The 59,358-nt window shown below is 28.0% G+C and overlaps 4 protein-coding genes and 4 pseudogenes across 5 annotated transcripts; 2 read left to right on the top strand and 6 right to left on the bottom strand.

Annotated features, from left to right (window-relative positions):
* Positions 1-2,494: 2,494 nt before the first annotated feature.
* On the bottom strand, positions 2,495-3,912 carry LOC126554723 (uncharacterized; annotated as a pseudogene).
* Positions 3,913-10,762: 6,850 nt separating this feature from the next.
* Positions 10,763-12,388, bottom strand: LOC126554719 (uncharacterized). Its single transcript, XM_050209765.1, has 3 exons — positions 12,298-12,388; positions 12,066-12,209; positions 10,763-11,409 (listed from the first exon to the last, which is right to left on the bottom strand). The coding sequence occupies exons 1-3, from the start codon at positions 12,386-12,388 to the stop codon at positions 10,763-10,765; spliced, it is 882 nt and encodes a 293-aa protein (XP_050065722.1).
* A 2,733-nt stretch (positions 12,389-15,121) lies between these two features.
* Positions 15,122-16,372, bottom strand: LOC126554722 (piggyBac transposable element-derived protein 4-like). The gene is made up of 2 exons (XM_050209767.1): positions 16,168-16,372; positions 15,122-15,888 (listed from the first exon to the last, which is right to left on the bottom strand). The coding sequence occupies exons 1-2, from the start codon at positions 16,370-16,372 to the stop codon at positions 15,122-15,124; spliced, it is 972 nt and encodes a 323-aa protein (XP_050065724.1).
* Positions 16,373-22,221: 5,849 nt separating this feature from the next.
* Positions 22,222-24,979, top strand: LOC126554721 (SCAN domain-containing protein 3-like; annotated as a pseudogene).
* A 3,734-nt stretch (positions 24,980-28,713) lies between these two features.
* Positions 28,714-29,330, bottom strand: LOC126554720 (uncharacterized; annotated as a pseudogene).
* A 24-nt stretch (positions 29,331-29,354) lies between these two features.
* On the bottom strand, positions 29,355-29,936 carry LOC114132644 (uncharacterized; annotated as a pseudogene).
* Positions 29,937-44,442: 14,506 nt separating this feature from the next.
* LOC126554718 (uncharacterized) lies at positions 44,443-45,798 on the bottom strand. 2 transcript variants are annotated; one of them, XM_050209763.1, is made up of 4 exons: positions 45,382-45,798; positions 45,199-45,312; positions 44,892-45,103; positions 44,443-44,640 (listed from the first exon to the last, which is right to left on the bottom strand). In XM_050209763.1, the coding sequence occupies exons 1-4, from the start codon at positions 45,430-45,432 to the stop codon at positions 44,484-44,486; spliced, it is 534 nt and encodes a 177-aa protein (XP_050065720.1). In that variant the 5' UTR covers positions 45,433-45,798; the 3' UTR covers positions 44,443-44,483. The 2 variants fall into 2 exon arrangements, with proteins under 2 accessions (XP_050065720.1, XP_050065721.1); XM_050209764.1 differs by having other exon boundaries at positions 44,892-45,100.
* Positions 45,799-56,800: 11,002 nt separating this feature from the next.
* On the top strand, positions 56,801-58,631 carry LOC126554717 (SCAN domain-containing protein 3-like). The gene is made up of 2 exons (XM_050209761.1): positions 56,801-57,427; positions 58,053-58,631. Exons 1-2 carry the CDS (start codon positions 56,801-56,803, stop codon positions 58,629-58,631), a joined length of 1,206 nt encoding a protein of 401 aa, XP_050065718.1.
* Positions 58,632-59,358: the final 727 nt, after the last annotated feature.

The following is a 59,358-nucleotide window of genomic DNA, read 5'->3' as shown; positions in this document are numbered from 1 at the left end:
AATGACAACGGATTATATCATAACATTATTGTTATCAATTATCATAAAATAATTGAATTCGATCAAGGCACATAAATTTATTAATTTATGTAATATATAATGTAATAATAAATTTATTTAACGCAATTTTGAACTAGTAATAAATCGAATTGGCACTTGGAACACATACAGGATTATTGTCTTTGGCACATAGAACATAAATCAAACATAAAACAATTTTTCATTTTTTTTTTTGGCACATAGAACGTTTGACACATTTGCTCTTCATAAAGCGACCATTATAATCTTATTTTCACGACAGAATTTACTAAGATACAAGCTGAGGTGTGATTTATGTCCATCTAGAAATACAATGACAGGTCTTTCAATATTATTTTCAATAAGAAATGGTAGAAAAATATTTGACATATACTCAAAAAAGGTTTCCGATGTCATTCATCCATTCTCTGATTTACCTATGCCCCAATTTGGTGGCGCAGACCTAGCGATGATAGCTGGTATTCTTTCATATTTATATAATGTAAGATGAGGTGCCCAAGTTCCCAAAGCATTTGTTGCGAAAAGAGTTGTAGTATTCTCTTTATTAGAATTGGAATGTTCATCGTATACATTTTTTCCTCGTTCTCCAAGAATTAACTCGCCTTTAGGGGCTAAATTAAAACATGTCTCATCTAAATTAAATATTCTATTTGGTTCTTTTAATATAATTGCATCATCTCCTAATTAACCATATACTTCAGTGAATCAGTTCCTTATTTTCTCTTCTGTTACAGACCCTCTTGCACGATTAACATATTCGGCATGTTTTTGGGACAGAATTTTGTGACGTTGCATAAAACTGTAAAACCATTTTCTCCCAGGTCTATTGTTAGTAAATGGTGTCTTTAAGTTCAATTCATCAACAAGTTTTTTTACTGAAGATAATAATCCTTCTCTATCCACAGGGAAGCCCATTATTGAGGAAACAACTACCCACTCTACTAACAATTGTTCATTCTCAATACCCAAAATTGACAATGTACCACTGTGATCTAGTGACACCTCAGGAGATTTACCAGAAAATTTGTTTCTTAAAGTTGTCAGTGGAATACTGTACATTTGACTTGCTTTTAAAAAGCTCATACCTGTTTCAAAACATAATTTTGTTTTTGTTTTATCTATCCAGCACTAAAAGTATAAAGATAAGTGTATTTTACCTTCTTTCATTGCAGATAAAGCTAATTTTATTTTATTTGGCGAGTACTTAAATCTCTTTGCAACTAGTTTATTTTTTGTATGAGGTGCCATTTAAGCTAAAGAAATAGATTTAGGTTCTATTACCTTCTAATAATTATAAGATTTGCTCATTTTTAAATGTATATGGCCATAGAAGGAATTATGAAAATCCACCTATGGCCATCTAGTGGCCATAGGTAGATTTTAAAAACAAAATAGTTTCCTCAATGGCCACATTACAAATTTAAATTAGAACATTTTTATTTGTAAATGTGTGAGTACTAAATAAAAGACAACAATATTACTTACCTATTATTGTAGCCAAGAACCATAAATAATAAAAAATTTAAGGAACAAAAATAAAATTAGATTGTATTATGCTTATCCGTTTTGTTAAGAATATTATGGAAAGTGATAACCAGAACATTTCAAATATCATAAAATCTTTAAATTTTGTTGAACTGATAACATATTTGTATACCATATAACAGTGTAGCCAACTTAGTTTTGTATAATTATACTAGCTCTATACATATTAGCATAACACTATTATCAGTTAATAAAAAAAATTAGGCCATAGGTGGGGTACTGGCCGCGTATTTTGCAAATGTAGGTACACTCAGAACCGGGTTCCTCTGATTGGTCCAATTTGAATTGCCGCTATTATTATTATTATTAATTATTTATTATTAATTATTATTTTATTATCACCATTAATGATAAAACGTTTTACGAATACGGCTTCAATAACAATTATTACTTAATACTTAATAGCCTACTAGTTACTACTTACTAGTTACTAGTATAGTAGTATTATTTACGAACTAATTAACTTATACCTATTATAATATAAGAAGATAAACAGAGAACATCATGTGAAATTATGTAGGTACAGAGATAGGTATTTACAATTTTTTATCTGGTAAATGTTTAATTAATAATTTTATTTTATAATATTATAATATTATTACTAACATTTAATTTTTTCACATCGTAGTCAATTTATATAGTCTCATTATCCCCAAGAAAAATGAGCCTATTATTACAATGGAATACAATAACAATATACATAATATTATATTATATACCCACGTTAAAAGTTCATATAAATTATTAAAAATACAAAACTTGTTATTAGTCTTTTATTTTATATTTCAAATAAAAAACTATAAGTATAGTCAAGTAGGTGAACATGAAACTGAAATATATATTGAATATTTATTAAATTTGTTTGTCTAATGGCATTTACCGTTTGCTTGATTATTAGTAATACTTTGTACTAAGTTATGTTTGCGTTTACCACTTTTTTTTTATTTTTATTCAAAAGAGAATTTCTTCCTGCAGTACTCTTTTCTGTAGGTGGTCTACCAGCACCAATCCGATGATTAACTTTATATGTTCCTTTTCTTCTAGCCACAGATGTTGGTTGTACTCGAATATTTCTTCCTCATTTAGAACTAATAATTTTACCAAACAATTACCTAACATACTATATAATTTTTTCATAAAAACATTAATCTTACCTTGAAGAATTATTTATTATAAAATCTACAGCTTGAGATGTTGTATCAATGTTTTTAATTTTTTTTGTAAAAGCTGATAAATATTTTATTGATGTTTCAGATACATCTTGTTGTAGTAATTCACCAAGTCTATTAATTGAATTAGTAAAATCTTCCCATTTCTCTGTGAATTTGTCATTTAATGACTGATTATTATTATTTTGAGATATTGAAAGTCTAATATTTGGATCGTTTTCAATATCATCATCTTGTAAGTTATTTGAAAAATTATTGTAACATAACTGCAAGTTTATTTTTTCTGTAGTTGTCTTCAAATTTTTTTTTTCCATAATGGAAGTTTGTGGTGTTGGCAACTCATTCAGATCCTATAAAGTAGTGTTTGAAAAAAATTAATATTTAAAATAAATTAAAAATATAAAATGAAGTACCTCAAAAAATTGTTTTGGAGGGCAATCTTTGATTCCCAGAGCTAAAATGCAAGTTTATACCTTTCATTTGAATCAGTTACTGGGCTATTTGGAAATTTAATATCATAATAAACCCTCCCTGTTTGCCACTGTAACAACTACACCATCCAATAATGGTATTTACATCATAAGTCTTTTTGCTATCTTTAGAGCTTGGAACTTTGTATAAAAATTCATCTATCTGTAATATAGGATTCGGGTCAACTGATTTCATTTTTGTCAGTTGTAATTCATAGTCTCTTTGATTCTTCCTATTGTAAGCAAAATCTAACAAACGATTAATAAAGTATTTATCCCAAATTATTGAAATAAACTCAACCAACGCAACAACATTGTATGCTTTAGTACGTTCTAAAATAATTTCTTTCAGAATTCTAATTGTTGCCTCTGAATAATTGTTGGTTTGATTATTACGAGTTATAAGATTTTCATTTCTATAACTCATTGACCATTCCTGACTTCTTTTTAAATTTTCATTAAAGCGATTTTTGAATAATTGATTTCCTTCTAAATGATTAATTTCATTAACTACATTTTGAAAATCTTCATGGTTCTTAGCATATACAGCCTAAAAATTGAATTCTTTAATATAAATATAAATTATAAATAATTATTAAATACTTTTCTAAAAAGTTGCATCAACTGTTGCCTGTTAACAGGTAATATATTACTACTAGAAGACATCAACCATCGCCATTCGGCTTGTAAAAAATGAAATATACAGAGAATCTGAGTGGTTTGAGGCCAAATTTCTTGAATTGCCTTTTTTTCAGCCATGGAATCGTCTGTCATCATAATTTTTGGAAACTAAATTATGTAAGAAGAAAAAATGTTCAGTAGGTGTGTATAAAAAAAAAATTATCACAACATTTTAAATATTTAATGATTTTATTCATAGTTTTTTAAACCAACTATAAATCATAATTAAAAATTAGTAACCTACCCTATGAGTGATATCAATAAGGGCTAATTCTTTAAGTATATAAATAACTTTTTTTTTCACTAATATAGTTTTAAAGAATTAGTTAAAGTTAAACCATATAATAAAATTTTGAGAAAAAAAGTTTTTTGTTATAATATTATATAGGTACCTTGTACCTACCTAGTTAAAGAGTTAGTTTTTATTCTCTACCTTTTAGTTATCATGCTATAAGTGTTTTTAAATATGATAAAATCTGATTGAAGATATATTATTAAATTCATCATACATTAATACATAATATGTTATTTTCAATTTATTTATTGTTGAATAATGTACTCAATTATAATTTATAATTTATAAATTTAGATTATAACAACAAATATAAGATTTTTTAATTTTTTAAACATATTTTATAATTTATATGCCTAGTAAAATAAATGATTAAGTGGAATAAAAAAATTGAGATAAGTGTATAATAACTATAACTGGTATTATTTAGTATAAATATGTACATATTAGAATAAATATGTATAAAATAAATAATGTTGCTTAGAATATACAATAAATAATTAATTACTGTTAATCCATTGAAACATAAGGGAAAATTATCCATTAGCATTTTAAATCCCTTTTCATAGGCCATAGCCGTTTGTCGCTTATGAACTAAAATCCCAATTGGCACTGCACCTCCCTTTGTAGCTGTTAAGAGAACAGTAATAGATGCCATGGACACATCACAGCTAGAAGTTGAATCCATAAATATGATTTCAGAACTATTTTTCAGTTGTTGTGCTCTTTCGTTTAATGGTGTTACAACAAGGACTACCCATGGATCTGTTTTATCTATTACAACATGTATGCCTATAAAGTTTATAAATATTGACAAGAAATTAGAAAGTATAAACTACTTAAGTTTGATGAATTATTAATTCATAAAATGCCTAGTATATAATATTACCTTAAGTAGTATTATTATCTTATTTTTTTATTATTTGAACAACACTAATGAATTAAATATATTAAACAGTCGACATTATATTATAAAAAAATATGTTTCATTAGTCTTGTAATGAAAATGTTCAATATATTTGTATGTTTCAAAGTAGTTTAGTAGGTACTTTTTAAACATGTATTGTAAATTAATATTTTTTTATATTAATAATAATATTATCTACAGATAGTATTAAAAATGCAACGCATTTGAAAAAAAATATTGAGTAATAATCTCTTCAGGTACTATTTATAAAATATAAAAGTATACAAATCATTTATGGACAATTTTTTTCATAGAAACTGACTTAAAAAATATAATTTAAAAAAGAACCATTAATCTAATAATAATATTTCCATGTGTTTAAATTCCTTATTTAAATACCAAATAAAATAAGATTAAACCTATTACACGTTACATATTATAGTATATAAATATTAAATATATTATAATATGTAAAATACATTTTCAAAATATGTTATAAATAAATAATGTGAGACAATGTTATTATACTATCTAGTTATGATACTGAGCCATTTTTATATATTCAAGAATAATAGGTACCTTGGTTTAAATAATCTGGGATTTTTTCTTCTAATCTCTCAAAAGGTTCCTTAAAACTTCCATAGTTTTCTTCCAAATATTTATGCCACAGTCTATATATAGTCCAAGGTCTTGGGTTCAATGCACCATTAGCCAATAAAACTACATAATTTGGAAGAGTACGAAGTCTAGATATATTCTGTTTCATTGCTTGACTAGGAGAAAGTCCATCAGCAAAATATTTTAGAAAAACAGATTTTACTTCTGGATCAATAAATAATCGCTTTAAAGCATCAGTACTACCACAGTTATGGCTATGAAAAGGATTAATTTTAATAACAGTGTTTAGAGGAGGGTCTCTTTTTAAGTATTTATCATTTTTCTTAGATCCTTTTGTCACAATTTTTATCAAAATATCAATAAATGCATCACATTTTTGGTTTTTTTTACTGTTTTCCACTTTTCTATGTGAACTAAAACTGCACACCCATTTGTTATGCATTACAAACCTATAAAAGTCAATACATTGTATAATGTATGATGACATAAAATAAAAAAATTAGGCACTATGAATTTTTTACTTTTAGCCCTTCAAATTAGATTTTCATATCCCATTAGACAAAATAAGAAAAATAGTTTAGAAAAGTGAAAGATTTGACTTTTGAAGTAATTTCACTACTCCAAAGATGATGACAAACAAAAAAAAAAATATAATTTAAAAACAATATTCATTCATCATTCCACTCAGTATGAATAATTTAATATTATAGTGATTTTTTTTTTACCTATAGGTATTAGGTACTTATAGGAAATAAATTAATTTCAACACTCAAATTGGTTATATCCTTACTTAACTATATACTAATTACTAGGTAATAAAAATTAACAACTTCAATTGAATTGAAATAAATTATACTTTTAATTTCATAAATAAAATATACTTACTGAATTTTATTTCCTTTATTCAACCTATTACCTTGTATCCAATAACTATCATCAAATTTTCCAAATTCCCTAATAAAACTTTTAGCATCATCTTTATCATCCATATATGTACGTAATGTCAATACATTTTTAGAAGATAGACATTCCGAGAAAATTAACATAAATGTGGAGCCTTCAAAATACTCTAATAATGATTTTGTGTATAATATGTCCTATTCAATACATAATATGACAGTATGACAATTATACATTCATACATTTAGGTAGTAAAATATTTGAATTACCATTATTACTAGTTTAACAATTTGTAGGATTCTTCGTTATTTATAAATACTAACTACCTATATAAAATAGTTTGTAATGTTGTATAACAAATAGGTAATAATAAGTATTAATTACAAATTAATTACAATATATAAGAAAAAAAGCGTAACGTTAAAAAGTACCTAGTAAGACCACAGATATATCTGTGAGTAAGACGTACTTATTATCATTAATCGTGTAGATAAAAGTAATCTAAATAAATCTTATAAATAATTAAAATTATTATTATTATTGTTATTATTATAATAGGTATAAGTTAATTAGGGGTACTTCCAAAATTCATCAATGATGGAAACGCTGTTTGGTGGTTGTTGGATACCGAAATATCTAGATTGCGTTGAATTACGGAACATGAAAATGTGATTGCAACATTTTTGCCGTGTTATCATCTTATCAATATTGATAAAATATTTTAAATATATATATTCTAATACATTTCGGCATTTCGCTTTATAAATCATTAGTCAATTAAATTGAATTTATTTATGTTTGACATTTCATAATTATAATTATTTAATTAATAATTAAAGTATGAGTTTTAATGACTCAATTATTTGTGGGAGCATACAATGCGTTATGAGTTTGAGAAGAGTGAACATTGAGTCGAATATACTAACAAGTCGTCGGAAGTAGATGAACTATTTATCCTAAAATGTCTCTCAAAGTTTCATAAAACTAGAGCACTCAGTGATTTTAAGGAGAGGCAAAAAATTAAAAATTATGTGGCAACTGTTTACAGACAGACTCCAGCAGAATTTAAGTTTCACTTTCGCTTGTTACCATCAACATTTGAAGTAAGTACCTACCTAATATTTACTCTCTAACTTAATGTATCTAATTTTTTATTCATTTTTATTATATTAGTTTTTGCTAATGCAATTACCACCAGCTGAAACATTTTTAGGGCGAACCCCTATTGCGAATGATCGTCGTTTGCTCTTAACATTATGGGTTTTAGCCAATGAAAAAGAGACTTTTAGATCAGTGGCTGAACGGTTTGGGGTAAGTGAATCAAGCGCTCACAGAATTTTCACTTCAACCGTTGATGCTATTCACAATATTCGTCACAAATACATAGTTTGGCCTCAAGGTACATTATGTCAATTACACTCTAATCTAATTTTAATTGAACTCTCCCATAACTCACCAAACTACATAATATTAATATTTTTAGGAGGTGAAAGAGTGCGTAATTCCCTAGGGTTTCAAAATTTGAGAAATATTCCTTTTCCTGGTGCTTTTGCTGCAATTAATTGCACTCATATTCGTATCAGTGGTAATATAAAAGATAATAGCTATCTTAATCGGAATAGATACCATAGTGTAAATCTACAAGCAGTTTGTAATTTTGAAGGTAACTATTAATTAAAAGAATACAACATTTGAAGTCAGGTAAAGATATATTTTATGGAAAAATTGCAGTGCCTGTGACTGATTGTAAAATCAGTACATTTCTCATTAAGTTTGGAATCTAATAATAGGATTATTCATGATATATATTATAATATAATTATAATTATAATAATAATAATAATAATAATTATAATTTAGTTTAGTTTAAGGGCTGTTTTTACAATGTCCGGTTAACGCTAACAAACTGATTGCAAATTTTATTACCGGCAGAATTCGGTCGGTTAACTTTAACTGGACATTGTAAGAAGGTCCCTAAATAGTCTTTTTTTCTGTTCTAGGAATGTTTATTGATGCTTTTGTAGGATTCCCTGGATCCTGTCATGATGCATATGTGTTTTCAAATAGTCCATTATATCAGGCTTTAGAAGACAACCCTAGATTACTTTTACCTAATGAGCATTATATATTAGGTGATTCTGCATATCCACTTACAAAGTATTTGATGAAACCCTATCGTCGTTCTATACTAATGCCACCAGAACAAAAGTTTTTTAATACAGTTCTTTCTTCTTCAAGAACTTGTATTGAGCAAGCATTTGGAGGTTTAAAAGGACGTTTTAGACGTTTGAAAGGAATTGAATCAACTGATATTACATTAGTTTCTAAAACTACAGTGGCATGTTGTATTCTACACAACTTATGCGTTAAACAAGGTAAAATATTATATGTACTGTCAGCTTGGTTGGTCAATCATGGTTTTTTTAGGGGAGGATATTGAAGAATATGTTGAAGTCGAAGATTGTTATGATTCAAATGAACGAGAAGCTGTTGATTATAATCAAATAGAAGAAGAAACGTGTCGTGATGATATATGTAGAAGTTTATATAATACAATTTAATTTTAATATTATTAAGAATCGGTTTTAATTATTTTTCTCAATTATTTTATTATGAAATTACATAGTTGGTAAATTTGAAAGAAACAAATTCCACTGTTAAAAATAAATATTCTAAATTATTTAATGGTTTGGGTGTTGGTGTACTCAATAATCATTTATAAATATACTATTAATTCATTTGAAATTTGTAATACATATAATTTAATTGAGTTATAGGTAGGAGGTCTGGATTGTTCATTACAGTTTAAATCTGTGGAATGTTATGATCTTGTTCTTGACACATGGAGACCAGTTTCAGAAATGTCTGTATGTCGCAATGGTGTTGATGTAGGAGTCATGGACGGTGTTATGTATGCTATTGGCGGCTATGATGGAACAGTGCATATTAAAAGTCTTGAGGTTCATAGACCAAGTGATGGAGTTTGGTATTCTGTAGCTACAACCCAATCACCAACACTTGGACCATTGAGACATTGTCAAAACGTAGAATTTATGGTGGAGTAGTCGTTCAAAGATAACTACATTATGAATAATCAACTAACAGAATGGTCTCATTGTTGGTAGTAATATGAAGATATTTAGTTTGGAATTTATAATGAAACTTATATTGTTCTATACATTTTTGTTGTTTTAATTGTTTGAATAAAATGTTTTTTTATAATTTAAACTGATTATTTACAAATTAAATAAATAAGCTATAAAATTAATTATATTGCAGTATATTAGTAAAAACTAAAATCATATGTGATTTACTATTTACATTATACCTTTTAAATTCCTTGTGTAGTGATGTATTTATTGATTTTTCAATGATTCCTTTTTTTTAAGGGTTTATGGGTAAAATTAAAAATAAAATAAAATGTTAAAATGAAATTTCTAAAATTATAAGTATTAAAAACATAATTGAGATTTTTATGAATGAATATAATAATATTAGAATAACTAACGTTTACTGCTTTATAAATCAGACTTAGATTTATTAAAAACTAAATAAAAATAAAATACATAATATAACTGATAGGGTAATTAATATCATTTCTAAAATTATAAGTATTAAAAACATAATTGAGATTTTTATGAATGAATATAATAATATTAGAATAACTAACGTTTACTGCTTTATAAATCAGACTTAGATTTATTAAAAACTAAATAAAAATAAAATACATAATATAACTGATAGGGTAATTAATATCATTTCTAAAATTATAAGTATTAAAAACATAATTGAGATTTTTATGAATGAATATAATAATATTAGAATAACTAACGTTTACTGCTTTATAAATCAGACTTAGATTTATTAAAAACTAAATAAAAATAAAATACATCATATAACTGTTAGGGTAATTAATATCATTTCTAAAATTATATATATTAAAAACATAATTGAGATTAGTATGAATCAACATAATAATAATAGAATTGAGATCTTGTGAATCAGACTTTTGATTTAGATAATCTAAATAAAAATTAAAATACACGTTTACTACTTTATAAATCAGACTTATGATTTAGAAAATTTAAATAAAAATAAATATATACAATAACTAATAGGGTAATTGTTCAAACTAAGAAAATCATATGTTGCTTGCTTTATCAGCCATAGTCTTGAGAGCTTGAGACATTGTGCACAATGCATCTACCTCTCTTTCTTTGAGGTGCAATAGCTTTTTTTGAATTTCGTTTTGATATTCAATTTCTTTCTTCTTCAAATTTATATAATTAGCCATACCATACCCAGTATTTAATCTTTTATAATTTTCTTGCCTAGTTTCTCTAACTGTAATATTATTATTTGTTATATTATCAAATTGACCAGGAGATTTATCAAGTGTATTATCAAGGGATTCTAAATGGTGATCATCTTCATTAGAAGTATAAGATGAATTTAGTGTACTAATTAAGGTACTTGGAGGAGGCCGTACATTTGGTTTTTTTCCAAATTGTTCATCAAGAACATCATAGTATTCCCAGGTGACACTGTCTCTTCCTGATAAATGTGATTTCTTTACGTTAGCTTTGTAGGTAACCCAGAGATTTCTCCATTTGGAATCACATTTATCGGCACTGACAGGTGCATAGTTTGGAAAAGATGTATTTAACTTTTCAGCAACTTTCATCCATAATACATTTTTTTTGAATTTGTTTCCTTGAAAGGAAGTGTCCATTTCAATTCGTGTTTCAATGAGCAAAGTCACAAGATTTTTGTTCCATATAAATGCATCTGAAAAATAAATTAGGATATTTATTTTTGTAAGTTTGATAGTAAAAAATACCTTTCTGAGGTAATAATATGCTATATCTGTACGCCAACTTTGGTTTATATATTAAGATAAATGCCATAGTGGAATTAAGTATTAAAACTAAGTAGATAACTTAACATTAATATTTATAATATTTATAAATAATGTAAATGCTCTAAAATTATATATAAAAAAATGTTAATTTTATAACAATCAATTTATAATTAATCATATAATACTATAATGAGTATCTTTGTCATTAATTTATTCAATTCTTAAATTGTTTTTTAACTAAACTTACATACAACCCCTCATAACAGACTATCATTGGGGCAAATAGGGGAGGGGCTAAGGAGGGCTTATCCCAACCAGAAATCTAGGACATACAATTTTAAAATGCAATATTATTGTAATTTGTAAGGATCTGCTTGCCTTTAATATATTCAACCCCCCCCCTCCCCATCTAATTTAAAATTGCCCCTATGGAGGCTATGCTTATTAAGGAGCTGAAAGTCTTTTAATTTTTATAATTTATTATCAACTATGTATATCTCATTCTAAAGCTAAAAACAATCAATGGTATAATAAACTGTGAGGTTTTAAGTGCTTATAAGTGATATTAGTGATTTTAATTTACCTTTAGTGTTATCGACAAAAGAATGTTCGTCGTCCTGGACAATGCTTGGTGAATTAGTACACCTTACTGGACTTTCTTCAACATTGATCCCATTACTAATTAAAATGTTAACATCCATCATAATATTTTGTTGGATACCATCATCTAATAAAATATTAAAAGCTATATAAATTTGAATTCATAAATATATTTATTGATGTAAGATTGTAAGAACATGAAAAAGTATACTAGCCATTTTCTACATTACACAGTATTTTGAGCTTATCTGCAGACCACACACGTCCAACTCCTTCATATTGAACGAAACCAATGAATTTCAGCATTTTCAGATATGATATACATACAATTAATTACGTAGTTTATTATAATTAATAGTAAATTTATAGTTATTAGTTAATAATTTAATTAATTGACAACAATACTATAAAATACAAATTCAAAATAAAACAAACAAATCCTTAAGAGATCGACTGAAAAAAATATTCTGTTATCATAATACTGTCTACTGATAATAAATATCAATCAGAAAAATCAATAAAATTTTACGTTGGATCCGATTGAAATCTTGTTGGTAACGCTGAATTTTGGAACAAGATCCAACAATAAAACATTTTTCAATTGTTGTGTTTTGGAACGCATATTATCATTTTGATTGAACAACGCTGAGTTTTGGAAGGCACGGTTAGTTCGTAAATAATATCATTAATGGTGATAATAAAATAATAATTAATAATAATAATAATAATAGCGGCAATTCAAATTGGACCAATCAGAGGAACCCGGTTCTGAGTGTACCTACATTTGCAAAATACGCGACCCGTCTGACCATCTGACCCGTCTGACCCGTCTGACCATCTGACCCGCCGCCGCCGCCGCCGCCCCCGCCACCACCACCGCCGCCCCCACGTCAATCGCCATGGTTATCATATTATTGTACACGTACTATATTACCGTACTATATTACAGTACACACATATTAATATATATTCAACAGTTATTTCCTTTCAATAAATATATCTGTATAATCAAAACAAAATGTATATTTCATCTACCTGCAATACCTCGATGACCACCATAGATCGTCACCGCGTATTCTCCCACATTTAAATTAAAATATTCATGTCTGAATACACAGCTCACTAAAAAAGAAATCCCTAACAAACAATAGTACAGGTAAGTATCCGTCTGTCTAGACTCTATTTCATTCATATAATATACCCTGGGTCCTTTAAGTCAAATGTATCCTAAGATTTCGAAAACCAGAGTTTTCGAAATTAGTTGTATTTTTATCGATCAACAAGCAACATCACATTTCTACTTACATTTTCTTTACATTTTTTTTCTTTTAAATATGGATCTCATGACACGTAAGTACCTTTATAGTTTTTTATATTTAGCTAAGTAATATAAATCATATATAAAATGTGTTACAAATTAAATAATATGTCGTTGGGTTTTACGAGACTATTTGATCGAAAAACACTACATGTATAAGTATTCTATTGTTATCGAAAATGGCCTGTCCCAACCGGTCTATTCTCGACACGTGCAGGTCAGTTTCAGGAATTTTATCGATGCTCTGTTCAATACAATGATACCCAAAATAGTTAAAAATCTAAAGTGATATACCTAATTCCCAAATAATATTTTACCTAACCCTGGCTTAATTTGTCTTCATCACCGCAAATGCTAAGACACTTGCTCCGTTACCCGTCGATGTACGTTCAGTCTGTTCTAGACAACCATTTCGTACGAATTATCTCCGCGTTTTCACAGTTACACAACAGAATTAACAATTTTTCCAAGTGTTTAAACACTTTATTTAAACATGTTTAAATGCGATAAGTGTCCATCGGTTTTTAACGCGATGCGTAATTTGTCGACTCATAAAAAAACTCATCTCGGAATTCGATTCCCATGCACTATTAGCCTTACGACATTTAAATACAAGTCACATCTTAATAGACACCAAAAAAATCTTCATGGTATGTATTTATATAATATTATTTTTCATCATTCATGATATTAATTTATAATAATTTTTTCAAGGTATCATTAACGTGCCTGCACATCGTCAACCCGCCGCACGTGAAGATATACAGATAGCACCGCAAATAACTGTTCCAGATATACCAGCTGGTGGTTCAAACATGTTATCTGATGACGATATTAGTATGATTGCAATGGATGCATATGAAATGATAGACGCTAATACAGGTTAGTTAAATATATTTTATCACTCGCGACATTTTCGATAACACATTTTTAGATATTAATTAGGATTTTTATTTTTTAACCTTTTGGCAGGCGCGCTACTGTGTATTACACGAGGAGGCGCGTGTCGTACTTTATACGACACAATGCTTTTCATATATATTTAATTAAAATGAAGGATACATAAATAACTTTTAATAGAAATATTTTTTGTAACATTTTATTGTTATTTATATAAATATTTTATGAATTTATACATATTTTTTTTATAATTTTTATTTCAATATAATTGTTAATAAAACACGATTTTTTTTTCTATTCCTTACTAAATAAAAGTAACACAGTATAAAATAAATAATTTATCGAATTCTAGTCTGATAAACTTTCGTCATTACAAGTCTGACAAATTATTTCATGTTTGCTAGAATGCTTCTTACATGTGTACAACTTGCATTTATAGCATATCATTGTTGCAGATGATCTCTTTTTTTCGATCGTACATAAACGACAAACTCCGCGCTTTTTAGGAGGCTCCTGTACATCTTCGACAACGTTTTCCGTTTGGTATTTTTTTAAAAAAACTGTTACATCCATTGGTAATGTTTTAATTTTCGATCTTGAAATAAGGTGTTCTTTCATAAGACTCATAGACAAATTTTTAGAAAAATTCTACGCCGATTCGGTGCATCATTCGGCTTTGAAAATGCATATAAACTTGAGCGTTTATTCCGGCAATATTCATTAGACTATAGAAAACCACACAAGGCCAACGTTTCGTAATTCTAGACACAGTATAAGTAGCACACATTTTATCAACAGTATCTACACCACCTTTTGTACTATTATAATCCATGATTATTTCTGGCTTTTAGTAAAATTATCAAGCTTCTTCCCTTTTCATGCATCGTAGAAAGTAATATAACAGTTTTATTTTTACGAGGAACGTAAGAAGTGAGCATTTTATCTTTTTGGAAACCAAATATACTGGAAGAAACAGCTTTGTTCTTATGGGGAAGAAACTCAGGAGGAATCTCTCTCTTGTTTTTTTTCAGTGTACCAACAAGAGTTATTTGTTTTTGCATCAAATACTCGGCTAAAGGAATGCTTGTATAGTAATTATCAGTGGTAAGATTCCTATTGGACTTTTCGATATCCGTTACCAACCTTTTTACAATTTCCATTGGTGCGTTTGAATTATCATACGGCCCTTCTGGCTGTTTACCACAATAAACTTCCAAATTTGACGTGTAAAAATATTTTGCGTCACATAAAGCATACATTTTGATACCATATTTTGCTGGTTTGCTTGGTATATATTGGATCCACTGACAACGACCACGGAATGGATGAAGCATTTCGTCTATTGTAGTAAATTCACTCATATTATAAGAAGCCCTAGAATTATTTACAAAAGAATCCAAAAATGAACGAATAGCTGACAATTTATCAAATTTACGCCTAACAGCTCTAGTTGATCGGTCATCAAATCGTAAACAACGTGTTATAAATAAAAACCGTTTGTAGCTCATAACCGCTCTAGTAATTTCGATTCCTGTCCCATCGTTGGCCCATAGTTCCAAAACATTCGCATGGTGTCCTTTTTTGATTCCTATTAGGTATAACAATCCAAAATATGCTAATAGTTCACTTCTAGATATATCCTTGCAGTCCCTGTCCCTTGAATAATTATACGTTGTTTTTTTATTATTTATAAACATATTGGTATATTTTACGATTTCGTCTACCATACCTAAATCGATTATTTTCATGAATGAATCAATTTCACATTCAATATTTTTAGAATGAGAGGTGAGACCGGAGGAAGTTTTTATTATATTATGTTTTTTAGTTTTTGAGTGCTTGGTGAACTCAGTTTTACGCCATTTACTAACCTTATCTTTTCCGGTATAATATAGTTCATCTGTGTACATTGCTTCTACTTCTTCATCCGAAATATTCTGTTCCGAATCACTGTCAAAATTATCGTAATCAATATTTTCGTCACTAAGATCACTGTCACTATCAAAATCTTCAAATGTATCTCCTACTTCTTCGTCTGATAATTCTTGTAACATACGCGCAATATCGTCCATAATGAGGCGAAAAAAGCAATACACGAAAATAAATAAAAAGAAAAATATAAAATATGTTATAAAATTATAAAATAATATTATTACGACCAGGCGCGAGACGTATTTCGTGCGATCGGACGGAGTTGACTGAAATATACATCAATAATAATTTGAAAAATACGTAAAATTAGATAACAATTATTAAGTGTTTATAACATATACGTCATTGTGGAATAGGAAAAATCCCAGTATTAATCGGGATACGTAGATAAAAGTTATGTCGATAAATCTATAATTGTCGTACAAAATGCGCATACGCGCCTGCTGAAAGGTTAAAGATTCTTACACTACAACCGATAACGGGAAACGTGCTTCTTCCGCAAACACTGCTATCAAAGCTAAAAAAGCACGTTTATTTCTTGTACAGTCTCCCGGCTTTATCGAAATTTCGTCTTCTGCAAATAGAAAAGTCGTATGGTATTACGCAAAAAATATCGAAAACATTCAAAACTATATTGAATTTTTTAATTCGATTAAATCAGAATTAGTCGAGTTACTAAAATCACAAGCGTCTAAACATCCAATCAAGTTTAATTTAAAGCTGGAAGCTACATACAATATTCCGAATGTTGATAATTCAAAAGAGAACCGTTCATTTAAGACCTCGGCTAGACCGATTTTTGCCGAAACTGGTGTACGGGAAATTGTTGAAGAAGGCATAATAAAATTAATGGCTGAGCAAGATGAATATTCTAGCAAGGGAAGTGGTTATACGCTACAGTGTATTGACGGAATATTATTAGGTGTTTATCAATATACGCCTATGAGCGCATCGTCTTATATTCCGTTACCTGATTTCATTGAAAGAAAAAAAGCTGTAATCAACCCGCAAAACTCAGACCAACAGTGCTTCAAGTGGGCAATTTTAGCAAAACACGTTACGGGTTCAAATAAACAACGTATAGAAAATTATACAACGCACGAAGAAAAATATAATTTTTCCGGTATCACGTTCCCGACAAAATTACATCAGGTTAACATTTTCGAAAAAATAATCTTAACGTAACTGTCAATGTTTACGGACTCGAAAAACATTTCCAACCACTGCAAAAATTTCCAAATATGAAGTGTTTCCATTGAAGGTGGTAGATGAAGAAAAAACAGATCATTTCGACTTGTTACTAATAACCGATGATGAAAATTCTCATTTTACCTACATCTCTAATTTTTCCCAACTTGTGCGATCACAGAAACCCGACATAATGGACGTGCTGTATTTTGTAAACGGTGCTTTACATCGTTCGAACCTCTAAATATTAATAAATATGAATTAAATGAACGCATACGATTTGAAGAACACAAGTTAATATGCGGAACACACAAACCAATTTTACCTCGAATGCCTACCCCCGGATCGATGTTAGAATTCGACGCATGGAAAAAAACTCAACGACATCCGATAGTTATATATGCTAATTTTGAAGCACTACTAAGAAAATCCGATGAAAAATGTGGGAACAATACAAAAGCTATTCAAAAACACGAGGCCATGATTTATGGTTTTATGGTTAAAGCAAATAACGACGTTTCCGCAGAACTGCTTGAACAATTTAATATTCCAACTTCACCTATATTTTTTGTGGTAATGAAGATAATCAGAATGTGGGTAAACTTTTTGTGAAAAGTATCGTTGAAATAGTTGAAAACATTGAAAAATTACTACAAACCAACATACCAATAACTTTTACTACAGAACAACAACAAGCACATAATTTATGTAAGACATGTAATTTATGTAAAAACGGTTTCTCTGTGGGAAACCATAAAGTTGCTGATCACTGTCACTTATCGGGTAAATTTCGACAAACATTGTGTAATACCAGGGCCTGGACACTCGGCCGCCATTTTGTTGGAGGACAAATTGTTATCACAGCTGTAAACAACATTTCAAGACGCTGTTTTGTTCTGTGATAACAATTCACAACGTGTTTTCAGCATTTTGAAAATTCTGATTTCTACGATCATTTTATTCCGAGTGCTAATTACGAATTTGTGTACCTAATTTTATTTTATTAGTCTATTGTATTTAATCAGTTTAAACAATGGTGCTTTTGTGTATTGTTAAAAACTGTGTTAACTCCAAAAGGAAGACAAAACAAAGTGACTGTCATTTGCATAGGTTCCCAAATGATATATCACGGTAAGTGTACCTAATATTTTTGATGTAATTAGGATGTAAGTCAAAATTAATTATATTTTACGATTTCAGTTGTAATCAATGGTTAACAAACTGCAAATTATTTGATCTTCGCGGAAAGTCGGAAGATTTTATTTATAAAAATTATCGAATATGTAGTAAACATTTTAATGCTAATTCATTTAGTAATCCTAAAAAGACAAGATTATTACCAACAGCAACACCTACAGAATTTGGTGAGTTAATTTATAATGTTTGATTGTCATTTATCATATTTCATCAATATATTAAATTGTTTTATTTCTTTAGATTTTACTGGAATAGAGATTGAGCTGCCTTTGGTTGATACTGTTGAGGTGTCCATTGAAGATAATACTTCTCTTGTTGAACCAAGATATTCGAGTACTCCTTCAAAATCAGATGTTTCAGAAAGTTCAACATCTACTCAAACTACCCAGCTGCTATCTGTCAATACGCCTAGGAAACGTCTATTAAAAACTAAGGTAAATGAACTTGAAAAAAGTGCAGAATATTGGAGGAAAATGTCAACTTAATGTCCAACAAATTTTCACAAGTAATGAATTCCAAAGATCATTTTTATGAAGTATGTGATATACATTTACCACCTAATCTTTCAATGATCGTCAAAAGTTATTGTAGAATGGCTTCTAGATATCCTCAAGGATTTCGTTATACTAATCAACTAAAACAATTAGCCTTAACAATTTATTTCTTTGGGCCCATGGCATATAGGTTCTTAAAAAATATTTTGCAATTACCTAGCCCACGAACTCTACGAAGAGTCACTGAGAAACTAGATATTATGCCTGGGTTAAATGATATTATATTCAATTCTATTGAAATAAAGATGAAGAATCTTAAAGATGATGCAAAGGATTGCGTTCTTTGCGTTGATGAAATGTCCATAAAAACTAATCTTTTTTATAACTTGTCAAAAGATTATATTATTGGATTTAATAACTCATATGATCAAAAAACTTATGAACCGGCAAAACATGTCTTGTGCTTTATGATTAGAAGTCTGAACTATAGATGGAAACAACCGGTTGCATACTATTTCATAAATAATAGTTGTACTGGAATTACATTACAAAATACAATTTTTGCTGTTATCTCTAAACTCCAGAGTATTGGCATTAATATTAGAGTTTTCACTACCGATCAAGGACCAAATTTTTATAGTTTTTCTAACAAGATGCATGTGTCAAGTCAACGTCCTTTTTTCTTTGTGAATGGAAAAAAATATATTATGTATTTGATGTTCCACACTTGCTAAAGTCAACAAGAAATAATTTTTACAAGTATAAATTCCAATTGTCTAATGACCTAACGGACAAAAAACACCTCAACGATTTTTATAAGGCTGACCATGGTCTAAACCGCTGTGCACCAAGTTAACTGTTGCTCATATTTATCCTGGACCATTTCAGAAAATGAAAGTCTGCTATGCAGCACAGGTTTTCAGTGCAACAGTAGCTGCAGGTATGCGTAATTGCATTATGAATGGTACCTTATCTTCTACTGCAAATACTACAGTCAATTTTATAGATGACATGGACAAATTATTTGATCTATTGAATTCGAAGCCAAAAGACGGTAGTAAAGATTTTAACCGTCCATTTAAAACACTCACAAACAAAGAACATTTATTGAAGATGTTTAACATTTTTGAATAATGCAAGTTGTGGAGACAAAGATTATAGATGGAAAACTGAACTAATAGATGTTACTCAGCGCATGAAATTTTTGAATGGATGGAAAATCACAATAAACTCACTTCTACAACTTTGGGAAGATGTTCAAACACCGCAGTATGCATTATGCACTTACAGACTCTGTCAAGATTGTCTTGAGAATCTTTTTGGTAATTTCAGAAATCAAAATGGAAACAATGTTAATCCAACGCCAATTCAATTTCTTTGGGCATTCAAGAAGCTATTTTTTCTAAATTACTTTAAGCATTCTGAAGGGTCCAACTGCTTAGAAGATTTGGATGAAATTCTTACTAACCTTGGAGATACTACTTCTCCATTAAGTAATGCTGTACTGTTTCTTGAAAAGTCACCATTTAACTACAGTTATTTAAAAATAGGAACTACAGACTACAGGGAATTAGATTTAACACCAAGAAATGCTCTTATTTATGTTTGTGGTTATTTATTAAAAAATGCCTTGACAAACATACCTGTGAAGTTTGTCTAAGTTTTTCCAAAAGCCAGGACTATTTAGATGAATCATTTCTATTCACCCATTTGAAGGCGTACCAAAATGATCAACCCACAAACTTTGGGAACTTAAATGTACCATCAGATTCATTTTTTAATTATATTAATGAACTTGATAATATATTTATAACAAATTTTCCCACACTGGCTATAGAAGACAATGTATTAATGAAATTAAAGAATTTAATGGATAATGTGCCATTTACTCATCCATGTTCTAATTTCAAACTTGATTTTTTAAACAGCCTTTACCTAAGTTTAAGGATTTTTCATGCTATCAAAAAATTAACAGAGATTTACTATCAGCTCCTAGGAAACATAGGAAACTAGATATTTTGTCTCACCTATAATTTGTAATTTGTTTTAAACCCTACTATTTTTATAATGTGATACTGTTTAATGGCAACATTGAATTTAATAACTTGTTATAATACCTATTTTATTATTATTATTTTTTTTTATATACAATACTGTAAAATTTACTATTTACCGACAATATTGTGTTTCAACAATTTATTTTAAACCTACTATGTTTATTGTTTATTTGTATGATATGTAAGATATACTGTTTAATGACAGTATTGAATGTTAATAACTTGTTATATTACCTATTTTATTTATTTTTTTGTACAATACTGTATAATTTACTGTTTAATGACAATATAGTGAATTAATATTTATTTTAACCTACTTTATTTCTATGTGCATGGGTGCCCATAAGTAACATTTTAGGGGGGTCAAAATAAAAAATTCTCAAATGTAAGGTAATAAAGATAATAGTAAATATTATTGAGCTTATTGTTTATGTGCAAAATTTACTATTTAATGACAAAATTAGTATTTTGAAATAAAATTATCATAAAATGATGCATCATAGTTTTTTTTCTCATGAAAGGTCACACTGATTTGTCCTCCAAAAATATGGCGTCGTTGATTTGATTATTATCCTATGTTACTCATGTATTTTATTATCAGTGTCCATTCTGATTGTTTTATTCTGTGGTAATACCTGCAACCTCAAGCTTCAAACACCAAATTTTGTACCATGTTTTTTTCACAATTTATCGAATTTATCGAATTTCAGTTATTATCCAAGCTGCACATTCCATAAAAAAAAAAATGTACACGAGTTAAACACATTACAGTCACACTGGTTATATTTGTTGTCACCACGGTTCTATATCTACAACCGTGGTTGTCACTTATCAGTTATCGGCTAACAGTCATAGTTGACAGTTATCATATCGCTGTTTAAATGTTTGTGGCACGATGTAGAAAAGATAACCTAACCTATCTTCTCTACATCGTTGTTTGTGGCAATCACAATATTCCCTCTCTATGGTTATTAGGTTAAGATTTAAGATTTGAGTGACGACTGAAGAGTGTACCTAGAATTTAAATTTTAATTGCAAATAACGATTATCGCAATGTCTACGACCAACTATTTTGATATTTTTAAACCTAAAAATGGAGAAAAAACAAACCTCAATGTGATAAAACCGAAGGTAGGAACTACTGCGAGTGTGACTACAGTCACCGAAATTACTACAAACTCTAATTTGGATCTTGGTGATTTAGTGTCTGGTCCTGTAAGACCTATTTTAGAGGTAAGATATGTGACATTAAAACTCGTAGTTCACTATTACTATAAGTAATCAGTATAATCCTAAAATGCTTATTGCTTATGAATCTATGATCTGGTTTTTTTAACTTGCACAATGACTTATATTTACTCTTTTCTTGCAATTTTGCTTACTGCTTTGTGATACTTAGGTTTACCCAAAAACTAAGCATGGTAATCAGAATCGCTCATTTTCTGCTGCTTATTTTAATGAATTTAAATGGCTCGAATATAGTGTTCAAAAAAATGCTGTTTTCTGTTTTGTATGCCGTAATTTTTCCCGTGATTCTGGTTATACCGAAGAGACTTTTGTTCGAACTGGATTTTCAAATTGGAAAAAAGCAAGTTTACTAATTATTAGTTATTACTTAACTACTTAAGTAAATTATTAATCGAAAGCATTTATTTTTACCATTGAATGCTACAAATTACAATGCAACATTATTATTTATTATGTACAATTTCAACATTTATTATGTAATTATGTTTAGTTATCTACAAAATTAAAAATGCATTCATCAAGCAAAATACATTTGAATTGCCTAACACAAATGACGTCCTATGAGTCAACTATAAAAGAAGGTTCTATAATGAGTAAAATGTCTTCAGTTCATCAAAAACAAGTTGATAAAAATTGTACCTACTTATCATATTTAATTGATATTCTACTGCATTTAGCAAAACAAGGGCTGGCTTTTCGAGGTCATTCTGAAACTATTGAATCTCAAAATCAAGGTAATTAAAAGTTAATAGTAAATATAATTTATAAAATGGCTAATTTATTTAAAGTTAAAGTACAATTTACTTATTAACTTTTTTCAGGTAATTTTAAAGAGTTATGTGTTTTATTTTCAAAACACTCACAAGAATTTTCTGAAATATATAATCAAAAGATTAATCTTACAAGTTGGAAAATTCAAGAAGAAATTATATCAATATGTGCTGACCAAGTAAAAAACCATATTATCAAAGAGATAGATAACATAGGATTTTTTGCTTTGATGTGTGACGAAGCCCGGTATGTTTAAATTATACATTATATAATAATTAATAGGTATATAATTACTATTCATTTTAAAGGAAGTAATAGAAAACATTATTATATACTAATAGTTATATATTTTAACTTTGATTTTTGAAGGTGTTATAAAGAGGAACAACTTTCAATTTGTGTTAGATACACTGTGAAATTACAAGCGTATGAATGATTTTTAGGATTTGTGAATGTATCATCAGGCCAGGTTGCAGATCATATTGTCTCTTCTATCATCAGTTATTTTAAATCTAACAAAGTCGATTTGAAAACTTTAAATATAATTGCCCAATCATATGATGGGGCAAGTGTGATGTCGGGTTGCTTAGGAGGAGTTCAAGCTAAAATTAAACAGTTGTATCCTTGTGCTATCTATACGCACTGCATGGCGCATCGGTTAAACCTTGTTGTAGTGGACATGTGTAAAAATATAAAGGTGAAAATAATTTGATTAAAAATTATAATGTATTATTATGTTGAAATCAAAAATATTTATTTTAGAGTGCTCGTACTACATTCAATGTATTAGAAGCAATATATGTACACTTTTCACGACCCTCAAACAACAAAAAGTTATGTGATATTCAAATGCAAATGGGCTTAAAGAAAGGAACTGTACTAAGAATCTGTGACACAAGATGGGTGTGCCGTTATAAAAATTGTCAAGCTATGTTATTAAACTTTAAAGTATTATTGAATTTTTTACAATTGAAGTTGATGAAAATAATGACAAATGCTACTCAAGCATTAGGTAACGCTATAAAATACCTTTTTTTTAAATATTAAAATTTAACTTTCCACTATGTTTTTCAGGTATATTAACTTCAATTCAAAAACCAGAATTTTTAATTTTAATTACTATTTTAAAAACTGTTTTGGGTATTATAAATGTCTTGAGCAACAAACTGCAAAGTAAATCTGCTACTCTTGGAAACTCTTCTTATGTTGTTAAAAGTATTATCACTACTTTTGAAAATATGAGATCTGACAGTGAATTTACAGAAATATGGCTAACAATTACAAAATTAGCAAATGAAAATAATGTTGAGTTATCCACTAAATGTATGTTTTGAGAAGAATATCTTGGTTAAAATCTGTTTTATTAAAAATTACTGTTTATATTTCTTTTACAAGGTTACAAACGTAAACGCAAAGAGCCTAATGCTCTTAAAGAATATGTTGTAACAACTACTACTGGACAAGAGTGTGATGATGAGCAAACGGATACATCAGTTAAGGTATTTTGGAGAAGAACAGCATATATGGCAGTTATTGATACTACATTAGCTAATCTAAAGTATAGATTTTCAAATGATAGTTTGAAATTGGCAAACTCAATCGATAGTTTTTGTAAAATGGACTATAATAATGGGCTTTATTTCATCGAACACTACAAGGTAAATTTAAGTTAATAGTAATCTAAGTAAGTAAATAATAATTTAATATTTTTTATTTATTTAAGGATGTAACACATACATCAATTGATTTTCTGAAGTCAGAGATGCTTGTTGTCAAAAAACTGCCTGACTAGAATTAAGGAGAACTTTGATATTGATGATATCAAACAAGTGGTCACTGAAGATGTGTACCCAAATTTATATAAATTGCTACAGGTAGCTTTCACAATACCTGTTAGTTCCGCTACGTGTGAACGTTCGTTTTCTTCTATGCGTAGATTAAAAACTTGGCAGAGGACTACAATGACACAAGAGCGATTTTCAAATTTATCAATAATTAATATTGAAAGGGATTTAAGAAATAGTTTAGAGACAAAAACAATTATTGATAAATTTGGAGCAGCTCATAGTAAATTAGTGTTTTATTGAATATTAACTTAATTAAAAATATTGTAATATCATAATATCATATGAATTTATTTGTGTATTTATTTATTTGTCAGTAGCCATCTGATTTATAAGCTTTTGAGGGTGCGGGGGCGAAGCCCCTGCGGGTCAGTGTGACTTATACAATTCTAGCCCCCCCCCCCCCCAAAAAATTGACCCAAGTTGCGCCTATGGATATTACTAATTGTCGTTCACTGCTACTACATGTGTTGCCACGGCTCATCGTTATCGTTATTATGCGATATGCATAACAGCACGGCGGCGACTAGTCTGTATCTCTCTCCCTTTTCTTCGTCCCCAACCATTACTCGTTAGGTATTTATATTATATTATTACGTGAATTAAGTTATCATTAGTGTTATCGTTGTCACTTGTCGTAATAATTGTTTTGTTTTAATGTCATGTGTTCAATATTTTGTTGTGATTATGCGGCCAACGCCCTTTTGTTATCAATTTTGTTTTTATATAGATATAATAATATGTCCGATATACAATACGTTATAGTCTTTTGTTTTTTTATGTATGTTTATGTTTAATGGTGCTATTAAAGCATTGTCGTCGTTAATCTCGTTGCCACTGCGGCATATATATATATATATATCATTATTTTGTATCGACCAAGTCATTGCGACAAGAAGCGGTCAGTTGTTATTATAATAAACTATACACCGTGCCACTATTCACGTGAGTTGTTTTGTTTGTCTGGTGGTATTAATACCGTGTATTTGTCTACACTAATTCTTCGGGACTTGAGACAACGTTGGCCGATACGAGTCAATTGCCCGAGATTGGGATTGGTGCTGCATTGGGTGCGTAAGACCGCCAGCACCCACCGGGGTGTGTGAGAGGCCGCCAAGGTCTTCAAGTCTGTCCGCCGTCGGGGTCTCGTGAAGTCATCGTCCCACATCATCCACATCATCATCATCGTAATTTTAAGTTTAGAGATTAAGTATTGCCCAAGCTGTGTGAGCTCGGTGTTTGCATTGCACAAACCGATTCCGACCACCGAGACATCCCCCCTATTATAAATAAATTCATCTTCCTCTGTCCCGTGCATAAATTCAATTTCCTTAGTCCCTTAATTGTCAGTTATTTTGGTCTCCTCGTATCTACGTCGTCGTTCTTGTGTCTTGGGTTGCCTACTTCATCAGTTCTCAGGAGTCGAACATTTAGTTGCCTATGTTAAACATACCAGGCGTTATCGCCGCAGCGTAGTAAGCCCATAGGGCATAGGGCAACAACATGCTATAGTTAGGGCATTGTCTTCGGAAATGTCATTATGGCCTACTACAAGATCGGTTTTCTGTGAAAATATACAAATAAAAAATATAATCTTGGACAAAGAACTATGTGAATATGTGGATCACTAATTTGTTTATATTCATCTCTAAAGAAGTTTAGTATTATATATCTAAAATAAAGTCGTTTTTATAACACAAAATACTCGTTTTCCTATTATTTTTTTATGCAAAACAATTTCTAATCTTCGTGATTTTCTAAGGTATTTAACCAGCAAAATTGAATTTTATATTCTGATATGTATGGTGTTCACATAATTTTACATAATAATATTTTGTGAAATTAAATTCTAATATTACCAGTGACCCAACCAAAAGCAATTATGTCAGGTTTTTTAATTTAATTGTACAAACATTAATTTCACTTACCTTGTTTTTTACAAGTGCAGCAATATTTCCTTTATTTTTTCTGCTTTTACTCGGAAAACATTTTGATTTTTTACCCATACGCCAATTTTCGTATTATCCATTGTTAAAAATATTGAAAACAGGTAGGTAAAAAAAAATCACAATATGTTCCAAAAATGCTATCAAAAATAATAACTGTGGTGTAAGGAGTAAGGACTAGGTTTATGACTGACTAAATGTGAATTTGCAGTTTTGTGGTGTATTATAGAAAAACATTATTATTATTGGACTAATATTATAATATGATAATTATCGTAAATATTGTTTCTTGGTAAATGATCGGCATCCGGTCGACGCGCAACGATCCGGGTAAACGTCGCGTAATTGGTTATCGGAATTTGGCGTTCTCGCACTCGCAGGCACATGTCAGGTTCAGTTATATTAGGAAAAAGTATTCAGTTACTTTTCGTGTAAAAACATACTTCGGCTGCGACAAAATTGTGAGACTTAGGTTAGTGTGATTTTAATTCTGTAAAAATCCTAAAAAAATTTAACACCTCCTCTAAAGAACGGACGAAGAGTTTTTTATAAATATTAATTTATTCAATACATATGATTGAACGAAAATGTTGTAAAAACTGAAATCTGTATGATATTATAATACTATCAAAAGTTAAAACTTAAAAAAAATACTCCGACGGTTCTACAGAGGATATGTTAAGAAATGTTATTATTTTTACAGCATTAAAATCGAACCATCCGAAGTCTCACAATTTTGTTATAGCGGAACTTCTAAAAACGATTTTTTTTAATCAACTGGAACCACCTTAATGTTGAATTTATTTTCATATTTGTAATTAATTATTTTAATTCCTAAAACATTTAGCAAGTTTATCAGAAGCTAGATCAAAATCAATTAAAGCAGTACATTTATACTACCTATAATTATTATTATTAATATATTAATTATTAATTAATTAATTATTATTTGATTAATTATATCATGATACTTATTTAATTATTGCTTGATAATTTGTAATATAATTTTTTCTTAAACATTTCATGTTGATTTTTTTCAGATTCAATCAGGAAATCAGTAAAATATAACGGTAGGGTGGAGTCACCACCTATGGCCAGTACGCGTATTTTGCAAATGTAGGTACACTCAGAACCGGGTTCCTCTGATTGGTCCAATTTGAATTGCCGCTATTATTATTATTATTAATTATTTATTATTAATTATTATTTTATTATCACCATTAATGATAAAACGTTTTACGAATACGGCTTCAATAACAATTATTACTTAATACTTAATAGCCTACTAGTTACTACTTACTAGTTACTAGTATAGTAGTATTATTTACGAACTAATTAACTTATACCTATTATAATATAAGAAGATAAACAGAGAACATCATGTGAAATTATGTAGGTACAGAGATAGGTATTTACAATTTTTTATCTGGTAATGTTTAATTAATAATTTTATTTATAATATTATAATATTATTACTAACATTTAATTTTTTCACATCGTAGTCAATTTATATAGTCTCATTATCCCAAGAAAAATGAGCCTATTATTACAATGGAATACAATAACAATATACATAATATTATATTATATACCCACGTTAAAAGTTCATATAAATTATTAAAAATACAAAACTTGTTATTAGTCTTTTATTTTATTTTCAAATAAAAAACTATAAGTATAGTCAAGTAGGTGAATGAAACTGAAATATATATTGAATATTTATTAAATTTGTTTGTCTAATGACATTTAGCGTTTGCTTGATTATTAGTAAAACTTTGTACTAAGTTATGTTTGCGTTTAACCACTTTTTTTTTTATTTTTATTCAAAAGAAAATTTCTTCCTGCAGTACTCTTTTCTGTAGGTGGTCTACCAGCACCAATCCGATGATTACCTTTATATGTTCCTTTTCTTCTAGCCACAGATGTTGGTTGTACTCGAATATTTCTTCCTCATTTAGAACTAATAATTTTACCAAACAATTACCTAACATACTATATAATTTTTTTCATAAAACATTAATCTTACCTGAAGAATTATTTATTATAAAATCTACAGCTTGAGATGTTGTATCAATGTTTTTAATTTTTTTTGTAAAAGCTGATAATATTTTATTGATGTTTCAGATACATCTTGTTGTAGTAATTCACCAAGTCTATTAATTGAATTAGTAAAATCTTCCCATTTCTCTGTGAATTTGTCATTTAATGACTGATTATTATTATTTTGAGATATTGAAAGTCTAATATTTGGATCGTTTTCAATATCATCATCTTGTAAGTTATTTGAAAAATTATTGTAACATAACTGCAAGTTTATTTTTTCTGTAGTTGTCTTCAAATTTTTTTTTCCATAATGGAAGTTTGTGGTGTTGGCAACTCATTCAGATCTTATTAACTAGTGTTTGAAAAAATTTAATATTTAAAATAAATTAAAAATATAAAATGAAGTACCTCAAAAAATGGTTTTGGAGGGCAATCTTTGATTCCCAGAGCCATAATAAGGCAAGTTTATACCTTTCATTTGAATCAGTTACTGGGCTATTTGGAAATTCAATATCATAATATTGTTTTAATAAAGCTTGGTGTTTACAAAACCCTCCCTGTTTGCCACTGTAACAACTACACCATCCAATAATGGTATTTACATCATAAGTCTTTTTGCTATCTTTAGAGCTTGGAACTTAGTATAAAAATTCATCAGTCTGTAATATAGAATTCGGGTCAACTGATTTCATTTTTGTCAGTTGCAATTCATAGTTTCTTTGATTCTTCCTATTAACGATACAAACGATTAATAAAGTATTTATACCAAATTATTGAAATAAACTCAACCAACGCAACAACATTGTATGCTTTAGTACGTTCTAAAATAATTTCTTTCAGAATTCTAATTGTTTGCCTCTGAATAATTGTTGGTTTGATTATTACGAGTTATAAGATTTTCATTTCTATAACTCATTGACCATTCCTGACTTCTTTTTAATTTTCATTAAAGCGATCTTTGAATAATTGATTTCCTTCTAAATGATTAATTTCATTAACTACATTTTGAAAATCTTCATGGTTCTTAGCATATACAGCCTAAAAATTGAATTCTTTAATATAAATATAAATTATAAATAATTATTAAATACTTTTCTAAAAAGTTGCATCAACTGTTGCCTGTTAACAGGTAATATATTAACTAGAAGACATCAACCATCGCCATTCGGCTTGTAAAAAATGAAATATACAGAGAATCTGAGTGGTTTGAGGCCAAATTTCTTGAATTGCCTTTTTTTCAGCCATGGAACGTCTGTCATCATAATTTTTGGAAACTAAATTATGTAAGAAGAAAAAATGTTTCAGAAGGTGTGTATAAAAAAAAAATTATCACAACATTTTAAATATTTAATGATTTTATTCATAGTTTTTTAAACCTACTATAAATCATAATTAAAAATTAGTAACCTACCCTATGAGTGATATCAATAAGGGCTAATTCTTTAAGTATATAAATAACTTTTTTTTTCACTAATATAGTTTTAAAGAATTAGTTAAAGTTAAACCATATAATAAATTTTGAGAAAAAAAGTTTTTTGTTATAATATTATATAGGTCCCTTGTACCTACCTAGTTAAAGAGTTAGTTTTTATTCTCTACCTTTTAGTTATCATGCTATAAGTGTTTTTAAATATGATAAAATCTGATTGAAGATATATTTTAATTCATTATACATTAATACATAATATGTTATTTTCAATTTATTTATTGTTGAATAATGTACTCAATTATAATTTATAATTTATAAATTTAGATTATAACAACATATAAGATTTTTTAATTTTTAAACATATTTTATATTTATATGCCTAGTAAAATAAATGATTAAGTGGAATAAAAAATTGAGATAAGTGTATAATAAATAACTGGTATTATTTAGTATAAATATGTACATATTAGAATAAATATGTATAAAATAAATAATGTTGCTTAGAATATACAATAAATAATTAATTACCGTTAATCCATTGAAACATAAGGGAAAATTATCCATTAGCATTTTAAATCCCTTTTCATAGGCCATAGCCGTTTGTCGCTTATGAACTAAAACCCCAATTGGCACTGCACCTCCCTTTGTAGCTGTTAAAGAACAGTAATAGATGCCATGGACACATCACAGCTAGAAGTTGAATCCATAAATATGATTTCAGAACTATTTTTCAGTTGTTGTGCTCTTTCATTTAATGGTGTTACAACAAGGACTACCCATGGATCTGTTTTATCTATTACAACATGTATGCCTATAAAGTTTATAAATATTGACTAGAAATTAGAAAGTATAAACTACTTAAGTTTGATGAATTATAATTCATAAAATGCCTAGTATATATATTACCTTAAGTAGTATTATTATCTTATTTTTTTATTATTTGAACAACACTAATGAATTAATATATTAAACAGTCGACATTATATTATAAAAAATATGTTTCATTAGTCTTGTAATGAAAATGTTCAATATATTTGTATGTTTCAAAGTAGTTTAGTAGGTACTTTTTAAACATGTATGTAAATTAATATTTTTTTATATAATAATATTATCTACAGATAGTATTAAAAATGCAACGCATTTGAAAAAAAATATTGAGTAATAATCTCTTCAGGTACTATTTATAAAATAAAAAAGTATACAAATCATTTATGGATAATTTTTTTCATAGAAACTGACTTTAAAAATATAATTTAAAAAAGAACCATTAATCTAATATAATATTTCCATGTGTTTAAATTCCTTATTTAAATACCAAATAAAATAAGATAAACCTATTACACGTTACATATTATAGTATATAAATATTAAATATATTATAATATGTAAAATACATTTTCAAAATATGTTATAAATAAATAATGTGAGACAATGTTATTATACTATCTAGTTATGATACTGAGCCATTTTTATATATTCAAGAATAATAGGTACCTTGGTTTAAATAATCTGGGATTTTTTCTTCTAATCTCTCAAAAGGTTCCTTAAACTTCCATAGTTTTTCTTCCCAAATATTTATGCCACAGTCTATATATAGTCCAAGGTCTTGGGTTCAATGTACCATTAGCCAATGAAACTACATAATTTGGAAGAGTACGAAGTCTAGATATATTCTGTTTCATTGCTTGACTAGGAGAAAGTCCATCAGCAAAATATTTTAGAAAAACAGATTTTACTTCTGGATCAATAAATAATCGCTTTAAAAGCATCAGTACTACCACAGTTAGGGATATGAAAAGGATTAATTTTAATAACAGTGTTTAGAGGAGGGTCTCTTTTTAAGTATTATCATTTTTCTTCGATCCTTTTGTCACAATTTTTATCAAAATATCAATAAATGCATCACATTTTTGGTTTTTTTTACTGTTTTCCACTTTTCTATGTGAACTAAAACTGCACACCCATTTGTTATGCATTACAAACCTATAAAAGTCAATACATTGTATAATGTATGATGACATAAAATAAAAAAATAGGCACTATGAATTTTTTACTTTTAGCCCTTCAAATTAGATTTTCATATCCCATTAGACAAAATAAGAAAAATAGTTTAGAAAAGTGAAAGATTTGACTTTTGAAGTAATTTCACTACTCCAAAGATGATGACAAACAAAAAAAAAATATAATTTAAAATAGTATTCATTCATCATTCCACTCAGGATGAATAATTTAATATTATAGTGATTTTTTTTTACCTATAGGTATTAGGTACTTATAGGAAATAAATTAATTTCAACACTCAAATTGTTATATCCTTACTTAACTATATACTAATTACTAGGTAATAAAAATTACAACTTCAATTGAATTGAAATAAATTATACTTTTAATTTCATAAATAAAATATACTTACTGAATTTTATTTCCTTTATTCAACCTATTACCTTGTATCCAATAACTATCATCAAATTTTCCAAATTCCCTAATAAAACTTTTAGCATCATCTTTATCATCCATATATGTACGTAATGTCAATACATTTTTAGAAGATAGACATTCCGAGACAATTAACATAAATGTGGAGCCTTCAAAATACTCTAATAATGATTTTGTGTATAATATGTCCTATTCAATACATAATATGACAGTATGACAATTATACATTTATACATTTAGGTAGTAAAATATTTGAATTACCATTATTACTAGTTTAACAATTTGTAGGATTCTTCGTTATTTATAAATACTTACTACCTATATAAAATTGGTTGTAATGTTGTATAACAAATAGGTAATAATAAGTATTAATTACAAATTAATTACAATATATAAGAAAAAAGCGTAACGTTAAAAGTACCTAGTAAGACCACAGATATATCTGTGAGTAAGACGTACTTATTATCATTAATCGTGTAGATAAAAGTAATCTAAATATATCTTATAAATAATTAAAATTATTATTATTATTGTTATTATTATAATAGGTATAAGTTAATTAGTTCGTAAATAATATCATTAATGGTGATAATAAATAATAATTAATAATAATAATAATAATAGCGGCAATTCAAATTGGACCAATCAGAGGAACCCGGTTCTGAGTGTACCTACATTTGCAAAATACGCCGCCGGTTACCGGACTCGCGTATTATTATTATATGCTCCCGGCCCGTACACGTATGTTATAATTTTTTAAAACTACTACATATTCAGCAATGTTAAAATATACATACCTATCTTACACACCTATCTATTAGTTTTTATATATTATAATATAAGTTAATTTTAATTTAAAAGGTTTCCAAAGGATAATTTGCTTCTTAAAGTGTGGTCGAATAAATGTAGAAGAAATGATGCATGGAATCCTAGTAAATCATTTATATGTTCTGATCACTTTAAGCAAGATGATTATGTTAGAGACTTAAAATCTGAACTGTTGGGGTATGCTCCAAGAGTAAAATTTTAAAACCTGATGCTACACCTACACTTAATTTACCTGATGGCTATGACAAGTGTGTTTCAGAGTCTGGTATTCAGCATCAAAAACGAATAGAGACTAAATTAGTTAGACAGGTAAATATTGTTTTTTTTTTTTTAAACTTAATTTTTTGCTTTTACTTTAACTATACAATCTGTACCTGTGAGAAGGTACTATAAGAGTACGAGCTAAACACATTACAATAAAACTATATAATTCAAATATTCTATAGTACCATGTCATGTGTATATTTCATATCTGATATTCTTTGCCTTAAGTTATCATCACATTACAGACTTGTATCTTTATTCCTTTTAGATTCTGAACGAAGTGATGAATGTATTGATTTTACAATGATGTGTGTTTTTTTTTTTTATTTTTTTTTTTTTTATTTTTGTGTCTGTCACCACGTTTTGGAGCAGTAAAAGTGCTCCGATTTTAAAAAGTGGACCCTGTTTCGGATAGGAAAGTGAATGTAGTTTGTACTTTGGGGGGTCAAAAGTAAAAATTTCCAATAGTTTTCAAAAGCGCCGGGAAAAACCAAAAAAAAATGACGGAAAAACGGGAATTTTAACGCAAAACCAGTTTTCGACCAAATCGATTTTTTTTTATGGTTGTAATTCAAAAACTAATCACTGAAAATACTTGAAATTTTCACCAAATGTTAATGTCAGTGGTATCCGTATATAGTTAAATTTTCAAAAAATTTTGACTTTTTTTGAGTTATTTATAGACCACTAAAATTTTCGATTTTTTTGAGAAATTTTTTTAAAGTGTCGATAAAAAATTTTTGGATGACCAAAAAGTTTTGAAAATTTAATACAAGGTTCCTTATGAGTTGTTTTTAATGTAGTTAAAAAAAATTAAAAATCGTTAGTCACAATTTTTTTTTATAAGCGTTTATAGTTCAAATTTTTACGAAATCTGTCGAAAACGCGAAAATTTGCAAGTAATTTTGAAATTGAAAAATCATAAATTTTTTTCTTTTATAACTAAGTTTTGAAAATTTGGTACAAGGTTCTCCATACATTTTTCTTCAATTATCTGTAAAAAAAACTCTACCGGATTCAGACAAAAAATTTTTATGAGTGTTTGAAATTTAAATTTTTACAAAACCGCGCTAAATAACGGTTTAGCCTCAAACGATTTTTGATATTTGTTATTATTCAAAAAGTATAAGTCGTAGATACTTGAAAATTTTACCAGTTATTTAGATTGGCATTTTATTTACTTGATTTAATTTTCAAAATATTTTGAGTTTTTTTGAGCTATTTATAGACAACTGAAATTTTCAATTTTTCTGAAAAAATTTTTTTGAAGGGTCGATAAAATTTTTTTGGCCCTATCAAAATACTTGAAAATTTTATACAAAGTTCTTCATATGTTATTCTTATAGTGATTAAAAAATTATAAGAATACATAGGCACAATTTTTTTTTATTAGCATTTGAAGTTCAAATTTTGACGAAAATTCGTCAAAAGCATGAATATTTGCAAATTATTTGAAGTTGAAAAATCATAAATTTTTTTGTATTTATAACTAAGGATTAAAAATACAACACTAAGTTTTCCATTAGTTTACCTTCAAGTATCTAAGCATCATTATAGGAAAAATTTTAAGTGCGTTTGAATTTTAAATATTTGTTATTATTCAAAAAGTATAAGTCGTAGATACTTGAAAATTTTATCAGTTATTAAGACTAGCGTTTTCTTTACGTGATTTAATTTACGTATACAAAGTTCTTCGTATGTTATTCTTATAGTGATTAAAAAATTATAAGAAGACATAGGCACAATTTTTTTTTATTAGCATTTGAAGTTCAAATATTGACAAAAATTCGTCAAAACCATGAATATTTGCAAATTATTTTGTAGGTATATTTCATAAAATTTTTTGTATAAGTAGCTAAGAGTTGAAAATTTAATACAAGGTTTTTCATAAGTTTAACTTACAATTATTATAAAAGAACTTAAATTTTGTTGGATTCAGGCCATTAAAACATAAACCACCTTTTTCACCAACCACTAGAAATTATATCCTAGGGCCTAGGCTGACAAATCATCTTCGTTCAGAATCGTTTTTCGTATACAATGATAACCATCATTGGATTCAAATTTAACACTCCTATAATATATAATAATGATCCATACGGCACCTAATGTACAGCAGAGCGGTACTCACTTGCCCGCTTTTTTTTACTTATTCATTGATATTATTTTATTAAATAATTTTTATTTTAGGCGCATAATGAGATTATCACTTTGGCTCTAAATGATAATGAACCATCTTCTACTCAACATTCAGAATGTGACCTAGAGTCAACTCAATCATTGGGCTTGTCACAACCTCAAGATTATGAACATCTTTACAATAAGCTACTTCTAGAACACGAAAAACTGTTAACCATTAAAAAATCTGAAGTTGACTACAAAAAAATTAATGAAAATCTATGGTTTCAAGTCAGGGATTTAGAGAAAAATTTAAAAGTAACAAATTTAATTTTAAAAAATACAGAAAAAAATAATGCAAGACAAATACAATTATTATCAAAAAATAAAACGCGAGACATTGATATACAAGCCAGAAAATATTTGTCATCAATATTCTCTAAAAATCAGTTGGACTTGATTATGAAAAAAACACGTGTTCATTGGTCAAGAGATGAAATTTGAAAATGAGGCATTTTCTCTTAGATATTTTAGCAAACGTGCCTATGTTTATGTCAAGGATGAACTGAAATATCCACTGCCTGGTAAATAATATTAAATAATTTATATTTTTTTTCACAAATATCTTAAAATAATTTATTATCCACATCTTGACAAATTTTGAATAGTTATAATTAAAAGAACAAAATGATTTATTTCACATTTTAATAAATATTTTATTTTTATAGGATTGTCATCTTTTCAACGATGGGCCAAAAGTATTAATATGAGAAATGGTGTTCTTGAAGATGTTCTTAATATAATGAAATTGAATGGAGATGGCTTGCAGGACTATCAAAAATTAACAGTTTTAATGTTTGACGAAGTTAAAATTTCAACTACCATGGAATATGATGTTCTTCGAGATGAGGTTGTGGGCCCTCATTCTCAAATGCAAGTGGTTATGGCAAGAGGTGTGGCGTCACCATGGAAACAACCTATTTACATAGACTTTGATAAAAAAATGACTAAAGAGATTCTTTTTAATATTATTGAAAAGCTTGATCAAATTGGTTTTAAAACAATATGTTGTGTAAGTGACTGTGGTGGAGGTAATGTTGGTTTGTGGAGAGCCTTGGACATTTCTTATGAAAATCCTGTATTTTCTATTCCGAATGGAAGAGAAATAATATATGTACCTGATGCACCACACATTTTAAAACTTATAATAAACTGGTTGTTAGATACTGGATTTGAGTATAATGATCAAATTATAAATAAAAAACCACTTGAATCTTTAATCAATACAACATCCACTGAGCTCAGTATTTGTCACAAACTGTCTACTGATCATTTAACTTGTGAAGGTCCTCTACGACAAAAAGTTAGATTAGCTTCACAATTATTGTCCCACACAACTTCAACAGCACTTCTGCACTGTCACAACATACTCAAAAAAGATAAAAGATTAATTTAAAATGTAGCTAATTTTATTGAATTAGTTAATAATTGGTTTGACCTAGTAAATGTATCTCATCCAAATGATAACCGTACATCATATAAACAACCATATGGTAAGAATATAGAAGAACAAAATCTACTACTTGATAACATGTATGATACATTTTTAAAAATGAGGTGTATTGGAAAAATTGGCCTCCAGATTTTCCAAAAGGCTATCCTAATGCACATTAATGGAACAAAAGCACTCTTAAAGGTTTTACAGCAAAACGGGTTGAAGTATCTTTTAACCAGCAAAATAAACCAAGATGCATTAGAAAATTTATTTTCCCAGCTTCGTTCAAGAGGGGGACTAAATGACCACCCATCTCCTTTAAACGCATTGTTTAGAATACGTTTAATAATATTGGGAAAAAATCCTGGCATAGTTTCAAATCAGTCAAACACAGCTGATAAAAACGATGAAGAGTTTGTAGTAGCAAAAACTTTGCAACAACTCGATGTAAAAATAAATAATGTAAAAGAAAATACAGAAGATGCTGAAAGTTTAACAGATACAACAAGTGAAAATGGATCTTCAAAAGATGGTGATGAAATTCAACATGATTTGGAACTGGATGCGACTGAATACCTAACAGGTTGGGTTGCCAAAAAGTACAAATTGCAATTTCCAGAACTTGGTTCAACCACAACAACTATTAATTCCTTCCAAAAAACACATGGACATGATTACTCAGTACCATCATGGATAAATCGTTTGTCCTATGGTGGTTTAATAATACCTAGTAATGATTTCAAAATTAAAATGTTTAGGGTTGAAAAGCTTTATAGAAAAATTACAAAGCAACAAATTCCTAAAGGGCCAGGAGTTGTCAAGAAACTAACCAAAAAAAATTTATCTCGAATGAAAATTGCAAAAAAATATAATCCTGTTGTGCAGACTTATATTAAGCAAAGAGTACTTATCCAGATGAAATATTTAAATGAGCATTCTAGCAAATTATTAAAAAAAAGGAAAGCAAAATCTCAACTTTACAAGCTCCAAAAACTAAAAAGACTGATGACTTAATTGTGACAATATTATTATGTATTTTATATTTTTGTATAATAGTTTTATAATAAACCATGAAATATCCTATTTGTATAGTTCAATTTATTTCAGTTCCTACAATCTGCACAAAAAAATATACATATGATTTTAAATTACTTAAACTAGGTATATTTTAATAGTTTAATTTCTTGATACTTACTATTCATAATGAACAAAAATCATTCATAATAATGGTATTAAGTGTAATCTTAACAATTTTAGGTAATCATAAAATGTTATAAAAGATTATATTTTCTAATTTATTTAGAAACTACAACTTTTGGTTATAATGGTTTATCCACCCGACAGAAAATATAATTAATGATTATATGTTTTATTCATAATAAATAAGGAATTTTACAAGCAGTTTTGTAAAAATATTGTGAAAGGTGACGAGGTATAATAATAAATGCAAAAATTATATTCATTCAAATTAGTGTTTAAACTCTATATTTGCATATATTATAATTTATAACACATTCGTCATTTAAAGTCAGTGGAGCATAATAATAATAATAATAATGAATAATATCTATACACTATACACATTACACATAATATGTTTTGTAGTTTAAAATTAATAATTTTAGGCAGGTACCTACCAAACACGAATGGTCTTTTTAAGCTCTAAAAGGAGTAAAATCATATTTACAATCAAATATAAAGAGGGAAAGATTAAATGTAATGGTAATCCTAAATATTGAAAATGACATAAAAAAATGAAACTAAAAAAAATATTTTGAATAATTTCTGATTAATTTTATTTGTAGGTATAACTATATAATTATATTTTTCATTTTTTTTTTTTTTTTGAGGGGGTAAATATGTTGCCCCGGGGCGAAAATTTTCCAAATGCGTCCCTGTTTATAGTAATAATTTTGTATTTTGTAATAATATAGAGTACAAAATACAAAAAACTCGTAATAATCAATGCGCCGCCTCAAAATGTGTACGACGGGTGACGTCACGGTCACGATAGGCGCTGCGGGGAATCTAAAATGTTTACATGACTATGAACAGGGGTACGACACTCCCTATCTTTCCATGTTAAATAAATAGGCGACCTTGAATGCCTCCAAGTGCCGCCGGGGATACGACACTCTCTATCATTGTGTGTTAAATAAATGGGTGACCTTGAGTGCAGCTGGCACGGTTATAGTATATAACCTTGGTATAGCCTATTGGTTGTAATATAAAATATTACTATACATGTAGTTTATTGTAAACAAAAACCGGTGTAACCGGGATTATTTACCCCCGTGAAATTTTACCCCCTCGGTAAATATTCTCTAGTGAAATTTTACCTCCCGGCGAAAAATTCCGGGGGTAAAATATCACTAGTGAATATTTACCCACCGGTAAAATTTCACTAGATATATTATTTTAATAGTTTTACATGAATATTTGTACAGGTTATAGGTTAATTTATTATTAGTAGGAAATTAACTATACTAATTAACTTTATTATATTATAGTTTTTTTTTAATTTATGAAATGTGTATAAAATATAATGAAAAAAAAATTAATTATATAAATAATAAAAATAATCAAAACAATGAAAAATACTAAGTAAAAGTAATAAACATATAAATTAATAATTTGTGATTGTCAGGTAAATATCATCATCCTGAAAGCAAATAATATTATAAGATAACTGAAATGTAGTAATAGTGTACTTATAAGTTTAAAATACTTTACTTGTTTATCAAAACCAGCTATTTTTTTCACTTTCAACACAACTTCAAAGTGGTTAGAATTTTTATGGTTGAGGTATATTGCCATTTTGTTGTAGTCTGGTTTAGTTGATAATTGCAACGAATGTGAAAATCGTAACCATTGATTTGCCGTGAAGGAATATATATCTGCACTAAGAAATGCAGCAGTAAAATGCATTTCTACTTCAGTGGCCCAAACTTTGTCACTTTCCATATTACTTTTAGTTATATAATTCTGGGTGTTCGAAAAATCATCTACTTTTTTGTTATGATTTTTCATAAACTGTATTATTAGTTTCCTAATTTCAGAGTGTTGCACTTCAGTTCCTGTGAGACACAACGAAATTGTTCTGAAAAAACAATTACCATCAGGTTTTCGATCGTCTCTGATACAATTACGAAACAGTACTAAGTTACCAATTTTAAAATTTGGTTTATTGGAATGACGTGTGTCATATGCTTTTTTTTGTTTTATTTGACTTTTTTTAATGTTATTTGCTACTTGAGTAAAAACAGAATTTTTAATTTGCAAAATTTGTGCTAATCGTTTTTCAAACAGATTTTGATCAACTTCATTGCATAAAATATTTGTATCTTCTTCTTTCAAAATTCCATCTTCTTTCATTTCATTTGAAGTGATTTCTTCCAAAATAATGTCCATGGGTAATGTTGGTTCTCGATTATATAACAAAAAAAAATGGTGAATATTTTGTACTTTCGTGACGAACTGTACGGTGAGCAAAGAGAACACCGTCAATTATGTCTGGCCATCTAGAAACATAGTTTTCATTATATAATGTTTTTAAGATCATGTTCTTTATTGTTCGGTTCTGTCGTTCGACAAGCCCGTTGCTTTGAGGGTGATAAGCTGATGTCACTCGCTGTTTTGTACCAGTGAATACATGTAGGCGATCTGATACCTGGTTAACAAATTCCCTACCTTGGTCATTTATTTGTATTGACATGCAGGAATGTCTACAAATAAGTTCAAATAAAAATCTAGCAACAGTTTCAGCAGTTTTATTTTGAACAGCTTTAATTTCTGACCATTTACTGAAATAATCAATTGCCACAATGATATATTTATTTTGGTTTACTTCAGGTAATGTGGCTATATCTATACCTATTTGTTTCATAACAGCAGTTGGCACAGATACTGGCTGCAGTTCTGGAACAGCTTTTAAAACTGCTGGATTAACTTTCTGGCAAATATCACATTCTTTTATAAAATCACATACGTCAGAATAAATATTAGGCCAAAACATACGCGATTCTATTAAAGATATACACGCATCTCTGCCACGGTGAGCAGATAAGGATATTGATTCTACACTAGATTCTGTACCTCGATGAGTCATTGATATTAGTTCGTATTGTTTTTTTTTGTCTAAAACAACTGGTAAAAATTTTTCTTCATTTTGATTGGTTAATTTATTCTTAATTTTTTTTTTTAGAGTTATGTTTTTAATTCGTCTACTGTAAATGGCTTACATTGTCTACGGAAATTAGCTTTTTGATTTTTGGTGGTAATATATGACGGATAAATTTTGTCTAATAAATATTGATAAACTGATGATAAGTTTAATGCTAAATAAGTAGATGAACGTACTACAGCTGGTGCTTTATCCTTTTCAGCTAAGTTATTCTCATTTGAGACATCAGCATTTTCCCACGGCCGAAACATATTGTCCAAATTAAAAAGAATGCAGTCACTCTTTATATGATCTGTAAAGTAAATTAAGTCTATGATTTATTTCCTAATTATTTTTATTATTTTTCCCACCTTTGAAAAAATATGATATAATATCAGTGTTCGGTATTGGCGATTAATTATAGTGGTCGGTCGCAAAAGCAGCAACGATAAGAATATATAGCGAATAGCGTGTTCGACTGTTGAAGACACCTAAATGTGTCGTCAATCAACATTTTATCAACATTTAATATACATACATAACATATAATTAAATAATAAAATGTATACATCTTGTTTATAAGCTATTATAAATATCATTTATATATATATTTATTAAAAGTTCTTGACTTACCTGTAAAATATTGCAGCAGCAATATGAGTGGCAAAATGATTGGTCTCACCAATAACCCAAATTCTGGACTGTATAGGTAATTGCTGTTGTATGTTAAATAGTTTAAAATTTGTTCAATATTTTAATGCACTACACATGGACACGGTACACATTAGAAAGAAATAATTATTATTGACGACATGAAGTTACACACACACACGAAAGAAAAACGAGCCGCGCGACAACGATAAGCAATAAGATAAAAGAGATTAGGTAGATACTAGATACCTACCTATCTATGCTATTACACTATATCATTATTTACATTGTAGGTACTATTGTAATAAAATAGCCTAATTTGGGTTAAACGGAATGTATACTATTACTGTTTCAGTGGCTTCATTTTGTGAAAACCCGTGTATGAGGTACACATATTATTATTAAAGAACTTGGGTAATTAAACTTAACTGGAAGAATATAAATATCCTATAACCTGTATAAATACTCATATAAAAATATAAAAAAAATTTACCGGGAGGTAAATATTCTCTAGTGAATTATTACCGGGGGAGTAAAATTTCACTAGTGAATATTTACCGGGGGAGGTCAAATTTCACGCGGTAAATAATCGCGGGTACACCGGTGTAGGTGATATAGTTGAATGTTTTTTCTGTGGACTTGTCTTACAAAAATGGTCAAACGATGATATACCATGGGTCGAACACGCAAAATGGAATCCTAAATGTAGGTATATTTGTATTACTATGTAAAGGAAATGAATTTATAGAAAATGTAAAAAACGAATATGTAAAAGCTAGCCATGTTTGTGATTGTAAGTCTAAATCAAATGATATTACTTGTTAGTTTACTTTGATGTTTCTTATTACTTTTATAATTTATTTGTATTTCAAAATAAATATTGAATTAATCAACTTAAATGTGTTAATATTTGATTTTATACCTCGTGAACTTGTTGTCAAGTAAGATAACGCGTCTAATTATAATTAAATATATTAGATTTAAAAAAATTGCAGTTTCGGGTTCGACAGATCAGGTAAGTAATTCTCCCTTCCACACGTTATTTGATTTGATTTCACGTTCACTTCAATTTTTTTTAATGTAATCAGTTTAGTATATAACCACACGTGTACAAGTAATACACTTAGTTTATAAATATGTGTTGTAACGATCATATATGTGTAAATAACATCTGTGTTTTACGTTTATTTCAGTTATTACATTTATTTCTATTCGTTTTTAAAAATTATCATCAGAAATCGTCTATATCAAAAAGATCACGTCGTCATACAATATGAATCCATCAATTGTTGTCGCAAAATCAATATTCAGTATTAGACCTTTTAACAAGAAAAGTGTAACGGTTGGATTTTTGGTTAATAAAACGATTTCTGTTATTGTAATACTAGAATGTAATGTTACTAAAAAATTGTTAACCTTCGATTTACTTCAGTGGTGTACACTAATGTGTGATAGCAATTATAGTTCAATAACTAATAATCTACATACTAATTGTAAACGTGTGAAAATAACTGATAACATATATTATTCAGTCAATTTAAATCAGTTAACTATTAAATTGCATGTTAATGATCATTTTATTACCTTATCATATACTGATTTACATCGTTTAAAACAATTACAACAATGTATCGATTCACATATTGTAGAAAAGCAGAAAAAGTTGGTTTCATATCAGTCAACTTTTGATACCGTATATTCATTAATTAGAACAGACATCAATATTCTACCATCATCTTGTCAGCGAAATGATTTTACTAATCAGTATATTCAAAATTTTGACTTTAGCATGTGTTGTATACAGAACGATGATTCTTGTTTTATATATGAAATACTTCAATTCCACAATAATTCACTATCAGATATGATATTATATGATTAATGAAGATTTAAAATAAAATTTGTATTGAACTTTATACCATTATAATTGTTATAATTACTCTAAGAATTGATTTCAATATTATAGTAAAAGAATAAGATTAATTAATTTTATCAATTTTAATAATTTATTTTATTAAATATCATAATTTATAGGTACTACCAATAAAAAATTTTTACAAAATAATATATTTGCATTTTTTTATTTTTTACTGTTTTTCACAATCTTCCGTTTCGGATCCGATGAACATCGATTTAAAATTGTGCGAATTAGTTCATTTATTTTTATAGATATTTCGTTGTCAGCAGGAAAGGTATTGCTAGTGTACAACTTTACACTAGCTTCAGAATGTTTCCATCTATTATAAAAAATCATTATTTAATAATATTCGTAATATGTTTTATTATTTAATCATGTTATAGTTAAATATCAACGATAAAATCCTCAATCTTATTATTTTAATTAGAATTTAATAATTTATTTGTGTTGAATAATAATAGGTAACGGTCAAATTAAAAAAATAATCTGGTGATCAATAAATGATTGTATCGCTGTTGTTTAACTATAGTTCATCATTTAATCATTGGTTTTTTTTATTATGGTTTTTACCTTTCAAGTGACGGAATGTCCTTTATAGCACTAGTTTTATAATGTTGAATGACGTAGTAGTCATCGCATTTTGGCGCTACTGGACACCGAATCGTATACGTGTAATTTCCTTCCGTCAATGTTATTGAGTTAGAAACGTTATCTTCAATATTTCCTTTCGAAATTACACTAGCTAAGGCATCCTTGTACGTCTCTATTGATTCTGTTCGCTGCTATACATTCATATATATTTATATTAAAAATAAATGTGTGGTGTGTGTGTGTGTGTGTGTAATATTTAAAAAAATAATACAATACAAATTATTACCTTTCCAGCCTTAGACATTTTAACTTTTGGTTCAGTATCATTTTTTCTTTTTTTATTCTGCATTTTTACCGGTTTTAAAGAAGATGATAGTGTTGATAGCATACTACTTTCATTCTATTATTTAATAATAATATATTAATATCATACACACACATACATAAACAAATAGGTATAGGTACTTACATCATCATTTGAAGAGCTTTCGCCTGCAGATACATTAGTATAGTACGACATATTATTTTTTATATATATTAAATATACCTTAAATAAAAATGATAATCAGTATAAGTTTAATTTTTAATATAACAGATTGTTTAAAAAACATTTACTTGATCAAATTGTGTTACTTGGTTTGTTATCGACTTGTAGCAAACGGATATATTACGGTATGAAACGACGAAACATAAAATTTATAGACAATGTTGAGATTTAACACTAACTATAATCAATGTCTACTGATCACTTATATACAGATTTGTAAGGTTGTGGTATCATATGGTGTGATCATAGTTTTACCTAATCTATAAAATAACTGTGGTAGCGTTGTAATATGGCGTGATCATAGTTTTACCTATTCTATAAAAAAATTACTGTAGTCAAAGTTTAATAAAGCGTGATCATATTTTTACCTAATCTATAAAAAATATCTGTGATCAAAGTGTAATATGGCATGATCACATATCACACCACTGGATCAGACTATAAATCTGGTTCATAATCATTCAATGTTTTTAGACTTATAGTCATTTACAAAGTGCTCTTGAGTAGGTTATAGTCTATTATCCTCAGTCTTTCAGTACTTGTGTAAGTCGCTGACTTTATTACAACACTATCATCAAGCAAGGTTTTTGATATTAGTTAAGTTTTATTAATAATTAATCTAAATTAAATACAATATTAATTTGAAGAAACAGTTTGATTCTTAATTCATTTTTAATTGATAAACTAAAACCTACTTATTCAACGCAACAACATGGACCGAGGTATTCATCAAACTATGCAGCAAAACAATAAGTAAGATAAAATACAAATATAATTAATTATAAATAAATATGTTTTAATAATTTACAAAATGTCAGTGAAATAAAAAATCAGATGAATAATGAAATATTTAAAATATAAATTAATACATACGTATAATATGAAAATATAAATAAAATGAATAAAATATAAAAAAATAAAATTGGTTGAATTCAAATTCAATATTTAATATATATAATAAAAGTTGTAAAACACGATCAGATTAAAAAATATATGATATAAAATCAAAGTTAAAAATTATTATTTTATTTGAATATTGTTTATATCATTATAGATTAATTAAGCTGCTAGTGAATCGGTTAGTCTTAGTGAACAAATATAAAAGATATGATCGTATTTATTTATATATTTTTTAAAAAATAATAAGTTATGTGTCTATAAAATATTTATATTATTGATTATAAATAAATATGTTTTAATAATTTACTAAATTTCAGTGAAATAAAAATCAAAATAAATTATGAAATATTTAAAATAAAATGAAAACATACGTATTATATGAAATACAAATAAAATGAATAAAATATAAAAAAATAAAATTGGTTGAATTCAAATTCAATATTTAGTATATATATATATATATATATTATATAATAAAAGTTAATAAATATGACTTATTAAAGTATGGCATAGTAAAACACGATCAGATTAAAAAATATATGATATAAAATCAAAATTGAAAATTATTATTTTATTTGAATATTGTTTATATCATTATAGATTAATTAAGCTGCATGGTGAATCTGCTAGTCTTAGTGAATAAATATAAAAAGATATGATTGTTTTTATTTTTTATATATTTTTTAAAAAATAATAAGTTATGTGACTATAAAATATTTATATTATTGATTATAAAAAATATGTTTAATATTTTTCAAAATTTCTTGTGAAATAAAAGTCAGATGAATAATGAAATATTTAATATCAAATAAATTCATATTACGCAAATATAAAAAAATAAATCAATAAAATATATAAAGTACATTCAATATCTAAATTTATATAAAAAAAAAATTATGAAATCAGTATTATTTTTATTAAAATACTAGCTGGCTCCGTGCACTTCGTTGCCCGTTAAAAATGCCAATTCTATATAATATGATTCGAATTGTGATTAATTTGTTATTCAATATTCGGTTTAACGGTGTTTAAAACTTAGACATTTTCATTGACCGTTTTGATTCTCAAAAATCTTGTAAAACCACCACTTTAATATGCGAATTTTGTAAATGCTTTCTTATTGCACACTAAATTTGTGGTACGATTTTACGAATGTACCGTGTAAATTATAAGCATCGATCTATCATTGTTCAGGCTCTACGTTTATTAGTCAGTGAGTTACTCAAGTCATAATATTATAGTCATTCTGATTGCCGTTGCCGTGAGACTCTCTTATGATTATGCGAGCAGTATATTATCATGTAAGCAATCCACACTCGAACTCGAATTCCCGTCAGGCTTCGTAACAGCCCTTATAGACTCTTAAGCGCAAAAATCGTACGTAAACCCGATAATAGCCCGCAAATACGGCAAATCCCCCCCCCCACGGACCAACAAACAAAGTCCGGATGGCGGACGGTCACACTGCGACAACCAGTGGCACCACCGCATTCGAAGCTAGAATAGGAGCACTCGAGATTTACGAATGTACCGTGTAAATTGTAAGCATCGATCTATCATTATTCAGGCTCTACGTTTATTAGTCAGTGAGTTACTCAAGTCAAATATTACAGTCATTCTGCTTGCCGTTGCCGTGAGACTCTCTTATGATTATGCGAGCAGTATATTATCATGTAGGCAATCCACACGTGTTGGATTGCGGACCCCGAGAGATGTGTACGTAAGCTTATAATTTCTAACACTTAAGTTTCAAAGTTATATCATTTTTTTATTTTACTACGGTGGGTAAAATACAATAATGTGCCATCTCGTGGTTTTTATATTGTTGCTTGTTGGTAAAACAATAAAACTTGGTATAACTTGTTATGTTAGTTTATTGCTGTGAATTTGAAATTTACTGTAGACATTGACTTATTTTGCTAATTCTTATTTTTGTTGTTATGGTTTTAACAAAATATAACAACAGGTCTATAATTATTATATTCAATCATAATCAATAGTGACCTTAATATAGTTTTTTATCACTGCAGTGATAGTTGTTGTTGTTTTTTTACATCCAGATTCCGAAGTTTTCTGGTGGATTTTCCTAAAATTGTACTACATAAGCACCTTCTCTGCGACCAATAGGAGCGAATCATCAGTGAAAAATGTTACAAAAATGGGGAAAATAAATAATAATAACAAAAAAAATTGTTACCATGATTATCGAAAATAAAATAGTAATAATAATAATAATAAAATAGTAATAGTAGTCATCAGTATTTTTTATTTTCATTGTATTTTTTTTAATTTTTCTCTGCAATTTTCTTAACTTTTTCTTACACTTAAAACCTTATCCTGGAAATTACGACCCAAACAAAAAAGAATGAGCGAAATCGATCCAGCCGTTCTCAATTTATGAAATGTTATATTTTTGTCTCCATTTTTATATATATAGATTTTTAATTTCTTTTTTACCATGACAACGATTTAAGTTTGTATGTCTATTTGCATGCATTTTTAAAAAAAATTTAAATAAATGATTTATTTTATTTAAATGGTTGCCATTGACTACCAAAAATAATTTAGTTGACTATTTGCTGGATAGATGGCGCTTCTATAATTTCATCACCACCTCGTATTTCTCTAACCCGATAACTTCTCAAATTTTTCGTCCGTAAGAACCTTCACCTGGCAATTACGACCAAACAAAAAAAAAGAATGAGCGAAATCGGTCCAGGCGTTGTTGAGTTATGCGCTTACCAACACATTTTGCGATTCATTTTTATGTATAAGATATTTTAGTAACATAGATAAAAATAATACTATGGTACTATTAATTGATGTTGTTTAATTACAGGCAAAAACCCAAAAATAAATAATTATAATTGATTTTGAATTCGCAACTATCAACGTACAGATTTAATACTTATTTCTGCAGCTATATCACAGACTCACGTAAAATCTGAAATTATTCGTCTGAGGTCGACCTTAATAATATCACCTGATCAGTGTTGCCAGACGTACGGTTTGGATCGTACAAATACGATAATATAGGATGTCGTACGATGTACGATAATTAAATTATAACCGTACACCAAGTACGATAATTTGCTTAATTCTGAAAATCACGTTTTTAACAGTAAAGTTGGCACTTGGCACTTAACAGTAAGGCACTAAATATACGGGTATGCTAAACCGCCATTTGCGACTGGTTTATCAACGATAAAATAAACGCGGCAACTTCGTAGTTCCATAATATTATATGTGATAAATGAGTCGCAAAATGGCGGCTTAGCATACCTGTAGTCTATAGTGCCCTATTAACAGTTGGCCGGGATCACAGATATAATATAGTAATACCTATATAGTATATATATATATAGTATATATCTGTGGCCGGGATCGTTTATGCCGTTTATGGCCATTGGCCGTTTGTTTTATTAAGTTTCAACTTTTGTAGTTCTCTTTTCTGTACTGTAGTCAATCGAAATGTCGGATATAGAAGATACACCCCGATGTAAGTATATTTGTATATTAAAATCATTGTTAATTACTTGTTAACTGATGACATTTTAACACTTAGGCGTGTGATTAATTTTCACCGTATAAGAGAGTGGTCTACACATATGTATATTTTGTTGTTATTATTATAATAAATATTATATAAGTTAGACAGATTGAAATGCTTCAATGTCATCATGTAAACAGGTAATAAATTTATATTTTAAAATGTAAAACTAATCATAGCAATATATTTCAGGGAAATACTACGCCTCAAAAAAAGAGAAGAATTCGAAATGAATTGCCGAAAGAGAAACATAGAAAACAAAAGTACCGAACGGAATGGGAATCTAATAATTTGTACAAAGAGTGGATTAAAACAGTAGCAGATGATTGTTATAGAGCAAGATGCTTAAAGTGTCAAGTGAGCTTTACTGCAGAACTGAGTAGTTAGTGATGTAAAATTAACGAAATGTATTTTCAACTATTTATGTATAAAAAACAATTATCAGTTTATATTAAGTAAAATAATAAAATATATAAGTTCTTACAAAATACTAATAGTTCGCAATTAGTAAACACGGTAATATTGAAAATTAACCTCATCCGTTAAAAATAATTACAATCGATTTTGATTTTAACAAATATTAACATGTCGATTTAATACTTAATTTCTACAGCTATATCGCAGACTTACGTTAAATCTAAAATTAAACGACATTGAGAACGACCTTTCATAATATCACTTGATGGATGAATAAGATTAATGAATATATATATATATATATATATATAAACCAAAGATTGATACTAAAAAAATTTTGAAAAAAAAAACCAGATCAGCTCAAAGTTATAGCCTACTAAGTTATTATTTTTATGTATAAAAAAAGCAATATTATCAGTTCATATAAATAAAAATATATAAATTATATTGACTTATCTTTAATAACAATAGATCGTAATTAGTAACACAGTAATATTTAAAATTAACCTCGATCGTTCAATGGTCAACGCTATTGATTGTAATAAAAATAATAAATAATGACTTAATAAGCATAAATGGTTAATACGTTCTTTTTATTTAGTAATAATATTTATTTATTGTTATTAATGGTAAATTTTATATTATTATTATTTATTTATTTTTATTACAGTAAAATACAACGAAATGTAATATCAAACAAAGAAAACAGTATGAACGTAATTGGAAGCGGACTTATTCAATTAAATCGGTTAAAAAAATGTTCAAAAAACGTTTGTTTTAAAAAACGATTATAATTTCTAGACTTTATCAATTTTTTGACTACGGTTTTGAATGATTGTTTGTAATATTAAAAAAAATGACACACAACAAACTAGTATTAAATTTAAAATTATATCTCGACTGTGTTTATGTACATGTGTTTAACACAGGAATACCGAGATATTTCATTTAAAACAGTGAATGTGTTGGCATATACAATTCAACTTTCGAAATTTATTAAAAAAAAATGTTGATAAAATTAAACAAAGAGGATAGTAATTTTGTAACTAAAGGAAGTGGTTGGAGTTATATTCAATTGATGCATTACAATTAAGAATCAATATGTAAACCCTTTAACCGGATCTTCTTATGTAATTTTACCAGAATGTATAAGGAATAAGAAAGCTGTTATAAATGTAAAAATAATGATAAAAATCAAATGTTTCAAATAGCAATTTAACAAATATAATACTCGTTCAGATAAACTAAATTTAGTAATCAATATTTTAAAATATTCTTGAAAAAAAGTAGATTAAATTTTCATTGATCGATTTTCCGACACCAGTAATCAAATTAAATAATTTGAACGTTTAAATAATGTATCAGTTATGTTTTAGTTTAGATAATAAAAAATGTTGTTTTCCCATTATATATGAATAATGTGGAAGTAAAAACCATTTCGATCTGCTTTTAATGTAATAATGGTTTAACGTCACATTTATTGTTTTATTAATGAGTTTGTAGACTTATTCGTAATCCATAAGACGAAACATAAATCTAAATTAATTATATGAAAAGATGTTTTACAGTTTTTAGTAATATTCCTTTGTAAATTCAAACTATGGGGTATTGATGGGTAAAAAAACATAAAAAAATTTGTGGAAAACATAAAACTTGGAAGACCGGTAATGTTGATAACGGTGATGACGATACTATTATTTTAAAAAATTTTAAAAGATCTCAACGAATACATATAGTAATTTATCTCGATTTCGAATGGTATTTAAAACCTATAATAAACACACAACCAACACCATTCTTTCAAAAACACTAAAACACCTTTAAAAATAACAAAATCATAAACAAAAAACAAAAACCAAACAAATTTAAAACCAAGACATTAAAACTAAGACATTGATAACCACATAAACATAAACTATGAGTTATGCATTTACGTAAAAATAGATCTATGACACATTATACCTAAATATTTAATAAAAAAAATATAAAAATTCCAACAAAATTCATGTTTATAGAAATCGTAATGCAGCAAAACATTTCATAAAGACAATGATAGATAGGTTCAAAAGTGTGTATCTTATAAGATAATAATACCAGTGGACAAATTAAACGTTGATGAAAAGCATAATTTCAAAATGCTAGATTATGTGAATGTGTTCAAATCATTTAAAAACGATAAATTATTTAAAGTAACAGATCATAATCATTTTACAGGAGTTTTAGATCACCTGTTTGTTTAAATTGATTATTTTGAATTAACTAAGTTTCATTTATTATCCAATTTATACTTCATAACTTAGTCTATGACAGTCATTTTATTGTTCGTGAACTTAGTTGTTATGAAAATGATATCCAGTAATACTTAATTCGTCAGAAAAAAATATTATATCATAGTTAAAAAAACTATTCAAATGATAAATTCATATAAAAATTTATTGATACATTTCGGTTTGTCAGAGTCTATTAGTTCACTAGCTGATAATTTATCTGAAGACAAAATAGATTTAGAGAAACATTAAATATTTCTTTGTCGACATTAAATTTAGTTACACGAAAAGGTGTGTTTCCTTATGAATATATTGACCATCCTAATAAATTAAATGAAACTTGTTTACCACCAAAACAGTTTTTTTATAATTCATTAAAGATGAAGATATTAGTGATGAAGATTATGCGCATGCTCATAAGGTTTGGAAAAAATATAATATAAAAACATTAGGAGAATATAGTGACTTATACTTAGCAACAGATGTATGTTTACTTTCTGATGTTTTTGAAAATTTTAGAGATCTTTGTTTACAAACACTTAAACTCGATGCTTCACATTTTATGACCTCTCCAGGATTTGCATTCGATTGTATATTAAAACATACTAATGTTAAATTAGAACGGCTTAAACAGTATGATATTCAAATTTTTCTGGAGAACGGATTACGTGGTGGAATTTGTCATTCAGTTAAAAGACATGTAAAAGCTAACATTCCTAATATTCAAAATATTAATTATGATTCAAACAAACCTGTAACGTGGTTAGCTTACTAGGACTGTGTAAATCTATATGGAAAATCAATGCTATCTGCTTTACCTCATAAAAATTTTGAATGGTTTAACGATTTGACAATAGATATAACACAAATTGAAGATGATGCTGAATATGGTTATATTTTAGAAGTAGATGTTATTTATCGAAAACAATTACATGACAATCATAATGATTTCCCATTTTTACCTGAGAATAAATGTCCTCCCAATTCAAAAGTAAAAAAACTATTAACAACATTAGAATCGAAATTTAATTATGTAGTTCACTATAGAAATTTGAAACAGGCCATCGTTAATGGATTAAACGTGAAAAAAGTTCATAGGATTCTGCGTTTTTCACAATCTCGTTGGATGGCACCATATATAAATTTATGTACAAATATGAGGGTTAAGTCAAGGAATGAGTTTGAACGACAATTCTGGAAACTGTTAGTGAATAGTGTCTATGGAAAATGTAAGAAAACGTATGTCAATGTTTCTAGTATCTAACGAAAAAAAAGCACATCGATTAATGTCGAAAACAACATTTAAAGATCGAACTATATACACAAAAAATGTAATGGCTATTCATATGAATAAGGAAAAAATTAAATTTGATAAGCCTATTTATGTAGGATTTGCAATATTGGATATTTCAAAGTCGATAATGTATGATTTTCATTATAATGTAATGAAAAATATGTATAGAAATAAAATTAACATTGTGTATTCAGATACTGATTCGTTAGTTTACGAAATAAGAACTTCTAACTTTTTCGATGACATAAAACGAAAATTATTTTCTTACTTTGATACTTCAAATTATCCGAAAAATCACTATTGTTCTAGTGATCGTAGAAAAAATCAACCAGGTTATTTTAAAGACGAATTAAAATCTGAAATCTTATTAGAATTTATTACTTTACGTCCTAAACTCTATGCATATAAAACAAATAAAGATGAAGTAAAAAGAGCTAAGGGTGTTAAAAAATATGTTATTAATAATCACATGCAGTTTGACGAATATTTAAATATATTAAATGCATATATCAACAATTCAGCTAGTCAACAATTATGTAAATCTATGAATTTTATACAATCAAAACACCATTTTGTTTATTCTAAACCTATAGATAAAATTGCTCTTAGTGCGAATGACGATAAAAGGATTATTATGCGTGATGGTATTAATACTATTGCATATGGTCACTATCGTTTAAAAAAATAGTTTATTTTATTTTTTTTAATTATGTAAAATTGATATAGTATTCAATAAAAATAATAATATTAATAAAATAAAATATAAGATAAATACAATTTAAAAAAAAACAAAAAACGTTATTTATTCATTATTTTTATTTTTATTACTAAAATGCATGTTTAAACAATTAGCTAAACAGTATAACATTTAATTTTTCAGAATGAACAAACCTAGAATATTCGTTCAAAACCTATAATTCCAAATTAGAAATCGATATTGAAAATCTGAGTGAACTCTATTTTATTTTAGACAAAGTTTTACATCGATTGCCAGATTAGTAGGGATATGGTAGTAAAAAAATTAACGGATTTAATTTAATTATAACATTCGGTAATCAATTAAAAAATAAATTAACATAAAAATGAAATAGATCCAAACATTGTAATAATAAAATGGTTTATACAATTAAAATAATAAATATTGATTGATACATTTCGTTTATTTACTATTTTAAAGTATCGTTTACATCAATCCACGAATTATGACTGTTGTTAAAACCTAACCATTTAACATATAATTCGTTATTATTTTTTTTTATAATACGTTCAATAAGAAATTTGTCGGGAAAAAATGTTTTTTTTTTAATTCTTGTGTATAATATAGCCTAATATTATATTATTTGAACTCTCTTTTAGTTGATAAGTTAACGGATCTGTATTTAAAATTTTAGAAATAGTGAACACTTCTGTTGTCCAATTTGGTGTATAACCTTTACTGAAATTATATTTATACTTAGATATTCTTACTTTGTCATTAATTTTAAATTTAAGTTTATTTGATGTATTAATTTGTAATGTTTTTCTTTTAATTGTAACCGGGTTGATCCGAGCTTCGTGTGGTGAACATTTTATTGTTGAATGTTTGTATTATTATAATTATATACTAATTAAAAATTGAATTTATCCAATTCCATGAACCTGTTAATGTAAAATATTTGTAAATTTTATTTTTTATTGTTCTTATAACGCGTTCAACCATACCAGCCTTTATACTGCTGTATGTTGAATAATGTCTAATATGATACTTATTCATTATACTTTGAAATTCATTATTGTAAAATTCTGTTCCGTTATCTGTTTGTAATATTTTGGTTGATTTTGATTTTTTTTTAATATTTTTATTATACCTTTTGTACACTCCTTTGCTGTTTTATTTTTTAGTGCTTCTACCCACACATACTTGGTAAATGTATCTATAATAATTAAAATGAATTTAAAACCATTATTTTGTCTAGAATGTGGTTGCATGTCTATTAAATCAGCTTGCCAGAGATCATCTTTAAACCGTGTTACTACGCTTCGTCTAGGAAATATTTTTCTCGCTGGTCCATGTAACTCCTCAGCTAAACTGGTTAAGATTGTCATTATACTATAATATTTCTCTGGCGTAATTCTTCTAAAATTGATATAATTTCATTATTGACACCAGTATTATCAACATTTTGTGATGATGTTAGAAGATTTAATCTAGTTACTAGTTCATTCGGATCGTCATAATAAACTAATTGTGTTTGAGGTATTACATCTTATATAAACCAGAACCTCTCTTAACCTTTGGGGTTGCAGTAAAATTAAACATTTTTTCATTCTTTGGATCTGTAGTCATAGAACTGTTTGCTGTTGGACGAAATTCAAATGGATCATTTGGTATAGTTGTATTATTATGAATATTACTACGTTTAGTGTTAGATCTAGATAAATGATCGGTAATTTGTGCTAAACTTAATCGAGGAGTTCTTGAGTTATTAATTTTATCTATTTCTTCGTTTAATTGCTTTTCCTCATTTTTCATTCTATCGTATAGAGCAGGGGTTTTCAACCTGTGCGTCGCGGCTCCCAGGGGCGTCGCCGGTTATTATCAAGGGAGCCGCGTTCGCAATAGAAACTAAAAATAAAATTTCGGCGCACCAATACATATTACATGTTGCATGTGTGAGATAACCGTCGATAACCGTGTTTGCGATATCGAGTAATAGCATATTTCGATTACCATTTACAATTAGGTAGGTACTTAATGATTTGCCTCTAATATAATCTATCAGTTGTAAAACGCACACCGCTGTCGCCTGTCTGTTTTGTATTCAGTGTGTTATATGCGCTACGGCTACGTATATCGACCGATATTTATTACGATCTTTTTTTGTTCTGTGTTATTTGTTGTGTATTTTTTCTGTAATAATAGTAGTTATAACTATGGATAAGTTTTTGAATTCTAGTAGAAAACGTGATAATCCAGAAGTAATTTCAAATATTGAAAAGAAACAAAAAATCAGAAAATATGATGATAGTTATTTGAATTTCGGATTTACTAGCACTGTTGTTGCAAACGTAGAACATCCCCAGTGTGTTGTTTGTTTGAAAGTAATGGCTGTAGAAAGTATGCTTCCAAATAAAATGAAACGCCATTTGGAGACAGTTCATGGAAATTTGGTGAACAAACCACGTGATTATTTCGTATCAAAATTAAAAGCTATGGCTCAACAAAAACATATTTTTACAAAACAAGCTACAATTCCTTCTAAAGCACTACTTTCTTCCTATAAAGTAGCTTGGCGAATAGCAAAGAGTAAAAAACCTCATACTATCCCAGAAAATCTAATTTTACCAGCCGCTATGGATATGGTGTCTATTATGATTGGGGATGCTGCTGCTAAACAACTTCAAAATGTGCCATTATCAGATAATACTATTAGTCGTAGAATACAAGATATGGCTGAAGACATCAATGATCAATTAATTGAAAAACTAATAGGAAATGACTTCGCCATTCAACTGGATGAAGCAACTGACTGCCATAATGATGCCCATCTTATTTGTTATGTAAGGTTCGTAGTAAATGACGTGTTTCATGAAGATTTACTTTTTTGTAAAACTATTGTTGGTGAAACAAAAGCAGCAGATTTATTTAATATATTAGATTCTTTCATAATTGAAAACAACATTTTTTTGGGACAGATGTTTTGGTGTTTGCACCGATGGAGCTCGCTCTATGGCAGGTTGTTATAATGGTTTACAAGCACTCGTTAAAAAAAAAGCCCCTAACGCTGTATGGACGCACTGTATTATTCACAGAGAAGCTCTCGCTTCAAAAATTATTAGTCCAAGTCTTAATGAAGTCTTGCTGTCTGTTATTGAAATAGTTAATTTCATCAAAACTCGACCTATAAAGTCCCGGTGTTTTAAAAAAATGTGTGAAGACATGGGAGCTGAGCATACCTCACTTTTGTATTATTGCAACTCCCGTTGGCTTTCACGAGGAAACGTGTTGAAAAGAGTATTTGAACTTCGAAAAGAACTACATTGTTTTCTTCTTGAACAAAAAAAATATTTTGAAAAATTTGAAAATGAAGTCTTTTTAATAAAATTATCATACTTATGTGATATTTTTGAAAAACTCAATGTATTAAATGTATCTTTACAAGGTAATGAGACCCACATTTTGCAGTTAACTGAAAAAATTACTTCTTTTAAAAGAAAATTAGTCTTGTGGAAGAATAAAATGGATGAAGGTGCTTTAAATGACTGTTTTCCCACATTGTATATGTTCCTTCATGAAAATAATTTAAACTTGATAGAATCTATCAAATTAGTATTCATGGAACACTTATCACAACTTATTGTTCACTTCCAAAATTATTTTCCCGAGGACGATCAACAACGAAATTGGATTAAAGATCCTTTTACTACTGATCTACCGTCAGAATTAACAATTACTGAACAAGAACAACTGATAGACTTGTACTCAGATTCAGTATCAAAATCCAAATTTGTATCATTATCTTTACCAGAATTTTGGATAGCTATGAAGAAGCAATATCCGATCGTAGCCAATAAGGCTATCAGGACTTTAATTCCATTTGCTTCTTCATACTTATGTGAAACGGGTTTTTCGGCCTTAGCAGTTATCAAAAGTAAATACAGAGGAAAACTAAATAACGAAAAGGAAATGAGAATCGCACTATCAAAATTTACCCCACGATTTGATGATTTAATGCAACAAAAACAAGCACAGCCGTCCCATTAAAAATATTAATGTATTAATTTTTTAATTGTATGTAAAAAAATGTTTCCTATTATTAATACCTATTTACATAATCATCATTAAATAATTATATAACCATTATATAATGATATCATCATAATAATATCCTATAATTATATAATTATTACTTAATCGACAGAAAAACTATGTTTTTCTGATCTCTGGCCTATTGCTTATAATGCAGGTGTATTAATACATATTTCCTATAATTTAATAATCTATCCCAATTAAATATAATGTGATCTAATATAGTATAACACCATGCAGGTGCATTGGGTTTACTACATTCCTCCCCTCTAAAATGAAAGTCCCTCGACTTTCCAATAAAAAAGCGGGCAAGTGGGTACCGCTCTGTGTACATTAGGGGGTTGGGTGGACCTCGGACTAGGTAGGTTAAATTTGAATGCAATGATAGGTATCATTGTATACGAAAAACGATTCTGAACGGAGATGATTTGTCAGTCTAGGATATATTATATTTAAAAATTGTCATATATTCTATTTTGAAACAATATTTTATTTTTCAATTAGGTAGGACCAGGGGCGGACGCAGAAAATTTTTTTTTTTTTTGGGGGGGGGGAGTTTGAACAAATTATTTTTTTTTGAAGATTCATTAGTGAGAATAACTACGTTTGAAATTAATCATCCATTCATTTCGGAGGGGTTTGAACCCCCCCCCCCCTCTGCGACCGCCACTAGATAGGACAC

The sequence above is a fragment of the Aphis gossypii genome, unplaced genomic scaffold (genome assembly GCF_020184175.1).
Source record: "Aphis gossypii isolate Hap1 unplaced genomic scaffold, ASM2018417v2 Contig00584, whole genome shotgun sequence".
Lineage (NCBI taxonomy): Eukaryota > Metazoa > Arthropoda > Insecta > Hemiptera > Aphididae > Aphis > Aphis gossypii.
Note: the sequence above shows the minus strand (reverse complement) of the source record. Positions and strands in the feature narration are given on the sequence as shown.

Coding starts and splice junctions, on each gene's coding strand:
- LOC126554717 (XM_050209761.1), top strand. CDS start 56,801: ATGGATAAGTTTTTGAATTCTAGTAGAAAACGTGATAATCCAGAAGTA. Junction 57,428..58,052: donor ATGCCCATCTTATTTGTTAT/GTAAGGTTCGTA, acceptor CACATTTTGCAG/TTAACTGAAAAAATTACTTC.
- LOC126554722 (XM_050209767.1), bottom strand. CDS start 16,372: ATGGACGATATTGCGCGTATGTTACAAGAATTATCAGACGAAGAAGTA. Junction 15,889..16,167: donor TACCGGAAAAGATAAGGTTA/GTAAATGGCGTA, acceptor TATACCTAATAG/GAATCAAAAAAGGACACCAT.
- LOC126554718 (XM_050209763.1), bottom strand. CDS start 45,432: ATGTCGTACTATACTAATGTATCTGCAGGCGAAAGCTCTTCAAATGAT. Junction 45,104..45,198: donor AAATGTCTAAGGCTGGAAAG/GTAATAATTTGT, acceptor ATGAATGTATAG/CAGCGAACAGAATCAATAGA. Junction 44,641..44,891: donor GACATTCCGTCACTTGAAAG/GTAAAAACCATA, acceptor TTTTTATAATAG/ATGGAAACATTCTGAAGCTA.
- LOC126554719 (XM_050209765.1), bottom strand. CDS start 12,388: ATGCTGAAATTCATTGGTTTCGTTCAATATGAAGGAGTTGGACGTGTG. Junction 12,210..12,297: donor ACTGTGTAATGTAGAAAATG/GCTAGTATACTT, acceptor ATATTTTATTAG/ATGATGGTATCCAACAAAAT. Junction 11,410..12,065: donor TTTTGTCGATAACACTAAAG/GTAAATTAAAAT, acceptor TTTATTTTTCAG/ATGCATTTATATGGAACAAA.